This window comes from Anomaloglossus baeobatrachus, chromosome 12, assembly GCF_048569485.1.
Source record: "Anomaloglossus baeobatrachus isolate aAnoBae1 chromosome 12, aAnoBae1.hap1, whole genome shotgun sequence".
Classification (NCBI taxonomy): Eukaryota; Metazoa; Chordata; class Amphibia; order Anura; family Aromobatidae; genus Anomaloglossus; species Anomaloglossus baeobatrachus.
In genome coordinates, this window is record NC_134364.1 from 100,358,504 (window position 1) to 100,430,592 (window position 72,089).

At 48.7% G+C, this 72,089-nt stretch overlaps 2 protein-coding genes across 2 annotated transcripts; both read left to right on the forward strand.

The window, feature by feature from the left end:
- Positions 1-3,400: 3,400 nt before the first annotated feature.
- Positions 3,401-32,045, forward strand: LOC142257612 (SLAM family member 9-like). Its single transcript, XM_075329750.1, has 3 exons — positions 3,401-3,761; positions 19,746-20,003; positions 31,855-32,045. Exons 1-3 carry the CDS (start codon positions 3,401-3,403, stop codon positions 32,043-32,045), a joined length of 810 nt encoding a protein of 269 aa, XP_075185865.1.
- A 6,221-nt stretch (positions 32,046-38,266) lies between these two features.
- LOC142257613 (SLAM family member 9-like) lies at positions 38,267-51,989 on the forward strand. Its single transcript, XM_075329751.1, is given in 5 exon segments — positions 38,267-38,306; positions 45,824-46,147; positions 50,957-51,102; positions 51,104-51,215; positions 51,826-51,989. Coding segments are annotated over 5 exon segments (786 nt in total).
- The last annotated feature ends 20,100 nt before the right edge of the window (positions 51,990-72,089 follow it).

Here is a 72,089-nt window from a genome sequence, read left to right on the forward strand (position 1 = left end):
CTGTTAAATGACCCAGCTCAAGGCACCTCTCTCCACTCACTCCTCCTGACTTACTGACTGACTACTGTCCACTCCCACCAGGCTGTCTAGTGCCCTGGTCTGGCTCCACCCTCTGGATGGCCATCCCCCTGTATCTGACTAGTCCATGCCCCCTGGTGTGTCGTGGGAACTAGGATTTTGGTGTGTGTAGGTGTTACTGGCATCAGTTCCAGGTCCCAGGGGGTAGGCCCTGCATTCTTGTGAGGATGCAGTACCTAGTAATGCCCTGAGTGGCTCAGGGGTGCTACATGTACAGCTGCAGTTTTGTTGACTGTGCCCTCACTGCTTGTTCATTAGAACTATTCTTTACATTATTTACTATTCATGGGATCTGTTTTTGCTGGATATATCTTTCCTCGATCACACTATTATCAGCATATTCTCTACTCCAGTAAAGCCCACAAGGTTGGCAGTTTCTCACACAATGGTCCCAGTAAATCTGGCACTGATTGCCAAGTCAAGTTAATTGGTTCATGATCTTGTAATAATGTCCTTATCCTAATCCCATTCCTGACATAATGTTCTCAGTTCTGGGCCCCTTCCCGGTACAATGTCCCATCCTGGTAAAATGTCCTCAATCCTGGCCCCTTTCAAATATAATGTCCTCCATCCTGCGCCTCTTTTTGGTATAATATCTCCCATCCCGAACCTCTTTTTGGTATAATGTCTCCCATCCTGAGCCTCTTCCTGGTATAATTTCCTCCATCCTGAGCATCTTCTTGACATAATGTCCCCCATCCTGAGCCTCTTCCTGCTATGTCCCCCATCCTGAGCCTCTTTCTGGTATAATGTCCCCCAATCTGAGCCTCTTCCTAGTATATTGTCCTCCATTCTGAGCCTCTTCCTGGTATGTCACCCATCCTGAGTCTCTTCCTGGTATGATGACCTCCATCCGGAGCCTCTTCCTGCTATGTCACCCATCCTGAACCTCTTTCTGGTATAATGTCCCCCATTCTGAGCCTCTTTCTGGTATAATGTCCTCCATCCTGAGCCTCTTCCTGGTATGTCACCCATCCTGAATCTCTTCATCGTATGACAACCTCCATCCTGAGCCTGGTATAATGTCCCCCATTCTGAAACTCTTCCTGGTATAATTTCCTCTATTCTGTGCATCTTCTTGGTATAATGTCATCATGAGCCTATTTGTGGTATAATGTCCTCCACCCTGAGCCTCTTCCTGGTATAATGTCCCCCCATCTTGGTAGAATGTCCCCCTTCTTTGGCACTTCTTGATATAATGTCCCATTTTGCCACTTTTTTCCAACACATTAAAAAAAAATAATTCTTCTTACCATTCCCCGCTCAAGTGACTTATGGCATCCCCTCCTATAGTCAGTGCAGAAGCCGGCAACTGAGTTCAGTATGCCCATCACGACACATGATTTCATTGCCATGTACCGCCTCTGACGGGCACGCTGATATCAGCTGCTGACCTTTGGTCGGTTGGTGGCATATATTGCAGTGCAGGGAGCCGGAGGTTCTCAGCACTGCAATACTCACAGTCCTCCGACGCATACCCAGCTGAGATTGCTCTATTTTCTTGATATAATGTGGATTCACATGGGAATGGATCACTCGATTTTATGCAGCACTCCAGGATCTGATTTGCTAAAAAGAAAAGCTTAATCAATTAAGGGTCTCCAATAAAAAATTGTGAGCACTGGAGTCGTCCATTACTTTCATCATGCTAAAACTTTTATACTGTTCGTTATTTTTTTGTATTGTGTATATATATATATATATTTTTTCGATTTTTATAATATATATATAGATATATATATATATATATCTATATATATATATATATAAAATTTAGATGGCAACAAATATAACAGGAAGATTTATCACTGCAGAGGGGTGGATCAAATTAGTTATAGATTTACCCGACATTTCAAATTCTGAAAAATCCCATATTTTAGGAATATCAGTCTCCATTTTTAAATTTTCTTTTGAATTTCAGGGAGGGGTTCAAATGATAAAATATATGATACGCACCTGTCCTTAAAAATACTACAATTCCCAGACACCTGGACCACTCTTTGGTTCTTCCAGTTTTGCTTCCAGCTCGAAGGCCAGTGATTGACCTCATAAAGTCTTATCACGCCCCTGCATGGCCAATCACTGGTCTTATCACCGGAAGAACTAAGACAGTCTTAGGCCCCCTTCACACATCAGTGATTCTGGTACGTTTGTGCTTTTTTGTATACGTACCAGAATCACTGACATACACAGACCCATTATAATCAATGGGTCTGCTCACACATCAGTGATTTTTCACTGAACGTGTCTCCGTGCAGCGTACACGCGTGTCTGTGATTCTGCACGGAGACAAGTCCGTTTTTTTCTGGCATCACTGATGACCCACAGACCACACTATGGTGTGATCCGTGTGTGATCCGTGAAACACGTACCAGAAAAACACTGACATATCAAATAATAAACATTTTCCACTCACCTTGCCAGCGACGCGCTGTGCAGCCTCCACTCTCTGAAGCTCCTGCCCGGCTCATGAATATTCATGAAAGCTGGAACAGCCGACCCGGAAGTAGCTGCAAAGAGCGGTGGGCGGACGCTGCAGAGCCGAGGAGTTAAGCACCATGGACAGCAGGAGCGAAGGCAGGTGAGTAATGTCCATTTGCAATCATGGATCATGGATCGCACACGGACAACCCACGTGTGCCGTGAATCATGGAACACGGCGGGACATGTGTGTGTTTTACACGTCAGTGAAGAACGTCTGTGTTTTTCACTGACGTGTGAAGGGGGCCTTAGAGGACAGAGCAGTTGCAGCATAAGAACAGGTGACTATGATGAATTTTGTTTTTTTTAACCTCTTACATTTATTTAATTTATGCTTTGGGGTCTGAAGAGAACTACTGAGTGCATAATAACCATCTTTCAATTCATATCTAATTTTATACAGACCGAATTGAAATGAGAGAGCGAATTTGCTCGGATTGAATTTTGATAGATTCAGTCACCTCCTATCTTATCCTTAATTTCTCTATATTGCTGAATTACTGGGCAGGTTTCCTCTACATGTACCCAGAGAAAACAGCATAACCAAGTTCTTTTTCTTCAGTGCACATGAATAGAGGCAGCTCCGTCCATGTGCACGTCCACCTTTCCAATATTTCGCCAACTGAATGGATTGGCTGCCTTGTCAGACGGACTGAAGGTGATAGGCTTTTTTTTATTTGCTTCCATGGCAGACTTGCACAGAAGTGATCGGAGGGATCTGCGCATACGCAACCACCTTTCTATTCTAAGCGGTAACAGATTGAGGGTCACAAAAATGGGATTCACATCCACTCGACATTTATGATATATGTAGTGACTATGTCGTAACCGCTTTATAAATATGTTGTCTTACCTCCTAATAATTACTTTATATATATCAGGTGTCATCTGTAGTAAATCCTGTACACAGAAAAACGTATCTGGTGTGGAGGGAGGAGAAGTCGTTCTGCGCGTCCATCAGACGGGGATCAGAACCATCAACTGGGTTTTATTATCAGAGGGAAATCTTATTGTTACAACTAAACCTGGAAGATCCATTGAGGATGACGATGTGTTGTCTCAGTATAGAGGACGAGTGAGAAGTGAGGCTGATGGATCCTTACACATCAATAATTTATCACTGCATGATCAGAGAATCTATAAAATACATATACAAACAAATGAAGATGAGATCTGCGTACTATTTAATCTTACTGTATATGGTAGGTTGTACTTTTTTCTGTCCTGTCCATCTTAAAATCCATACATTTATCCTTTACTTTTCTTGTGTTGCTTTCTTCATCTCTACTAGAGATGAGCAAACCTGTCCAAAAAAAGGTTCACCTACTTTAAATTCGGTACAAGCCTGAGCCTATTCGGTTTGGCAAACCGGAGCCCCTCCCTAAAAGTCAGTAATTTTTGTTTGTTGATCGCATTCTTCATCCAAACGCTGGCCGCATTTCCAAAAATTCTTTTATAATAGCATTTCCTGCTTTTGGATATGATTGCGGTGCTGTTTGATGTGGGGATGTATAAAAATCAGTGGAGAAGGTGGGGACTCTGGAGTGGGAGAATCCTTTTGATGTTGCTGCACCACAGTTTTTTTCGATCTAACTTTATTTGTTGATGTTGCTGCAGCCAATCACGGCGCAGCAAACATCCACAAGGTTCAGACAGAAGGGCTTCTGTAATTGGCTGTCTAAGTCACATGTCTGTGTCCATATAAATCGCAGACATGTTGCCTCGGCGCCATTTTGTGAATGTGAAACAATAGGGAAGGTGCTGCTGCCGATACTGCTAAACAGTGAGGTTAGCTAGGGGAAATATTCTAGCTAGTTAAGATAGATAGGACAGTGATAGTGTCTAATAGTGACGTGTATCAATAAGGAGAAGAAGAGTCACAGATAATAGAAGCGCACATCCAATGAGAAAAAATGAAAAATACTTATTGAATCCATAGAAACACACACAATATAAAATCAATTAAAACCATACATGAACCATGACCATGACCTCCACAGTTGAAAATATGCGCATAAAGACAATAATAAGACCAATAATGATATATTCCAAGAAAGTAAGTGTGCAAAGTTAGTGAGGATAATTGATTATGTTCCCACAGCCAAAAAATGGTTAATAGGGGTAATATATGTCTATAGGCAAGATAATGGTTTAATACCAATGTAAGTATGCTGGATGTAAAATGGCAGAGACAATAGATCCCAATCCCACAGTCAAGGAATGAAATATAATATATATCTATAAGTCAATGACCTCATACCAACATATATACGCATATACGCATAATTATATGCGCACATATACACGCATGCGATCCTGCATAACAAGGCATTGTATGATAAAGATATTCATAATAAATAATCAAGATTATTCCGAGAATTTAACTAGCAAGTATAGATGTAAATAATCCTAACCGCGGATCCAAAAACATAGATTAATAGTTATTACACAGCCATAGACAATAAACTCCCCCAAACAAATTCCTGCAAGGTAGGTCAGGAATAGTTAGAAACCTCACAACCTGGTAGTTAATATTGATGGGTCTATATAAAAAATGCCCATGCACAAAAATAGTAGTAAATCACCACTCAAGGGTAACCCTCCCATGAAAATTACATGTGTGAAAGTTAATATAAGGAGTTAACCCCAAGCTACACATAGTTACCAGCCGTGCCTGGTATCCTAAGGGAATAGTCAGGCAAGTGTGTGAGCAGGGAATCGCATGAAGAAAAATCCAATAGCTATATGTAAGAATGAAAGTATGACAATGGAATCTGCATTACTTCCATGAACATATGAATCAAGAGAAATGTAGCTATTGAATTGATCAATGCAACAGAGCCCCAACACTACGCCAAAGTATTTCTCTACGTTGGGGTCCCTAGCTTGTGTGTGTCCTCTCATGCAGTTAAAAAACTTACCGTGTATGGGAACCTGAGACCCAGGCTATTTATGCGTATAATGTAGACTGGCAATAGGTGTGGTGGGGCCGGGTTCACAAACGAAAGACTACAAATTAATCAAGAAATAAAAGTCTGGAACTCTATTCTGAGTCTGAGTCTGAACACTAACTGGGGACCAAGGATTAGGTAGAGCCAGTCCCCCTTCGTCTTTTGGTCTCTGTAAATATTCTAACCTCATCCGTGGGCGCTTCCTTCCCCAGATTAAGCCTCGGAAAATAGAATTTATTTTATAAAACCTATTTTGTGGTAGCCATACCGGGGCGTTATGGAGCACATAGAGCAGTTGGGGCATTAGTATCATTTTAGCTAAGTTGACACTCCCCACCACCGAAAGGTACAGTTTGGACAAGGCCAGAATCTTTTGTTTGAACTTAAGTAAAAGGGGGGTGAGATTAAGACGTTCATACTCCGTCAGTTTCTTGGATATCATAATTCCCAGATATTTAAACTCTGACACCACCTGAACCGGAGCACAAGTCACCACTACATTGGAAGGCGTTTCATCTAGTGGCATCAAAACCGATTTGTCCCAATTTATCGTGAGCCCTGATATCCTTCCAAAGTTAGATATGACCCTCATTACCGCCTCCAAGGAACTCCCTGCATCTGCCAGAAACAATAATAAATCGTCCGCATATAAGGCCACTTTCTCCTCCACACTCCCATATCGGTAACCCACTACACCAGGATCCCGCCGCATCACCACCGCCAGTGGTTCGATAGTGATAGCAAACAACAGGGGGGACAGTGGGCACCCCTGCCTTGTGCCCCTATAGAGAGAAAATTTATCTGACATGCTGCCATTTGCCCTAATTCTTGCCGTAGGAGCAGAGTACAACAGCTGCACCCACCTGATATACACTTCCCCAAACCCCATTGATCGCATCGTAGCCCATAGGTACCCCCACTCTACGCTGTCAAAAGCTCTGGCCGCGTCTAGGGAGAGAATAACTCGCCTCCCCTTATTTTCCGCCGGTATCTGCATATTCAGGTACAGTCTCCTAAGGTTAGTTGCCGTGGATTTGTTGGGCATAAACCCTGCTTGATCTGGGTGTATTAGGGATGTAATGACTTTGGTGAGCCTATTTGCAAGCATCTTAGCCAGGAGCTTTACATCTACCATCAATAGTGAAATCGGTCTGTAAGAGGCTGGCAAACCCGAGTCTTTGCCTTCTTTAGGGAGTACCACAATTATTGCCTCCTGCATAGACGGCATAAGCTCTCCTCTTTCCAGACATGAATTATATACCTTAAGCAGCACCGGCAGTAAAACCTCCCTATGTTGCTTATATACTTCAGCTGGAAACCCATCTACCCCCGGCGCCTTATCATTCGCCATATCACTCAGAGCTAGCTCCAACTCCTCTAAGTCACATGGCTCGTCTAGTAACTCTCTAGATTCCCTTGAGAGGACTGGCACCTGAGCTCTGCCTAGAAATTCATCCACCTCTGGGTGCACCTTGACTGAGTATAGATCAGAGTAGAATGTTTCTAGTACTTTTAGGATCCCCGAGGTGTCCGTGACAACTGCCCCATCTACTGACTGTAACCGTGCAATATATGTTGATTCCCTCTGTGCCGCAGCTATCACTGATAATAGGTGACCCGCCCGTTCTCCATTCTCAAAGGACTGCATGGTCTAGAACATTTTCTTTCTCTCTGCTGCCTGTATGGTCAATCTATTAACCATCTTTTGAGCTGCCTTCATCCTAGCTTTTGCCGCTGGCGTGGGGTCTAATATTAAAGCATCTTCCGCCTCCCCCAACTCCTGAAACGCAAGCTGATTCTGCCTTCTTGCCTCCGACTTTACCTTAGATATACCCCTTATATACAATCCCCTCAAGTACGCCTTCATTGCCTCCCAAACCATTCCAATAGATGCCGATCCTTCATTGAACCTAAGGTACTCCCTTAAACTATCACTAATACCCACCCTTCTTCCACTAATTGTAACCAAAAGGGATTTAATTTCCATAAGGGTCTATTTTGGTTTTGTTGTTCCCCCAGGTCTATTTCTACACACAGGGGCGAATGATCTGATACCGTCCTGGGGAATTATTTAGTACCCACTACCAAAACTTGCATTGCTTCATTGCCCAAGGCCAGATCAATGCGCGACAGGGATGAGAACATAGCCGAATAACAGGAGTATTGATACACTTCTGGATGCCGAATCCTCCACAGGTCAATCAGCGCCGTTTCTTTAAGTAAATTACCGAATGGTGTATAGTTACCCCCCATTTTTCGTACCTCATGTCTCCCTTTGTCCCAATGTGAATTCGGAATATTATTAAAATCTCCCATTATCATAAAGGGAACCCCCGGAAAGTCTGCCAATAAATTTATCAGACTGTGAAGTAGTTCGCTGCAATATGGCGGAGGTATGTATAGGGATATAATTACTATGGCTCTTGTCCCCAGCCTACAGGAAAGATATACATACCGCCCATCTTTATCCACAATGACCTTTAGAAATTCAAACCGTGCGCCTGAGCGTACTAGTATACTGGCCCCTCTGGAGTATGCAGAATATGTAGAATGATACCCCACCCTGAGCCACCTTCTATCCAGTAAATGCAGTTTCTCCGGTGTCATGTGTGTTTCCTGCAAGCAAATTAGGTAAGGATTTTCTGTGCATAAAAATTGAAATACTGCTTGCCTTTTGATGCTAGAGGCTAAGCCCCTAACATTCCAACTAATTAGCTTAATGCGTCCCGCCATATGATTAATTGACAAATTCTCGTTCTCCCAGAGCTCCTTAATAGGCCAAATGAGACTGTCGACCGCCCCCCCCCACCCCACCAATTATATACACCCCCCACAACAATAAACATAGTAACACATCGTTGCCACCAGTCCCCATTGTATCAGGGACGGAGGGCATATGTTTGCCTTGGCAAGTCTGCCAGATACCGTGTCCATCTTTTGTCGTGTTTCCTCTTTTACGACGGACAGGGCCCTATCAACCATCAATAACACCAGAACCAGGACCTCCAGAAGGAGGGGCGGACCCCGCCTGTTTGTTGTGCACGGTATCCGGCTGTCCATCTGATCAGTATTGCAGTCCTGCCATATTCTCGCAATGCCCCTTTTTTTTAATATTAAGGGGGAAGAACGAAAGCAAGTTACGGGAAAGAAGGGAAAAAAGAAAAAAAAAAGGGAGAAAGAAAGGGGGAGGGGAAGTGGGTAAAACAAAGAAGAGAAAGAGAAAAGTAGTATAAGAAGAAGAAGAAAGAGGGTGGAGAAAGAGGAGCGAGAGGGGAGAAAAATAAAACAAAAAAAGAGGGGGGGAGAATAAAAATTAATTCAGTATTTATGCATTGCGAGTCCAGTATGAGTTGGAAAGTCTTTTTCCTTAGCCAGGATTCCATTTCCTCCCATTCTCAGTTGTGTTTGCAGACCCCTTTCCTCTAGAGTCCATTAAATGTAGATTTAAATTTAGATTGCCGAGGTAAACAAAAATAAAAAATGTTTTTAAAATTTTCCAACAGGAACTCCTCCCCGGCAACCATAGCATAGTATTTTTCCTCTACACCACTGCATGCGATGAGAGGTAGGGTGTCCCCAAAAGTCAGTCTCCAGCTTCCCCTTGATGACCCTCACGCCGCAAGCGTTGTTCAATGCTATCCAGCCATCTTAGCGCTTTCTTAGTATCCAGGAAAAGGTGCACTATTCCTCCAGCTACCACTCTGAGTTTCGCCGGGTACATCATGGAGTATACCAGGTTCAGATGTCTCAGCCTTCTCTTGATGTCAATAAACTTGGCTCTTTGCTTTTGCACTTCTATGGACTAATCTGGGAAAATGGATGTCTTGGAGCCATTGATGATCAGGTCCGGGTGTCCTCTGGCATGCTTCAGGATATTATCCCTGTCTCTGTAGTGCAGTATTTTGGCCAGAACAGGTCGCGGTGGGTGTCCAGGAGGCAGGGGGCGGGTGGGAACCCTATGGGCTCTTTCCACCGCATATAGAGGGGTGAGATGCTCAGATCCAATTTTACTTTTCAGCCATTCCTCAAAAAATTCAGTTGGAGATGTACGTTCCACTTTCTCTGGAACGCCAATTAATCTCAGGTTGTTACGCCTTGATCTATTTTCAAGGTCATCCGTTTTTGCTAGGAGTGCTGCTATTTGCTGTGCTGCACGCTGCCCGTCTCTGTCAGATCCTGCCATGCGGTCCTCCATGATACTGACTCTCTGCTCAACTTCTCCTGTTCTCTCTTTCACTTCATGAAGCTTGTGCCGCATGGATGCCATGTCTTCTCTCAGGCTCCCCAGCTGCTGGGTCACCTCAGTAATAGATGCCTTGCATAGCATTACTGCTGTGAGGATGTCTCTCAGTGTGGGCTCTTCAGGGATATTCTGTGTGCCTGTCAGCTCCCCTAGCTGTGCTGCCTGAGATCTCGGATTTTTCTCTGCCATGCAGGCCTGAGCTCCCTCGCTGCTCTCACCCCTCCCCCCTCCTTCACTCAGCACCATGCTGTCTGCAAGTCCCATATTCATCTGCAGCTCACCTCTCACTGTCTCTCTGTGATGGGCACCGCCCTCCTACCTGGCAAAACGCTCCAGCCGTGTTGCAGCCTGTCTTCTGGTCTCCTCAGCGTCTGCACCATTATGTTTTCTCTGCTCCATGCTGCCCACAGCACCATCTTGATTCTGCTCCTCCACTTCTCCCACCTGCTTTTTCGGCCCCCTCCTTGTTATATCTGTGCCAGTAAGCAATGCAATCAGGTCAGGGGGGTCAGAGGGTCGTCCAGCTGCAGTCTGTGACTTCTGAGAGTGTTTTTTGGGTTTTTTCTCTAGGGATTTTCTAGATGCTTGGCAGGAGCTACAGGATTTGCTTCCACTCACATACTGAGCTAGGCCATGCCCCCGAAAAGTATATTTAAGAATGGATACAGTGAGGAAAATAAGTATTTGATACGCTGACGATTTTGAAAGTTTTCCCACCTACAAAGAATGGAGAGTTCTGTAATTTTTCTCGTAGTTATACTTCATCTGTGACAGACAATAAAAATATCCAAAAAATCACATTGTATGGCTTTTAAATAATTAATTTGTATTTCATTGCATGAAATAAGTATTTTATCACCTACCAACCAGCAGGAATTATGGCTCTCACAGACTTGTTATTTTTTCCTTAAGAAGCTTCTGAACTGCACTTATTACTTGTATTAATGACACCTGTTTGAACTTGTTACATACAGTACAGACCAAAAGTTTGGACACACCACCCCATTCAAAGAGTTTTCTTTATTTTCACGACTGAAAATTGTAGATTCACATTGAAGGCATCAAAACTATGAATTAACACATGTGGAATGAAATACTTAAAAAAGTGTGAAACAACTGAAAATATGTCTTATATTCTAGGTTCTTCAAAGTAGCCACCTTTTGCTTTGATTACTGCTTTGCACACTCTTGGCATTCTCTTGATGAGCTTCAAGAGGTAGTCACCGGAAACGTTTTTCCAAAAGTCTTGAAGGAGTTCCCAGAGATGCTTAGCACTTGTTGGCCCTTTTGCCTTCACTCTGCGGTCCAGCTCACCCCAAACCATCTCGATTGGGTTCAGGTCTGGTGACTGTGGAGGCCAGGTCATCTGGCGTAGCACCCCATCACTCTCCTTCTTAGTCAAATAGTCCTTACACAGCCTGGAGGTGTGTTTGGGATCATTGTCATGTTGAAAAATAAATGATGGTCCACCTCAACGCAAACCGGATGGAATAGCACGCCGCTGCAAGATGCTGTGGTAGCCATGCTGGTTCAGTATGCCTTCAATTTTGAATAAATCCCTAACAGTGTCAGCAGTAAAGCACCCCCACACCATCACACCTCCTCCTCCATGCTTCACGGTGGGAACCAGGGATGTAGAGTGCATCCGTTCACCTTTTCTGCGTCACACGAAGACAGGTGTTACGGGGGAACCGGCAGATTAGGACCAGGGGGTATATATCCTAATCGCCAGTCGGGGCCCACCGTGCTCCAGATGACAAAGGAGCTGCTGGCACCTGAGGGTTAGGCGGAGACTATAGAGCTGGATGGCTCTGAGATAACCCAGGAACTCTGGGAACCGGTCACGTGTTGGGACACGTCAGACCGGACGACAACCCGATTAGCGTTTTGGTGCACCTAGCGCTACACCAACCACGTGTGCAGGAAACACGTCAGGCCGGGTGGTAACCAGGTAGCGTTGACCAGAAGACCGCCACGAAAGCGCCCTGTCAGCCACGTGTGTAGGACACGTCAGGCCGAGCGGTCCTCCGATTAGCGTTTCTGGCCACCTCTCGACTGGCCACGTGTGTGTAGGACACGTCAGGCCAGATGGGTACACCAGTAGCGTTGACTGGGAAGCCGAGGAGGATAAGGAACACCCTGTTAACTCCACAGGGGTCCTGGGGTACGCTGTCCGTGCGCGTAGGGAGCACAACCGGACAGGTGGCGCAGCAGGTGCGTTGTCCGTGCGCGTAGGGGGCACAATCGGACAGGTGGCGCAGCAGGTGCGTAGGGGGCACAATCGGACAGGAAGCACAGCAGCCGTAACCCAGTTAACGCCACTGGGCTGCTATAGCAAGACTGGAATGGCAGGAGGGAAGCACGGCGCCTGACCCTGATGTGCCGAGCCACGAATCTTGGCGTGACAGGCACCGTTCGCCTAACCCTACCTACCGCTTCCCAACTTAGGCTTATGCCGCAATGAGGCTCTAACATGGAGGTGTGCTCTGACTGAGCAAAAGTGAAGACTGCGCACCTCCATGTTGTCTCCAGCCCCTTTTATAACCTGGGTCCGCCCCAAACCCAGGGTGGAACCACCAAGGTCCAATAGCAGAGTGCCGTGTCATCAGTGACGTCACATGCGACTTATCCGGAACCGCCACGTCATTGATGACCTCATGGCAGCCACGCCCCAAACACTTCACCAGTCATCGTCTGACGACCAATACTGAGGTGCCAGATCATAGGGGCGGGCCTCTGCGAGCCAGTCCGGAGTTGCCACGTCATCAGGACACCTGACACCCTCTGCCCTATCAGGGCCTGCCACCTCACGGACATGCTCAGTGAGGTCCTTACCGGACCTAGCCTCTGATGCACTAAGTGCCTGAGCATGCCCAGTAGCCTGAGCAACAGGCTCAGAAAGCAGACTATCAGTTTGAGCATGCTCAGTAGGCACATCCCAGAACTTAGACACAGCACGAAGTCCAAGTACCTGTGCAAAGAGGCTGTTAGGGTTAATTGTGGGAGCATGCTCAGTAGCCTGAACTGAGGACTTAGTCTCAGACATAACACAATCAGGCTGAGCATGCTCACTAGGAAAAACACCGGGCTTAAACTCTGGCTGGGGTAAATCGGCGCACGCATGCGCACTAGCCGCCTCTCCACACTTAGACGTGGTGGAAGGAACAGCCAACTGGACGACCCGAGGCACGGCCAAGAATGGCAGCCGGCGCCTGGGCGCAACAGGAACCGCAGCACGCTGCTTGCGGCTATGGCGGCGCCGGTTCGTAACAACAGGGTGGTTGGTGTTACGGGGGGACCGGCAGATTCTGGGGTGCGCTGTCCGTGCGCATAGAGGACACAACCGGATAGGTGGCGCAGCAGGTACACTGTCCGTGTGCGTAGAGGGCACTCTCGGACAGGTGACGCAACAGGTATTCTGTCAGTGTGTGTAGGAGGCACAACTGAACAGGTGATGCAGCAGCCGCAGCCCAGTTAACGCCACTGGACTGCTCTAGCACAACAGGAACGGTAGCAAGGAAGCACGGCACCTGACCCTCATGTGCTGAGCCACGAATCTTGGCGTGACAGGCACCGTTCGCCTAGCCGTACCTACCGCTTCCAGCAAGGCTTATGCCACCAAGAACTTTAAATGAAGACTGCGCACCTCCATGTTGTCTCCAGCCCCTTTTATAACCTGGGTCCGCCCCAAACCCAGGGTGGAACCACCAAGGTCTAATAGCAGAGTGCCATGTCATCAGTGACGTCACATGCGACCTATCCGGAACCGCCACGTCATTGATGACCTCATGGCAGCCACGCCCCAAACACTTCACCAGTCATCGTCTGACGACCAATGGTGAGGTGCCAGATCATAGGGGTGGCCCTCTGCGAGCCAGTCCGGAGTTGCCACGTCATCAGGACACCTGACACCCTCTGCCCTATCAGGGCCTGCCACCTCACGGACATGCTCAGTGAGGTCCTTACCGGACCTAGCCTCTGATGCACTAAGTGCCTGAGCATGCTCAGTAGCCTGAGCAACAGGCTCAGAAAGCAGACTATCAGTTTGAGCATGCTCAGTAGGCACATCCCAGAACTTAGACACAGCACGAAGTCCAAGTACCTGTGCAAAGAGGCTGTTAGGGTTAATTGTGGGAGCATGCTCAGTAGCCTGAACTGAGGACTTAGTCTCAGACATAACACAATCAGGCTGAGCATGCTCACTAGGCAAAACACCGGGCTTAGACTCTGGCTGGGGTAAATCGGCGCACGCATGCACACTAGCCGCCTCTCCACACTTAGACGTGGTGGAAGGAGCAGCCAACTGGACGACCCGAGGCACGGCCAAGAATGGCAGCCGGCGCCTGGGCGCAACAGGAACTGCAGCAGGCTGCTTGCGGCTATGGCGGCGCCGGTTCGTAACAGTACCCCCCCTCTAGCGGCCCTCCCACTCGAATGGTCTATAGTCGCCACAGATACCACTGAGCGACGGGCGGAAGATGGAGACATGCAGTGGGAGCTACACGACTCGCTCCACCGCGTAATCACCCCAGACGACCAGTCGATATGTGGGGAATGCCGCTTCAACCAAGGAATACCCAGCAGAATATCATCTGCACCCTTAGGGACAACCAGAAATGAAATGGTCTCCCTATGCCCAGATGACATGGCAAGGGTAATGGGCACTGTCCGCTGGTGAATTACCTTGGGCAACAAGGACCCATCCACCACACGGACTCTCACTGGCCTTGGCATTTGCACCAGCGGGATGGCATGCTGCCGGGCAAAAGAGGAGGAGATGAAACTATCCCCAGCACCTGTGTCCACACTTGCCCTTGTGGACCATGTTGACCCCTTAAAGGAAATTAACATGGGAAATGTCACCTTAATGGATGACGCAGAGTCCAGTCTACCTGCAGCTATGGTCACCAATCGCGGTCGCTTACCATGACGCTTTGGGCAACGGTTGGCATAATGACCATACTGCCCACAAGCGAAACAGGAAATGACCTTGCGACTCGAAGACCTAGCAACACCAACCCTAGCGATGTCCATAGGGACAGAGATGTCCTCTAAGGGAGGTGCAGTAGGAGAGACCACTACAGTAGCTGAACGACCCTCTGACCTGCGCTCCAGCTGACGTTCGGAGGTCCGCAGGTCAATGCGGGTAGCCAGAGTCATGAGGCCCTCAAGGGTAGTTTGTACCTCACGCGACGCTAATGCGTCCTTCACGTGTGGGGCTAATCCCCTCCAGAACAGTGGAATGAGAGTCCTCTCTGACCACCCCAGTTCTGCAGCAAGTGTCCTGAAACTCACAGCATACTGACTTGAGGAGGTACGCCCCTGCTCCAAAGTCAGTAGCTGTAGGGCCGAGTCGTGAGTGACCTGAGGCCCCAGGAACACTTGTCGCAAGGACTCCAAAATCTCCTTAGAGTCCTGTACTACGGGGTCATTCCTCTCCCTCAATGGTGTAGCCCACTCCAGTGCTCTATCAGAAAGCAAGGAGATGATAAACCCCACCTTCGACCTCTCTGTAGGAAACCGTGCAGCCAACAGCTCTAGATGGACTGAGCACTGATTCACGAATCCCCTACATGCCTTGCTGTTCCCCGTAAACTTGTTGGGCAGTGAGAGGTGAGGGAGGGTTGAAGTAGGCTTGGTAACGGACACCATTGCAGCCGCTTGAGCCACCACATCATCCATATCAGCAGCAAGAGCAGACTTCTCCAGAGAACTCACTCTGGCATCAAACTGCAGACCCTGGCGCAGTCTTACTGTTACGGGGGGACCGGCAGATTAGGACCAGGGGTATATATCCCAATCACCAGTCGGGGCCCACCATGCTCCAGATGGTAATGGAGCTGCTGGCACCCTGTGGGTTGGCGAAGACTATAGACTTGGATTTCTCTGAGATAACTCAAGGAACCGGTCACTTGTGTAGGGACACGTCAGACCGGACGACAACCCAGTTAGCGTTTCGGTGGAGCGGACGCTACTCCGACCACGTGTGTAGGAACACGTCAGGCCGGATGGTAACCAGTTAGCGTTGACCGAGAAGACCGCTGCGACAGCGCCCTGTCGGCCACGTGTGTAAGACACGTCAGGCCGAGCGGTCCTCCGATTAGCGTTTCTGGCCACCACTCGACTGGCCACGTGTGTAAAGGACACGTCAGACCAGGTAGTCACACCAGTAGCATTTGATTGGGAAGCCGAGTAGGATAATAGGGTTCACACACCCAATCCAGGAACACCCTGTTAATTTCACAGGGGTTCTGGGGTGCGCTGTCCATGCGCGTAGAGGGCACAACCGGATAGGTGGCGCAGCAGGTACACTGTCCGTGTGCGTAGAGGGCACTCTCGGACAGGTGATGCAACAGGTATTCTGTCCGTGTGCGTAGGAGGCACACCTTAACAGGTGACGCAGCAGCCGCAGCCCAGTTAACGCCACTGGACTGCTCTAGCACAACAGGAATGGTAGTAAGGAAGCACGGCGCCTGACCCTTATGTGCTGAGCCACGAATCTTGGCGTGACAGGCACCGTTCGCCTAGCCCTACCTACCGCTTCCAACAAGGCTTATGCCACCAAGAACTCTAAATGAAGACTGCGCACCTCCATTGTTGTCTCCAGCCCCTTTTATAACTTGGGTCCGCCCCAAACTCAGGGTGGAACCACCAAGGTCCAATAGCAGAGTGCCATGTCATCAGTGACGTCACATGCGACCTATCTGGAACTGCCACGTCATTGATGACCTCATGGCAGCCACGCCCCAAACACTTCACCAGTCATCGTCTGACGACCAATGGTGAGGTGCCAGATCATAGGGGCGGGCCTCTGCAAGCCAGTCCGGAGTTGCCACGTCATCAGGACACCTGACACCCTCTGCCCTATCAGGGCCTGCCACCTCACGGACATGCTCAGTGAGGTCCTTACCGGACCTAGCCTCTGATGCACTAAGTGCCTGAGCATGCTCAGTAGCCTGAGCAACAGGCTCAGAAAGCAGACTATCAGTTTGAGCATGCTCAGTAGGCACATCCCAGAACTTAGACACAGCACGAAGTCCAAGTACCTGTGCAAAGAGGCTGTTAGGGTTAATTGTGGGAGCATGCTCAGTAGCCTGAACTGAGGACTTAGTCTCAGACATAACACAATCAGGCTGAGCATGCTCACTAGGCAAAACACCGGGCTTAGACTCTGGCTGGGGTAAATCGGCGCACGCATGCGCACTAGCCGCCTCTCCACACTTAGACGTGGTGGAAGGAGCAGCCAACTGGACGACCCGAGGCACGGCCAAGAATGGCAGCCAGCGCCTGGGCGCAACAGGAACCGCAGCAGGCTGCTTGCGGCTATGGCAGTGCCGGTTCGTAACAGTTGGATCCAAAGATCTCAAGTTTGGACTCATCAGACCAAAGCGCAGATTTCCACTGGTCTAATGTCCATTCCTTGTGTTCTTTAGCCCAAACAAGTCTCTTTTGCTTGTTGCCTGTCCTTAGCAGTGGTTGCCTAGCAGCTATTTTACCATGAAGGCCTGCTGCACAAAGTCTCCTCTTAACAGTTGTTCTAGAGATGTGTCTGCTGCTAGAACTCTGTGTGGCATTGACCTGGTCTCTAATCTGAGCTGCTGTTAACCTGCGATTTCTGAGGCTGGTGACTCGGATAAACTTATCCTCCGCAGCAGAGGTGACTCTTGGTCTTCCTTTCCTGGGGTGGTCCTCATGTGAGCCAGTTTTTTTGTAGCATTTGATGGTTTTTGCCACTGCACTTGGGGACACTTTCAAAGTTTTCCCAATTTTTCGGACTGAATGACCTTCATTTCTTAAAGTAATGATGGCCACTTGTTTTTCTTTACTTGGCTGCTTTTTTCTCACCATAATACAAATTCTAACAGTCTATTCAGTAGGACTATCCGCTGTGTATCCACCAGACTTCTGCACAACACAACTGATGGTCCCAACCCCATTTATAAGGTAAGAAATCCCACTTATTAAACCTGACAGGGCACACCTGTGAAGTGAAGACCATTTCCGGTGACTACCTCTTGAAGCTCATCAAGAGAATGCCAAGAGTGTGCAAAGCAGTAATCAGAGCAGAAGGTGGCTACTTTGAAGAACCTAGAATATAAGACATAATTTCAGTTGTTTCATACTATTTTGTTAAGTATTTCATTCCACATGTGATAATTCATAGTTTTGATGTCTTCAATGTGAATCTACAATTTCAGAGTCATGAAAATAAAAAAAACTCTTTGAATGAGGTGTGTCCAAACTTTTGGTCTGTACTATATATTTGCTTTTATTAATACAAAAGATATAAGGCTGAGAAAAACAACCCTCTATTGACTTGCTGCCACATTACCTTTAACATGAGGCTCTACGGTCAGGTGTTGTTTATATACCGTACTTGTTATGCATTCTATTATCAGTGCCCTGATACTTCATTGGGGAGAAGTACAGGATTATTATGTCCATCCCCCTATTTCATCCATTCTTTTTCTCTTTATAATTGTGTTTTTAACCTTTGTTTTTGTCAGCCTTAAATGTTTTGTATCAATAAAAGCCATGCTTATATATAAATAGCTGGGTGTGCACATTTTTACTTTGCAGCTTATTTCCTCTTATGTTATAATTCTGTTTTTTTTGCATAGTTTTTGTATTTTGTTAGCACCCCTCCCTTTATTTATATTTATTACATTGTGGTGCCTACTACTTCTTTCTTAACAAAGTGTTGCAAGTAGCAGTGTGTGTGAGGGGGAGGGGGGTATTATGCAAAGGGCCAGTGTGTGAGGGGATATTATACATAGAGACAGTGTGGGAGAGATTATGGAGAGGGGTGGTGTAGGGGTGTATTATTAATTTTCTGAAGGAAAGACCTCATTTTCTGGAATAACTTCAAGGGTGCTAACACTTTTGGAGTCCCAAGGGGGCATGAAAATTTCACCAGTATGGGGCCCTAAAATTCCTAGTGGCGGCCCTGTGGAGGAATTGACCTGAAAGATCTTGAGAAGATCTCTATGGAGGAGTGACCTGAGAGATCTGAAGAAGATCTCTATGGAGGAGTGACCTGAAAGATCTGGAGAAGATCTGTATGGAGGAGTGACGTGAAAGATCTGGAGAAGATCTCTATGGAGGAGTGACCTGAAAGATCTGGAGAAGATCTCTATGGAGGAGTGACCTGAAAGATCTGGAGAAGATCTCTATGGAGGAGTGACCTGAAAGATCTGGAGAAGATCTCTATGGAGGAGTGACCTGAAAGATCTGGAGTAGATCTCTATGGAGGTGTGACCTGAAAGATCTGGAGAAGATCTCTATGGAGGAGTGACCTGAAAGATCTGGAGAAGATCTCTATGGAGGAGTGACCTGAAAGATCTGGAGAAGATTTCTATGGAGGAGTGACCCAAAATCCCTGCTGCAGTTTGTGCAAACTAAGAACTGCAGGAAACGTCTGACTTCTGTAACTGCAAACAAAGGTTTCTACCAAATGTTAAGTTCTGTTTTTATATTGTATCCAACAATTTATTTAATGTAATAAAATGCAAATGTATTATTTAAAAATCATAAAATGTGATTTTCCGTTTTTTTTTTTTTTCTTGGATTCTGTCACAGTTGAAGTTACCTACGATAAAAATTACAGTCCTCTCTATTCTTTGTAGGTGGGAAAACGTGCAAAATCGTCAGCGTATCATATACTTATTTTCCTCACTAAATAGTAACATTTACAGAATTGTCTTTAGACCGCAATAGAAGGGGATGTGTAAATGTTTTTTCTATGTCCTTTAAAATAGAGAGATTATCAGATGAAGACATGAAGATGAAGCACAGCCTCACTAGAAATGACTCTTACTCACTGAGCCTGTTGTGCACTGTGGATAAGACAGATGTGACTATAACATGGAGTCATATACACGGCATATGCACATTTACAAAATTCTTGTCTCTTTTTGATAACAAAAAATTATTTTATTTTATTATTTTCCTCAACATATTCTTAAACTTGAGTTTCAATGTTTCTTGCACAGAGAGGTTATCAGATGGAGACATAAAGATCAAGCACAGCTTCACCAGGAATGACTCTTGCTCACTGAGCCTGTTGTGCGGTGTGGACAAACGAGATGTGACTATAACATGGAGTAATTTAAATGTCAGTGATATTAATGTAACCCAAGGTGTCCTGTATGTACCTCCCAGTGATGTGAACTACACCTATATCTGCACCGCAAGTAATCCTGTCAGTAACGTCTCCAAGACTGTGAGGCCCAAGGAGTACTGTGAGCCAGGTAATGCATATGAGACAGGTATATGGCAAACTTTACCAAGCTTCTTGTCAACTTTATAATATCTCTGAGCAAAGAATTTGATTTGGGTCAATTTTTAAAAAAAAATTGGATGGAGTCATTTTTCCACTTTTTTTTTTCAGTCCTAGGGGGTGTCTGTAAGCTTCTATCCTTGGAAGTAGCAAGCATGACATTTTGTTCCTGGTGAATCCTTAAGATGTCCATACACTTGAGAAGCTCTTTTTCCTTCTAACCCCTCACATACACAAGCACACTCCTCTTGGCACAGTGTGCTTGAGATATAAATGGGGAGAGGTGGAATAAAATACCTCTGAGGGAAGCTTATCTCGCATGGGGAACAAAGATTGGGTATGGGGAAATCCAACATATTCAATCATCTAAACTTAACATTTGCCATTGGGACACGTTGGGATACCCTCACATACATTAGATGATTGGCTGGTCCAGATGAAATTAGCAGGTTCGACCAATGTCTAACTAAAGTGAATGATCACCTTACAGCCTTAAACTGCAGACATGGCCTTAGACTATTGTAATGTTCTGGTTTAGATATCAATTAATACAACCTTTCTTATTAATTTCAGCGGTTTCAACAATTCCCAGGATGAGAAGATATCCATTATGTCTCATATTATCCGGGATTGTGTTACTCATCACTTGTTGTATCATCATTTATCATATAAAGAGTAGTGATGAGCGAGCATGCTTGTCACTACTCGGTACTCGCACGAGTATCACTGTACTCGGGCTGCTCGGCGGGGACCGAGTAATCTCGCGATAATCGTGCTGTACTCGTGGTCTTCATTTCTGCATGTTGGCGCTCTTTTGAGAGCCAGCCCTCATGCAGGGATTGGCTGGCAGACCACTGCAATGCCACAGCCCTGTTAGTTGTGGAATTGCAGTGATTGGCCGGCCTGCACAGCGTGACCGAGCCTTTATACCGGCCGGCGCGCTGTGCTCTGCTCACAGCTATCCAGACAGTCAGTGCAGGGAGAGTGTCGCTGATTCAGGGAAAGGTTTGCGGCCCTTTATAGCTTTTTCAGTTGCAGGGCTGCAAACAGTGTGACCAAAAGTCCTTCTCAGGACTATTCTAGTTGTATACAGGCAGGCAGGGTATAGCCAGGTCGGCGTACAGTAGCAGAGTCCTTCTCAGGACTATTGTTGCTATATACAGGCAGGGTATAGCCAGGTCGGAATACAGGCTAGTGACCAGAAGAGTCCTTGTCAGGACTATTGTAGCAGTATACAGGCAGGCAGGCAGGCAGGCAGGGTATATAGCCATTCCTAGTGGTGACCGTATACCAGCCTTCATCATATCTGGGGCTGGTGTACACAGTCTAAAACAGTCCAGATAGTGTCAGACTTCTCAGTAATTGTCGCTCCTAAAAACCAGTTAGGTTCTTATTGCGTCCGTGCTTGCATTTAAAAACAGCACGTGTGTGGCAGTCGGTGGCAGGGTACAGGTGCGCGTTTTGCACAAACTATTATATAACGCACAAGTCTAGTGTATAATACACGTCAGTCAGCAGTGTCTGATAGTGTCAGACTTCTCAGTAATTGTCGCTCCTAAAAACCAGTTAGGTTCTTATTGCGTCCGTGCTTGCATTTAAAAACAGCACGTGTGTGTCTGTCGGTGGCAGCGTACAGGTGCGCGTTTTGCACAAACTATTATATAACGCACAAGTCTAGTGTATAATACACGTCAGTCAGCAGTGTCTGATAGTGTCAGACTTCTCAGTAATTGTCGCTCCTAAAAACCAGTTAGGTTCTTATTGCGTCCGTGCTTGCATTTAAAAACAGCACGTGTGTGGCAGTCGGTGGCAGCGTACAGGTGCGCGTTTTGCACAAACTATTATATAACGCACAAGTCTAGTGTATAATACACGTCAGTCAGCAGTGTCTGATAGTGTCAGACTTCTCAGTAATTGTCGCTCCTAAAAACCAGTTAGGTTCTTATTGCGTCCGTGCTTGCATTTAAAAACAGCATGTGTGTGGCAGTCGGTGGCAGCGTCAGGCTCCATATTGTCCCTGGATAGAGACGTGCATGATGGCCTGTAAACATGAAGTGCCCATTGTAAGGAAGTGGGTGTATTGTAGTATAGCCCTTAGGCAGGGCAGCCAAAAATTTGGAGGCTCCACATTGTCCCTGGATAGAGATGTGCATGAGGGCCTCAAAACATTGTTCCCATTGCAAAGGAGCGGGTCTCCTGTCATTGTAATGCCCATTCAGAAAGAATGGGCGAAAAAATTTACCACTGGGGGTATACCTGAAACAACGGCTTAACTATTGTAACGGTCACCATGATGGCGCATGAGGAGAAGGAGGAGCAGTCCAGCGATTAGCCAAAGTCCAGAAGTGTGTTACCATGGGTGAGTGGAGGTACATGGCAAATTCCCGTTACAAACTTTAAATTCCGCTGTAATTTGCTGTTGGTGTGTGTGGTGAAGTCTGGCCAAATCCAACCCTTGTTCATCTTGATCAGAGTCAGCCTGTCAGCATTTACAGTTGACAGGCGGGTGCGTTTATCTGTAATGATTCCACCTGCGGCACTAAAAACACGCTCTGACAAAACGCTAGCGGCAGGGCAGGCCAGGACTTCCAAGGCGTAGAGAGCCAATTCATGCCACGTGTCCAGCTTGGATACACATTAATTGTAAGGCACAGAGGAATGTCGGAGTACAGTTGTTCGATCTGCAAGGTACTCCTTGAGCATCTGGCCAAACTTAGGATTTCTTGTGGCACTACCCCTCACCTCAGGGGCTGTGGTATGTGAGGGGCTGAGAAAACTGTCCCACATCTTAAAGACTGTTCCCCTACCTCTGGCGGATTGGACTTGTGCCCCTCTCGGCTGTACGCCTTGGTTGTCCACTGATTCCTGACCTATGCCGCTAGCGTTTTGTGAGGGGAATGCTTTGCCTACTTCCGTGACTATGGCCTTCTGGAACTGCTGCATTTTGCCTGACCTCTCCGCCTCGGGAATAAGAGACATAAAGTTCTCCTTTTAGCGTGGGTCTAACAGTGTTACCAACCAGTAATGATTGTCGGCCAAGATGTTCTTAACGCGAGGGTCACGAGACAGGCAGCTTACCATAAAGTCAGCCATGTGTGCCAGACTCTTAACAGCCATCACTTCAGTATCCTGACCAACACGATGACTGAACATGCTGTCCTCCTCCTCCTCCTCCTCATCATCTACCCTGTCCTCTGGCCAGCCACGCTGAACCGAGGATATGACTGCATGTCATATCCTCAATTTGGCCAGAGAGTTGCTCCATGTCTTCATCCTCCTCCTCGTCATAGTCCTCCACTGCACGTTGTGATGAGACGAGGCTGGGCTGTGTGTTATCATCACCCACACCCACTACTGTTTCTTGCTCAAACTCATCGCGCTCCGCCTGCAATGCATCATGGTTGTTTTTTGAGCAGAGACCATTTTAGAAGGCAGAGAAGCGGTATGGTGACGCTAATAATGTCGTCATCGCCGCTCACCATCTTGGTGGAGTCCTCAAAGTTTTGGCGGATGGTGCATAGGTCGGACATCCATTTCCACTCCTCAGGTGTTATGTGTGGAGTTTGACCCATTTCCCGACGGCTTAGGTGATGCAGGTACTCAACAACTGCCCTCTTCTGCTCACATATCCTGACCAACTTGTGCAGAGTTGAATTCCAACGCGTGGGGACATCACACACCAGTCTGTGTGCCGGAAGATGCAAACGGCGTCTTAAGCCGGCAAGGCCGGCTGAAGCAGTAGGTGACTTTCGAAAATGTGCAGACAGGCGGCGAACTTTTACCAGCAGATCAGACAGCTCTGAGTATGACTTTAGAAACCGCTGAACCACGAGGTTGAGCACATGGGCCACGCATGGAACATGTGTCAGCTGGCCTCGCCTCAAAGCCGCCACCAGGTTCCGGCCATTGTCACGCACGACCTTTCCTGGCTTTAGGTTCAGAGTTGTGAGCCAGTGATCTGCCTGCTGTTTCAGAGCTGTCCACACCTCTTCTGCATTGTGGGGTTTGTCACCTATGCAGATTAGCTTCAGCACTGCCTGTTGCCGCTTCGCCGAGGCAGTGCTGCAGTGCTTCTGTGTCGCCCTGGACAAGCCAGGGGCCACAGAGCACAACACTTACACACCCCACACTCCCTGCAGGCATATCATAGTCAAAACACAAAATCCTTGTTGCCTTCCCCAGGGGCTGTTGTCCACACCAGGGTGTGGAGCCAGGCGGTTGGTCTCCACCCACCGAGGAGGAGGGAAAACACAGGCAGTGAGAGTTAAGCTAAGGAAGTGGAAGGAGGAAAGTAGTAGAGAGGAGAAAAGTGACAGCAAAGAGCCTGAAGTTGGTCCGGGTGTGTGGCCCGGACAGGACAGCAAGGTTGGCAGGATGTGGTGACCGTCTGCAGTGGAGGCCAATTGGAGTCTGCCGTAAGGACCGTGGACAGTGGTGACCCGGCCGTACCGGACCGGTATACAAAGAGAAGCCAGCACCATTGGCAGAGGACTTTCGGATCCCGGCAAGGCTTGGTGTTGCCGTGAATTTGCCAAATCCGTTAGTGAAGGGAACCGCAGGGTTTCCAAACAGCCAAGTCCAGATAGAAGGCAACCGTACAACCGTGAAGGGGAGACACCGCCACCGCCAAGGGCAACCGTCTCCCAGGGCCAGCGCCTGTGGGCAAAAGGGGCTCCTCCGGCCCATATCCAGGTCGGGGAGCGGGTTACCGTTGGGAAACCATCACTACCAACACTTAACTTAGGTGCAGGGAGAGACAGTCATCACTAACCTGCAGGGAGGAACAACCGCAGCCGTCCGAGTGACCCGTCCATCCAGCCACTTGTTTTACCGTGAACTGTGTCATCATCATTGGGCTGAGTGAGTACCTCCGTGCCGTGCGGCACAGCGCTGCCCCTGCGACCCTGCACCTCATCAGGCCCCGCAACCCGCCTGTCATCCATCTCTACCCCATCACCAGGCCCCGGGACAACCAACCCCCCTACCCACGGAGGGGAGAAATAACAACAAAGCTGCTCCCTGTCACAGGCTCCCGGGATCCCCGTCCAGAGCAGCGGTGGTGTCCACACAATCACCACAACCGTGGGTGGCGTCACGGACAATATCCCCAAAACCCAAACCACCCCTTTTCACTCACGGGCGAGTAGCGCCGCTCGAGTCCCCGGGATCCGGCCATCGCTCGAGCCAACGAGCTGCAGCAGCCGTAGAGCAGCGTCAGCCGGACCCGAGCAGTGGGAGAGCGCACCGTCCCCTCCTCCGCCCGCGACACTTCCAGCTTGGGACTGGTGTGGAGGGTAAAGTGGATCAGGATGCGCAGGAGGAGGAGGAGGCTGAGGAGCATGACATTCCGGAGCTGTAGAGTGTGTGTGAAACCCTGACTGAGGTAGGGCCTGCAAAACTTGGTGTGTGAAGGACGTGTTCCGTCCCTCGCTCAGACTGGGTCCCAGCTTGCACAATATTAACCCAGTGTGACGTCAACGAGATGTAGCGGCCTTGCCCACATGCACTTGTCCACGTGTCTGTGGTTAGGTGGACTTTGGCTGAAACAGCGTTGTTCAGGGCACGTGTGATGTTTTGTGACACGTGGTTATGCAATGCAGGGACGGCACACCGGGAGAAATAGTGGCGGCTGTGGACCGAGTAACGTGGGACAGCTGCCACCATCAGGTCGCGGAATGCTTCTGTCTCAACCAGCCTAAAAGGCAACATTTCCAGCGCAAGCAGTCGCGAAATGTTAGCATTTAGAACTGTGGCATGTGGGGTGTTGGCAGTGTATTTGCGCCTGCGTTCAAAGGTTTGCTGAATGGATAACTGAACGCTGCGCTGGGACAAGGACGTGCTTGATGATGGTGTTCTTTCTGCGTAGGCAACTGCAGGTGCAGGAGTGGAGGAGGCTTGTTCGCAGGCAGCATGGACAGGGGATTGGCTCGCATGCACAACCAGCGAAGACGTAGCAGTGACATCAGCAAGCACTGCTCCTCGACTCTGTTGTACTTCCCACAAAGTCGGGTGCTTGGCTGACATGTGCCTGATCATGCTGGTGGTGGTCAGGCTGCTAGTTTTGGTACCCCTGCTGATGCTGGCATGGCAGGTGTTGCAAATGGCCTTTTTAGAATCATCTGGAGCCAACTTAAAAAACTGCCAGTGTCAGAGTTCCGGGTTTTCCAGTTTTCTTTTGAAAGAGCTTGCCCTTTGTTAACATGGAGTTTTCTGTTCTGTTGCCCTACTTCCTGTCCATCTGTTTAAAAGCCGCCCCTAAAGCTTAGTCCAGTGCCTGAGTATACTGCTTCCTGTGTGCTCCTGCCCTGCTGCTTTTGGTTCCTGATTGTTATTCGGATCCTCTTGGAAAACAACCGACACCGACTCTGGACTTCATCTGGTATCATCTAGCTGTGCCCGGACTCCGTTTGCCGTCTTTGGTCGGCACTTCTGCCCGGTTCCTTCCGTTTAATACCACTCTGGACTCACATCACGTGCGGACATTTTTGGACTTACCTATTGCCCTTTTGTGTCCCGGCTGCTGCGCATTTAGGGCTTCTGGGGTGATTGCCAGACAGTCCCTGTATAGGGGTTCGCTTTTGGTGGTCTCCCTGGGGGAGTCCGGTGCGCGGTCCCGGGAATTCCCTTTCGCTCCGTCCCTGGAAGGTATTTCCTGTATTTATGGTCTACTGTGTTTTTGTTCCGTTTATGTACATATTTGCTGGTTGCATATTATAAACGTCTTGCACCAAGAACTCGTCTCTGGTTGTCATTGCCCTAACGCAATCGAAATCCTCAATACATACAATAGTATTACAGCCAGACTCGGGAAGACCTAACATTTGTACAGGCACCTTGTGTCGTGTTGTTCCGGGGAACAGTTGCCTGACGTCTGCCTGTGGCCACCACTCTGCTTCTTACTGCCTGTTGGGATGCTACGCCTCCCTCCCCCTGTGCACTGCTGTCCTCGCTCTGCATATCCTCCTGCCAGGTTGGGTCAGTTACTGGATCATCCACCACGTCATCTTCCTCTTCCGCACCCTGCTCCTCCTCCTGACTTCCTGACAATTGTGTCTCATCATCGTCCACCCCTTGTTGAGACACGTTGCCAACTTCGTGAGAACGTGGCTGCTCAAATATTTGGGCATCTGTACATACAATCTCGTCATGGCCCACTTCAACAGGAGCTGGCGAGAGGCCAGAATTTGTGAATGGAAACGTGAACGAACAGCTCTTCCGAGTGTCCAAGTGTGGGATCAGTAATGTCCGTGGACGTGTACTCGGCCTGGTGGTAGGAAGGAGGATCAGGTTCTGAAATGTGCGGTGCAGTATCACGGCTACTGACACTTGACCGTGTGGAAGACAGAGTGTTTGTGGTGGTGCCAATCTGACTGGAAGCATTATCCGCTATCCAACTAACAACCTGTTGACACTGGTCTTGGTTCAAGAGCGGTGTACTGCTGCGGTCCCCAAGAATTTGGGACAGGACGTGCGAGCGACTAGATGTGGCCCTTTGTTGTGGCGAAATTAGAGCTTGCACACAACCTCGGTCTCTGCCTGCACCACCATCACGTCCACTTCCTTGTTCGTTGACAACGCCCTTGCGCATTTTGCAATGCTGTGCTGATGTGTATTCACTAGACTTGTGCGTTATATCCAAGTTTTTGCAAAACTCACACAAATGCAGCGGAAAGCTGCCACCAACAGGCACACACGTGCGGTTTTTAAATGCAAGCACGGAGGCACTAAGAACCTAACAGGTCTCTATCCAGGGACAACGTGGAGCCTCCCAATTTTTGGCTGCCCTGCCTAAGGGCTATACTACAATAGACCCACTTCCTTACAATGGGCACTTCAGGTTTACAGGCCCTCATGCACGTCTCTATCCAGGGACAACGTGGAGCCTCCCAATTTTTGGCTGCCCTGCCTAAGGGCTATACTACAATAGACCCACTTCCTTACAATGGGCACTTCAGGTTTACAGGCCATCATGCACGTCTCTATCCAGGGACAATGTGGAGCCTCCCAATTTTTGGCTGCCCTGCCTAAGGGCTATACTATAATACACCCACTTCCTGACAATGGGCACTTCAGGTTTACAGGCCCTCATGCACGTCTCTATCCAGGGACAACGTGGAGCCTCCCAATTTTTGGCTGCCCTGCCTAAGGGCTATACTACAATAGACCCACTTCCTTCCAATGGGCACTTCAGGTTTACAGGCCCTCATGCACGTCTCTATCCAGGGACAACGTGGAGCCTCCCAATTTTTGGCTGCCCTGCCTAAGGGCTATACTACAATAGACCCACTTCCTTCCAATGGGCACTTCAGGTTTACAGGCCATCATGCACGTCTCTATCCAGGGACAATGTGGAGCCTCCCAATTTTTGGCTGCCCTGCCTAAGGGCTATACTATAATACACCCACTTCCTGACAATGGGCACTTCAGGTTTACAGGCCATCATGCACGTCTCTATCCAGGAACAATGTGGAGCCTCCCAATTTTTGGCTGCCCTGCCTAAGGGCTATACTACAATAGACCCACTTCCTTACAATGGGCACTTCAGGTTTACAGGCCCTCATGCACGTCTGTATGCAGGGGCATTGGTGAACCTCACAATTTTGGACTGCCCTAGCAAAGGAAAATACTACAAAGACTCACTTCCTCAAAATGGGCACATTAGACTCAAGAGGCCTTCATGTACGTCTCTTCTCAGGGACATCGGAGTGCCACACAATGTTTTCACGTAAAATCTTTCATGTATTAATCTCAATAAGTAACATACACCAGCTCTATCTCACTATTGGGTATGTGCCCTTAACATTTCTGCCATGAAAAATCATTTTGGGGTCATTTTGGAAGGTTTTCTGGTGAGTCCGTAAAAATGGCGTAAAACGCGGACAAAATTGTTCACAGCTGTGACTTTTGAGTGATAAATGCTTCAAGGGGTCTTCCCCATGCTGTTGCCATGTCATTTGAGCACTCTTCTGAGACTTTTGTGACATTTTTAGGGTTTCTACATGCTGCCGGGGGGTCATTTCACAAAAATACTCGGGTCTCCCATAGGATAACATTGGGCTCGTTGCTCGGGCCGAGTACACGAGTATCTTGGGAGGCTCGGCCCGAGCTTCGAGCACCCGAGCTTTTTAGTACTCGCTCATCACTAATAAAGAGTGAAGTCATACAACCTTCTCATGGAAACCGAAGACGTCGTCAACACAAAGTGGGACAATAAAGAAGAAATGGTGAAGGAATTTTCTTCTCTGAGTGACATTTTGTTTGTACAAATTGGGAGAAATTTATTGTCGGCTTTACACAACAATCTTTATATAAACTATGGACCATTTTGAAAATGACCCAGCAAATTTGAGATCTACAGAGGTGTCTACCTTCCCCTTGTCTCACCATTGGGTTTTCAATTGACCATCCTCCTAAGTGGTTGTTTTGCCAAGTATTTAAAGGGATCGGAGGCGATTAATTTTATTATAATGATTAAATGATTACAGAAAATAAGAAATAGTGTGATATTGCGTACACTTTTGCATAATATAGATCACAAAGGTAATGTACTTACATTACACACTACAGATGAAAGAAACTTCACCAGGAGCCACACATCATCTGCCCGGAAAACATCAGCTGTGAGAAGCAAAATAGCGAAGACAGAGAAACTCCTGGGATCCACACTGTGGTGTCACTGGCGTGCCCTCCACAGGTAAACAGGCTTCTGACTTCACTGAAATCTTCACCAGTCTATATCTCACTTGAAGACAAATTGCTTGCGTAACCAAATGTTACAAAAACTCTAATAGGTTCCATTTGTCTAATATAGTATCCCTCTTCTGAGTCGTCAACTCTTCAGATGCCAACATACACTGGACAAATGCGTCATCGGATGAGACATGCCAAAAAGCTCCTGGTTTCACACGTTTTACCATACTATAAACAAGCACAGATTCTCAGTAATATTGATAAGAAAACTATGTGGGACTGAGTGATTCTCACTCGAACTATAACGCCAGGTGTCTGGGAAAATTACAGAAAAACAAGCCAATATGAACTATAACTGCTGCAAGCTAATATCTTAAAGGGTTTCTTAAAGACAGTCTTACAATATGGATTCCTGATGGCCACTAATATCTTAGCACTACAGTGGTCCGGTGGTCCACCGATGATAAATCCATTGGATCGAATCACATCTGTTTTATATTCCTTTCATCCAACATTTAGATCTTCTGTAGTGAACACTTGAGTAATTATGGCCACGTATGGAGTTGACCACCAGACATCACATATATTTGTAGTCATTGTAGAGCTCGGAGTTGGGTGTAAAAAAGTGGGTCGTTAAGTGGATTAATATAATTTTTTTGAAAAAGCACAGGTGACCCACCTCATCCAACGATTGGCTTAGAGGCCATTTCCTGTCAGTTGAGACAAGACCAGTAAGTAGAGACCAACGTAGAATGGGTAAGGACAGAAAAGGCGTAGCAGGAAATCGGGGAAGTTGAAAATGGCTCATTTTACTTTTTATACCATTGTAAACCTTCAGAAAGGTAATTTTAAGTGCTAGATAACCCTTTTAAAAGTCATGCAAATTTTAGGAGGTATAATGAAAGATTTGAATAAAGTCTTCTATTGTCATAAACTAATATTAAACTGATTTGTAAGCATACTACTGAAATAGAAAACTTTCTTAATCCACTTTAAGTAGAAAATAGTTGAATATTTCCCAATATCTATAGATTTACTCCACAAACTTGATGAAACTATAGACCATTCCAAACAGATTTGGCTAATTTCAGATATTTACTGGCCACTTATCTTACCATGGGATCTTGACAACCTACAAATGGGGTCATTGACCATTGACCATTTTCCATAGTAACCAAAAAAGCAGCGGTCCATTAAATTTGCATTTTCAGTAGTTGAAACGTTTCCTAGGCGGTCTTTCAAGTGTCTCATGCCAGGGATGTTCTGTTATGACCAACACATGCCAGTAATAGACAGCAGATATGTAAAGCCTGCCTGGGAGTGGTCTGTCTAGGATCCCACTCGAAGATGACACAAACATTGAAAGTTGAAGATATAGATCATTGGTACTCTTGTTTTCTAAAAAAAAACAAAAAAAAAAACGATTGGCGTGAGTTGCAGTAGTTGTACAAGAGGCAACAAGCGTGATGGTTACACTGGAGGTAACATTTATAATTACAATGGTCTAAACAGAGGTATAAGGCAATGTGGTTACAAAAAGAGTAGTTTGCCCTTAGGGTATCAGTTGAAATAAAAAAAATCTCACTGTTACGACCTAACAGCCACCACTGCTTAGCACGCACACTGAATACCAATTCTGACTTTCTGACGTTCCAGTTATGCACATATTGGATACCAATGAGACCTTCTGTATGGCCACAGCTTTGCTCCTCATTTACGGTTGGAGTTTCTTAAATAGACAACTTGTCCTGTCAACACATTTTTCGCCCAATTTCACTGGACTTTGTGACACGCAAGTCTGTGTGCTTCTGCTTTTTTGCATTTTGCACATCTTTCCTCTGCTGCTTAGAACAACCCTTGCCCTTTACATAGCATGTCTAAAGTTTGCAGTATATTTTCTTCTTCAGCGATAAAGAAACTGTTCTTAAAATGCCCGTCTCATGCAATAATGAATGATAGCATCCAAAGGCTCCAAAAATCTTGCTCCAACTTAGTAGTTCTTTGCTGATAATTTCCACCATCAATCCCTTGGCCAAAGCCGAAATTCTTGGAAAAGGGTTTTCTTCAGACTGCAGAAATCATTTGATGGGGTCCACTTGAGTTTTTAATTTTAAAATGTTTTGTTTTTCCAGGAATTTACAATATTTTTTACACTATTAGGCCCATCAGCTCCTCCTTTGGTGAAGGATCCATAACCAATGATTGTCTTTTCTGTCTACGTTACTTCTTTTTCACTGTCATTGTGGAGCTCTTGGGATCCATAAAAATGGAAATAAACATTTATGTCCTAACAGTGAGCTCTTCGCTGATGATCGGATTCTAACTTTACTTTTTTTTGGCCCAAACTCACGTTCCCATATCCCATAGTCACCAATCATTGATAGTCCTATTGCAAGGTTTTGCTAAATCAACCATACCAAGATATTTAATTTGTGCAATCAATGTACAGATCCTATCAAGGGTAATGGCTTTGTATAGAGGATGTATGAAGGATGCATGGCAGCATAGTAAGGCTGTAGGGCAGTGTAGGGAGGATGCATGGCATTGTATAGAGGATATATGGCAGTGCAAAGAGTATATATAGTAGTAGATGGGGGATGTATGGCAGTACATGCATGTTATATGGAAACACAAAAAAGATGCATGTCAATGGATGTATGGCATTACACGGAGCATGCACGGCACTGCATGGATGCTATATGGCAGTACACAGAGTACATGATCTCTGTCTATTGTCATGCAATGTAAGGTCATATGCTCCCACAAAGGTCATATTTCAATGTACATGTGGCATCTGAGGAAACATGTCAGATTCAAATAGAAAAAATGCTCAATGTTCCTCCATATGAAGTTAGAGGTATTATGAAGGTGAATAGTACCTATATGGCAGCCCCTTTATTCAGCCACCTACATGTACTAGGATATGTGTGATCTAGTCACTACTTATGGGTAGTACGAAAGGTAGTGTAGTCAGGAAAACTAGGGTCTGGTAACAAGAGGACATTTATAGACACAGGGAGTATACATGTGTAATCAAATCAAGATCCGAGGGACAGAATCCCGGGAAGGCATGTAATGGATTCAGGGAGTAAACTGAGACATGGTCAGGTAACGGTCCGAGGTCAAAAGCCAGGAGATCACAACAGGAACAGGGAGTGGGCAGAGAGGAGTCAAAGAACAGTCCGGTGTCAAGACACAATGATAAGAATGTCGCGGGCGGAGGAGGGGACGCCGCGCTCCCCCACTGCTGCTGCTCGGGTCCGGCTGGCACTGCGGCCTGCCGCTGCTCGGTGGCTCGAGCGATGGGCCGGATCCCGGGGACTCGAGCGGCGCTCCTCGCCCGTGAGTGAAAAGGGGAATTGGTGTTTTGGGATAGTTTATTGTCCGTGACGCCACCCATGGTTGTGGTGATTTGTTAACACCACCACTGCTCTGTAAGGGGAGCCCGGGAGTGATGGTATGGAGCAGCCAGTTGTTGATGTGCCCCTCCGTGGGTAGGGGTTGTGGTGCTCCCGGGGCCCGGGGATGGGATTGGAATGGTCGACAGGCGGGTCTGGGGCCTGTGGGGGTGTAGGGGCAACGCTGTGCCGCACGGCACGGAGGTACTCACTCAGCCAGTAAACACGACACAGTTCTCGGTAAACAAACGGCTGGTTGGACGGGTCCCTTGGACGGTTCACGGTGCTGATGTTCCCTGGAGTTAGCGGTGACGGTCTCTTCCTTGCACCTATGAAAGTCTCTTTGGTAGCGATGGGTCCCCACCGGTTACCCACTCCTCGGCTTCAAGCTGGGCCGAAGGAGCCCTAGTTTGCCCGCAGGCGCTGGCCCTGGGAAACTGGTGCCCTGGCGGTGGCTCCCCTTCACGGTCAGGCAGTTGCCTTCAATCGGGACTTGGTTGTTAGGAGACAGACGTCCCCTTCACTGACGGATTTGGCAAATTATGGTGACTCCTAGCCTTGCCGGGATCCGAAAGGCCCCTGCCCTGGTGCTGACTGTTCTTCGTATACTGCTCCGGTACCGCCGGGTCACCACCCGTCCGCGGTCCTTCCAGCAACCTCCGAGCAGTCCCCCTGCAGACTATCACCGCCGTCTGCTGACCTTGCTGTCCCAGTCCGGGGCACACACCCGGACCAACTTCAGGCTTTACTACTCTCACTTTTCTGTCACTTCAGCTTCTCTCCTTTTACTTCCCTAACTTGACTGTTTACTCCTTCCATTTCTTCCTCCAAACTCTATCTGCCTGGTTCTTCCCGCCTCCAGGGCTGTGAACTCCTCGGTGGGCGGAGCCAACCGCCTGGCCCACCCCCTGGTGTGGACATCAGCCCCTGGAGGAAGGCAACAAGGATTTTGGGTTAGCTAGGTGTTACATCTCGTGGCTCTCCTCTTGCAAGGAATGAGGTGGTCCCCCATTCCTTGTCTGCCGCGAGCCCTCCTGCTCAGCAGCGCCAAAGGTCTGGGAGACTGCAGGAGTTTCCTCCTCCTAGATGCAGCAGTAGGGTGACACCTAGTGGTTTACTCCTTGTAAGGAATGGAGTGGTCTCCCATCCCTTGCCTGCCACGTGCCCTCCTGCTCGGCATCGCAGAGGGTCGGAGTGGTTGCACAGTGTGCAAAGGATAGATGCTCAGGGAAGCAGCAAGACTTCCCTTAGCTCTGCACATTGTGAAACCGAAGATCCCGCCTTTATGACCCAGAGGCAGGAGGTTGAGCATGTGCCCCACGTGACATCTTCTGATTCGCTCACTGGTATCACACGGCCAGATAACGAGGCTGGTGATGTGCTGAATCCTGACTGGCCGGGCCAGGACGTCACAGATCATGATTGGGTCACATCCATCTCGCGCCCGCCCTTGGCTGGAGCTACATCTCCTTAAAAACCCCTCCTGCCATCATGGCGGCGCGCGACCGTCCTTCTATGTTTGGATGTCTGGCAGCGTGCGGCCACGCCACTGTACAGACGTCATTGTATTTTGCAGGTCTCGCCCCTGCCTTGCTGCTCCGGCAGTATTCCGTTGAACAGGCTGTGTTCCTGTCCCAGGTGAGCTCCTTGAATCTCTGTCGGACTCACCTGGTTTCTGAAGCACACGTGCGTGGGCACCTCTGTGCTACCCTCGTGCCATATTCCTGTGACTCCCACTGGCACACGTGCGTAGGCACCTCTGTGCGTCCCCGTGCAACAGGTACACCGAGTTGTGAGCCCCGTGCCATACAACCCTCACGGGTTAGGGCGGACAGGTGTACGCAGATCGTCTGTGACATTCCAGACGATCGCTAGCAGCAACCCGCTCACTCTTCTCCCACCATAGCAGCGGTCCCTTACACCGCACAGTGGACCTTGACCGGCGGAAGCTGTCTATATACCATCTTGGCACGCTTCCCCGGGTTCGCCTCGTAACAGCTAGGTGTACCTGCAGGGAAGGTGGGGTGCGTGTGGTGTTGTGACCTGTGACCCCTGGCTTACCCAGGGCGTCACATTCCCCCTTAGCAAAACGCAGACCGTCCTCAGGCTGCCCGTCCAACACCGATTTTTATTTTCCTTTTTGTTTTCTGTAAAAGATAGAAAAACGGTAACATATTTACAAATTATGGCATCATCCCACAGCGGGAGGTTCATTTCTTAAACGTTGCAAACTTTATCACGGTTAACGGTTACGGTCTCCGCTCTCTCCCACCCAAGTAACCTGGCCCTGATGCTGCCCCTAAAGCCCAGGCAGCACCCCTTGACCCCAGTCCAGCACAAGTTACCCGAGCGGGATCTGTCCTTCCCCTCCAGAGGGTAGCCCCCGGTTCCTGTGGTGGCTGGGCCCCAGCCTGCTCTGCTGTGGGCCCTCCCTCCAACCTGCCTCTCCGGAGGCGGTAATTGCGGAAACGGTAACGGTAACTCAACTTATTTACAAGCCACTTAACGTTTGTGGTTGCCCTGCAAGTTCACGGGCTTGTCCATGAGCAGTTCCTCATGCATAACTTTTCAAACGGTCCCCACGGGGACAACGGTGCCGGCAACGGCCGGTTTCCAAATCACATGCTAATCAGGTGAAGCTTCGGTTCCATTTCACTTATCATCATCAGCAGAACTTGCAAAACAAACACACTGGTGGTCCCAACGGGGACAGTGCAGCGGTACTCCGCTGACCTTAAGGCGGCTACCACCGCAGGGGGTCGGCCCACTCGGCGACCGAACGGTACATGGGGTTCTCCTTCCATCGGCAGTTCAACCCCGACCCACTGACAGCCGTCAGGTACGGCGGCGGAGGCAGCATACTTGGGACCTCTTCTTCCATCAACGGCATTCTCTGCGGCCCCCCGGCCGCGGCGCTGATGTCTGTCTCCCACTCAATCAGGGCTGGTTCTGGGGTTTGGGCGGACTGGTCGCGACGCGGCACGGCCGCAGCGGCCCCTTGCTCACGGGCCCCCACTACGGCAACCATCCTGCGCATCTCTGCCTTCCAGTCCATCAACTGCTGCAGGCTCTGCGCCCTCACCTTCAAGCAGAACCGACCCAACTCCCGCTCCAGCCACTCAGCGGTCCCGGCAGGGAGCTCACCCGGGCCGCAGTCTTCAAAAGCTACTCCTCCTCTTTTTCCCCAGAGCTTGGATGCCCCGGTAGCGGGTACTTCCGTGCTCCAATTCGAGGACGCCGCCATTTCTCCATTCGCGTCCCCCTTAGCCTCTTTTCGGCCCCTCCTCTATTGGGGCGGGGTTTTGGCCTTCGCGCCTCTGCTACTCAAGAAGACGCTCGAGCGGGAACTTTTCGCACCAAAGATGGCGACTTCTGAAATTTTTCAGCCGGATACCTCCGGCGGTCACAAGGCGCACCTCTACCCAACGGCAGAGCGGTAAGATCCTGTTCGTGACTCCAAGTTGTCGCGGGCGGAGGAGGGGACGCCGCGCTCCCCCACTGCTGCTGCTCGGGTCCGGCTGGCACTGCGGCTGCTGCGGCCTGCCGCTGCTCGGTGGCTCGAGCGATGGGCCGGATCCCGGGGACTCGAGCGGCGCTCCTCGCCCGTGAGTGAAAAGGGGAATTGGTGTTTTGGGATGGTTTATTGTCCGTGACGCCACCCACGGTTGTGGTGATTTGTTAACACCACCGCTGCTCTGTATGGGGAGCCCGGGAGTGATGGTATGAAGCAGCCAGTTGTTGATGTGCCCCTCCGTGGGTAGGGGTTGTGGTGCTCCCGGGGCCCGGGGATGGGATTGGAATGGTGGACAGGCGGGTCTGGGGCCTGTGGAGGTGCAGGGGCGCAGGGGCAGCGCTGTGCCGCACGGCACGGAGGTACTCACTCAGCCAGTAAACACGACACAGTTCTCGGTAAACAAACGGCTGGTTGGACGGGTCCCTCAGACGGTTCACGGTGCTGATGTTCCCTGCAGTTAGCGGTGACGGTCTCTTCCCTGCACCTATGAAAGTCTCTTTGGAAGCGATGGGTCCCCACCAGTTACCCACTCCTCGGCTTCAAGCTGGGCCGAAGGAGCCCTACTTTGCCCGCAGGCGCTGGCCCTGGGAAACTGGTGCCCTGGCGGTGGCGGTGTCTCCCCTTCACGGTCGGGCGGTTGCCTTCAATCGGGACTTGGTTGTTAGGAGACAGACGTCCCCTTCACTGACGGATTTGGCAAATTATGGCGACTCCTTGCCTTGCCGGGATCCGAAAGGCCACTGTCCTGGTGCTGACTGTTCTTCGTATACTGCTCCGGTACCGCCGGGTCACCACCCGTCCGCGGTCCTTCCAGCAACCTCCGAGCAGTCCCCATGCAGACTATCACCGCCGTCTGCTGACCTTGCTGTCCCAGTCCGGGGCACACACCCGGACCAACTTCAGGCTTTACTACTCTCACTTTTCTGTCACTTCAGCTTCTCTCCTTTTACTTCCCTAACTTGACTGTTTACTCCTTCCACTTCTTCCTCCAAACTCTATCTGCCTGGTTCTTCCCACCTCCAGGGCTGTGAACTCCTCGGTGGGCGGAGCCAACCACCTGGCCCACCCCCTTAGTGTGGACATCAGCCCCTGGAGGAAGGCAACAAGGATTTTGGGTTAGCTAGGTGTACCTGCAGGGAATGTGGGGTGCGTGTGGTGTTGTGACCTGTGACCCCTGGCTTGCCCAGGGCGTCACAAGAACACATGCAGGAATTCAGGCCAACAGCAAAACTAACAGCACCAAACTATATGACTGGCAAGGTTCTGGGAGAGCATACTCAGTAAAGAAGTAGAGCAATTACCCAGAAGATGGAAGATCTGAGGAATCAGCAAGTCTGAGACCCAGCATGGAAGCCTGCACTGTCAATCAACCTTCCAGCCTGGAAAACACAGCAGAGCATCTCCTAGTGTGCAACAAGCTCTGTACAGAGGAATTGTGACAATACGCCTGTTTCTCCTGGTGTACACTCCCCGGTTATCTTCATCATTAACCAGATTCTTTCAGCTTTTGTGTATTTTTAGGTCCAGTGTATTTTATGCTGTGTGCGCTCTAGTAACTTCCTGCTGTCTGTAATGTGGTCACGCTGTCCGGCTTCAGAAATGATCATTTCTCATAAGACACAAGTAACAAAGATGCTGCTTTGGTTTCTGCTCCTCTTTCTAGTTCAGCCATGTAAGTCTTCTACATTTATTGCTATTATTATATAGAATCAGATATCTATTGCATGAAAGTTATTTGCATCGGTCAGGTGTATTTTGGAAAAAAATTACTTGACAACCAACATGGAGGTCAGTAACTTTCCCCCAAAGGTTATCACTTCAATTCAACAGATTTCTAAACTGGGTAGAGGAGCAGAGTTTTTGGTAGCCTATTGAACCTCCTTTGGCCTTCATACCCACAGCATAGATCCCACTAAGTGTTGACATTTCTAGTTATATTAGTCCATGGGCAGCTGGAAAAAATTAGATGGAGGTACTGACCTGCAAAGATCAGCTCTTTCCACCTCTATATGATTATTATTTAGGACTATTAAGACCAGGGACATAAGGAAATCTCACTGTCATGTTTCTGCTACCAGTCCATGAATATGTGCCGCCCCCATGCCAGCAGCCGCCGCTGCTCAGATCCGGGCCTTCAGGGGTGGTGGCTCGAGGGTCTCTGGACCCGGGGGTCTCGCGGACAAGCCGAACAAAATGGGGGACGTAGATGTATGGGCTAGGCCGTAATAGGTTCGTGATGCCACCCACGGTGTGTGGTGAGGTTGAACACCACCGCTACTGTTATGGGGCACCCGGGGGAGATGTTGTGCAGCAACTTGTTAACCCCTCTGTGGGCAGGGATGGTGGGCCCGGGACCCGGTGGCTCTGGTGCAGGGGAGATGGCGACCGCAGGGGATGCTGGTGTACTCACTGTTAGGAAAACACACGAGTCTCTGGTAAACCAAGGTGGTGGTGGGTGGTGGCCGGTGGCCGGTGCCGCGGCCGGTTGCGTTCGGGATCCCCCACCCGGCTGGTGGTCTCTATCCTTTTCCTGCACCATTGTGTAAGTTGGACTTTCCAAGTATAAAACTCAGGAGTCCGCTCCCGGCTGGATGTGGCCTAAGGAGCCGTGCCCACAGATGCTGGCCCGTGGGATCTATGGGCCCTGGCGGTGACCTCTTATCCCTAATCAGTGGGCTGTTGTTTTCTATGAGGGACTTTGGGTGGGACAGGACCTCTAGTCCTGGCCTCAATCGATTAATTAACTTGTTCCACTTGTTTCTGGTTCCTGGCCTCAGGGTCCGAGTACCCCACTTTGTGCTACGGTTTCTGGGTCGGTTCCCCGTGTCGGTACCGGCGGGCTACAACCCTGGAACGGTCCACCTCGGTTCCACCGAGCAGTCTTCCCGTCTCCTGTTGACGGAGACCACCGTCTGCGTCCTAGCCAAGGCACCAGGGCTCCTACCCTGGCACCGCTCAACTTGGACTTGACTGCTGAAGCTACTCCTAGCTCCAGCCCACACTCCTCTTCAAACTGAACTCTAAACACTTTCTGCTTGTTTTCCTGCCCTGGGCTGTCTGGACCCCTGGGTGGGCGTGTCCCAACCACCTGGTCACGCCCACTGGTGTGTCTGTCTGTCCCTAAGGGGGGTGACTAGAGTTTCCTGGTTGGCTGTGTGTTTTACTAGTGAGGGAAGGTGTTATGTGGGGGATTATTTGTGACTATCTGGTTTTGCCAGGGCATCACACTCCCCTGTGATTAAACACAGACCGTCCGCGGACTGTCCGACCACCACCGGTTTATTTTTTTGTACTGCAAAGAGATAAGAACGGGTAAAACATTTTACAAATATAATAACATATTTACATTTCAAGAATATTTTCTTTTTTCTTCCCTTACTGGAGGCATGTTTCTTAAACGTTGCACATACATAACCGGGACGGGACGGACCAGGTCCTTTCCACTTCACCCACCCAAAACAACCTAGCCCTGGTGCGACCACTAAAACACAGGTTAGCACCCCTTGCCCAAGTCCAGGGTAGGTCCCGGTGTTGCCTAAACGGGCCGGGTAAAAAGTTCCTTACCCGACAGCCCTTTTCAAGGGCCCCACGTCCAGGGGACCCCTGACCCGGAGGTAGTCACCGGTTTTGCTGGTGACAGGGCCTCGGCCGACTCTACCAGAGGCCCATCCTCCAATCAGCCTCTCCAGAGACTGCGGTTTGATGAAACGGTCGGTCTGGGGGCTATTTACAAGGCCCAAAAGTTTATGGGTTGGCCTGCAAGTTCTCGGCCATTGTCCTTGGTTTAACTTATAAAACGGGAAACTTTAAAGACATACTGTCCCAACGGGGAACTGAACTGTGGGTAGCCGGGAACCGCTACCACTGCTGCATGGGCCCGTATGGCTCACTGGGCGCCCGGGGGCCAGCATTCTGGGACCAGCTACAATGCATCCCGGAGCTCTGAACTTCTATCGGGAACGGAGGTGATATAGCAGGTGATGCCGCTGCTCCCGGGAGCAGTGCCGGCCGGCACTCTCCCATCACATAGGAAACAAGCTCCAGCTCCGCGCAGGTCAGCGAGGACGAAACGGTCTGGGTACATTTCTCTCGTCGCGACACTGTGCGGGCAGCTCGGCTTTGGGAATTGTGGTGCTCAGGTTCCAACCTGGGGTCATGCTAGTTGAGATATTGGGGTTTTCATCATTTTTTTGCACAGGGCTGCTTTGTCTTAATATTAGGGTCTATCATGACTGCATTATAAGCTGTTGTTGGGTTTAATATGTATTATAATTACTTGTGAAGCGCTATAGCACATTTTCTGCTATGTTGCAACATCATGTGCTTTGAAAATTTAACTAACTTCTGATCTGTTTATTACACCAGCTAGCTTGGTTAGAATCTTGGTCCATTTTATATAGGGAATCACATGGTCTCTTTTTTGTATGTTTTTAAAATTTGTCTATGGTTGTTGTGATACCTTTTGGTGTTGTGTGACACAAATGTGTTTTGATGTTCTCTGATATATAATACATTTTTGATTAATTATATATATGGTGATCCCTCAATTTTTTTGGCACTTCTTTCTTCTTTATTAAACATTAGCTTTCAGTGCCAGGGGTGATCCCAGGATTTGGTGCCTTCTTACTTCTTGAGTAAACTGTGCGGGCAGCTCGGCTCTCATGGGCCCAAACCACGACCACCATTCTCCGAACCTCTGCCTTCCACTCTAGCACCTGTTGCAGGGATTGTGACCGCACACGGACACAGAATCTCGCCAGCTCTCCCGCTCCAGCCAGGCAGCAGTCCCCATCGGTAAGCGATCTGCGTCACACTCTTCCGCGGGGATCCCCGCTCCGCCTCGGGGCGCCGCCGCTCCAGCGGCTGGCGCGGGGCCGGCATCAGGTCTGGGAGCAGACATCTTCCCGCTGCTCCCCCTTGGTCTTTTTCTGGCACTCCTCTTTCAGGCCTGCTAGTTTCGTTTTGCTACTTCCGGCCTCGCTTTCCGGCCGCGTTCCCAGGGGGCGGGGCTTCGGCTTTGGCTTTCGCGGGGAAGAAGACGCTGGGCTGTAGTTTTTCGTGCCAAAATGGCGACTTCTGAAAATTTGGCAACAGATCACCGCTGACCGTCCAATACAAGGCGCACTTCCACAAGGTAAGTGGATGGGTAAGTATCCTGTTTGTGATGCCAAGTTTCAGGGTGTGCCACCCCCGTGTCAGCAGCCGGCGCTGCTCGGATCCGGGCCTTCAGGGGTGGTGGCTCGAGGGTCTCCGGACCCAGGGGTCTCGTGGACATGCCGAATAAAATGGGGGACATAGATGTACGAGCTAGGCTAGTAATAGGTTTGTGACGTCACCCACGGTGTGTGGTGAGGTGGGACACCCAGGGGAGATGTTATGAAACAAGTTGTTAACCTCTCCGTGGGCAGGGATGGTGGCCCCGGAACCCGGTGGCTCTGGTGCAGGGGAGATGGCGACCACAGGGGATGCTGGTGTACTCACTGTTAGGAAAACACACGAGTCTCTGGTAAACCAAGGTAGTGGTGGCCGGTGCCACGGCCGGTTGCGCTCGGGATCCCCTACCCGGCTGGTGGTCTCTATCCTTTTCCTGCACCGTTGTGTAAGTTGGACTTTCCTAGTGTAAAACTCAGGAGTCCGCTCCCGGCTGGATGTGGCCTAAGGAGCCGTGCCCACAGACGCTGGCCCGTGGGATCTATGGGCCCTGGCAGTGACCTCTTATCCCTAATTGGTGAGCTGTTGTCTTCTATGCGGGACTTTGGGTGGGAAAGAACCTCTAGTCCTGACCTCAATTGGTTAATTAACCAGTTCCACTTGTTTCTGGTTCCTGGCTTCAGGGTCCGAGTACCCCCCTTTGTACTACGGTTTCCGGGTCGGTTCCCCGTGTCGGTACCGGCAGGCTACAACCCTGGCCCGGTCCACCTCGGTTCCACCGAGCCGTCTTCCCGTCTCCTGTTGATGGAGACCACAGTCTGCCTCTTAGCCAAGGCACCAGGCCTCCTACCCTGGCACCGCTCAACTTGGACTTGACTGCTGGAGCTACCCCTAGCTCCAGCCCACACTCCTCTTCAAACTGAACTCTAAACACTTTCTGCTTGTTTTCCCGCCCTGGGCTGTCTGGACCCCTGGGTGGGAGTGTCCCAACCGCCTGGTCACGCCCACTGGTGTGTCTGTCTGTCCCTAAGGGGGGGTGACTGGGGTTTCTGGTTGGCTGTGTGTTTCCTAGTGAGGGAAGGTGTTATGCGGGGGGCTATTTGTGACTACCTGGTTTTGCCAGGGCGTCACAAATACATGATCCTTATGAAGAGTAAAAAGCTGCCATAAAGGGATAGACTTGGTTGACCACAATGATATGGTAAAGTCTACATTGATTCTCATGTGTCGGTGACACCAGGGTGTGCCAAGAATACATCCCCAACAGCCTGAATTGTTTGCACCGGTCATGCTTTTTGAGCCATCCAATTTGACCTCCTGTCTGAAATCTGGACGCGATGTTTTCCACCACTCAAAAAAAAAAATCAATTTTTGGACTCTTCTGTCCACTGGAGGTGCCTTTTTCCTCCCATTAGAAATCATTGGCATTCAAACTAGCCATCTGCTGTGATAGTAGCCCATCCACGCTACCGTAATGGACAATAAGTTCAATATATGGACATGTTGGTTCACACTCATGTTGCACTGGACTTCAACGTCTGTGGGTCCAAACGATTCTCAACTTTCTCCTATGACGCTTTCGTAGATGAGTGGTTTACATCCACTGGATCCCTTTTTGTTGGATGTTTTACTTGGTTACACCATTACTGCCTAAACCAGTAAACCTCACAAGGTTGGCAGGTTTAGAAATACTGGCTCAGAATAGTCTAGCACTGTTGTAACTTTTGTTTTGAGTTGCTCAAATCACAAAATAAGGAATCATAAGGAAAGTGATGATTTGATTTAGGCTGTACTCCGGGTCACTTCTCTAATCAAGTGGCCATTTAGCGTAAGCACTGGAGTTCTCATTTACTGTCAACTCATGAATTAACATTGAAGAATCACATCTCCTGCAATTTGACCCACCAGAGGCCAATCACTGATCTTAGCTGGAGAAGAACCAAATATCCTTGCATTGGAACTGGGAACTGTGGAGTCAGCAAAGACAGGTGAAGAATTGTATTTATTTTTATTAACACTTCCCTTAATTTATACTTAGGGGTCTCAAGAGACCTCAGTGCATAAGGAATATTTCTTGAAGGTACTTTTAGTTTGGACCAGTTTTATTTGGACTGAATTTAATCTGTCGTAAGATTTGAAAGAATCTGCTTAAAATTCGCTCAACTGTTTATCACCTATTTTTCTCCTGGTTCCTGAAACTTTCTATATTGCTGAATAATCAGACACGTTTTCCTGTACATGTATCTATAGAAAGTTAAGTAAAAAAGATTACATTATGTGGCATGCTTACACTGCTGTGTTTTTGCAACCCTGGGTGAAGCATTCCTTGCGAAACGCGCTTCAGGAGCGTTGGGTCCCTAGCTCTTCCCCGTATAGGTATACAGCCCTGTATTGCAATAAATATTTATACACTTTAGGCATACGTTTTTTCTTGTTATACCATTACTCTATCCCACTGTGGTTTCAAACCGGTTCTTATTGATACTTTCTCTTTCAGTTTTATATATTCTACATTTTACGCCTGATATATGATATACATATCGGCACTGGAGGACATATATGTAATCGTGCTCAAGTGTCTCGATCCTTAGCCTCACTGTATGATAAAGGACCAAAAGCAGCAGCTAATAGAGATGACTGTATAGTGCCTCATGTATTCACACTATTTTATATATTTGCATCAATAAAGTATTTAATAATTTCTGTTTAGCCTATAGTCTCTTCCATTGGTGATTTTATATATATATATATATATATATATATATATATATATATATATATTAAATTTTGTGTTTGTTTTTTGCACAAATACAGTACAGACCAAAAGTTTGGACACACCTTCCATCTCTAGAACAACTGTTAAGAGGAGACTTTGTGCAGCAGGCCTTCATGGTAAAATAGCTGCTAGGAAACCACTGCTAAGGACAGGCAACAAGCAGAAGAGACTTGTTTGGGATAAAGAACACAAGTAATGGACATTAGACCAGTGGAAATCTGTGCTTTGGTCTAATGAGTTGAGATCTTTGGATCCAACCACTGTGTCTGTGTAGAAAAGGTGAACGGATGGACTCTACATGGCTGGATCCCACCATGAAGCATGGAGGAGGAGGTGTGACGGTGTGGGGGTGCTTTGCTGGTGACACTGTTGGGGATTTATTAAAAATTGAAGGCATACAGAACCAGCATGGCTACCACAGCATCTTGCAGCGGCGTGCTATTCCATCCAGTTTGCGTTTATCATTTATTTTTCAACAGGACAATGACCCCAAACACACCTCCAGGCTGTGTAAGGGCTATTTGACTAAGAAGGAGAGTGACGGGGTGCTACGCCAGATGACCTGGCCTCCACAGTCACCAGATCTGAACCCAATCGAGATTGTTTGGGGGTGAGCTGGACCCCAGAGTGAAGGCAAAAGGGCCAACAAGTGCTAAGCATCTCTGGGAACTCCTTCAAGACTGTTGGGAGACCATTTGCGGTGACTACCTCTTGAAGCTCATTAAGAGAATGTCAAGAGTGTGCAAAGTAGTAATCAAAGCTGTGGCTACTTTGAAGAACTTAGAATATAAGACATATTTTCAGTTGTTTCACACTTTTTTAAGTATTTCATTCCACATGTTTTCATTCATAGTTTTGATGTCTTCAATGTGAATCTACAATTTTTAGAGTCATGAAAATAAAGAAAACTGTTTGAATGAGAAGGTGTGTCCAAACTTTTGGTCTGTACTGTATGTGAATTAAAGACCACATCTCCGTTTTTCTCCGGTGGCTGCATCACCAGGTGGATGATCAGGATCTCTCTCCATTTACACAGCAGTGACTGGAGAGATCTGCGCATGCGCGACCATTTCTCCAACCTCACTGGTAGGAGATGTAGTCCTGGTCTCAATATGTGTGAGAGGCCCAGAGACGGGACCCACATTTACCAGACATTTATGTAATATGCTGTGATCAATCCCGATGTCTAACATGGGAATATTGGTTTACAAATATATAATTGTCCTGCCTCATATTAATCCACTACAATTACTTTATATCAGGTGTCATCTGTAGTAGATCGGGTACCTTGGAAAACGTATCTGGTGCGGAGGGAGGAGAGGTCGTTTTGGGCGTCCATCAGACGGGGATCAGAACCATCAACTGGATTTTGTTACTAGAGGGAAATCTTATTGTTACAACTAAACCTGGAAGATCCATTGAGGATGATGATGTGTTGTCTCAGTATAGAGGACGAGTGAGAAGTGAGGCTGATGGATCCTTACACATCAATAATTTATCAGCGCAAGATCAGAGAATCTATAAAATAGATATACGAACAAATGAAGACGAGAGCATATGTGTACTATTTAATCTTACTCTATATGGTAGGTCGTACTTTCTTTTAATCTGTCTTTCATTGAACCAATACTTTTACCTTTTTCTTTCCTCGTGCTTTCATCACCTTTACACCACCATAACGTTAATCTCTTGCTTGAAACACAATTCTCCCCATCTCATTAAATTTAGCTCTACCTCTAAGAGCAATGATGTTGGTAAGTGCCCCCTTTTCCAACAAAAGTCCGGTTTTCTTTCCTTTCTGCCATCAGTGTTTTCCATCTATTTGTAATCGCACCCTATAGTTTTGCTGTCAAACGGTGCTTAGGTCAGAACTCGCCGAATGTCAGGACTACTTCTGATGCTGTTCACACAGCAGAATCAGACACTCCCCACGATGCTGCTTTTTGGGCTTGAAGGAGTTAATTTCTGCTAGCCTGTGGATTACTGCTTGAGTCACATGAAGCAGGAGACTTATCACAGTCGCCTCCGCCCTTTTTAAGATGGTGGAGCCTGGTCTCCCATGTCGATGATAGCTTATGCGATCCCGGTCCTTGTGCTTTGTTGTCCAGTTGCTGGTGAAATTGTGTGCTGTTTAGTATGTTGTGGAAATTCTCTTGTTGTCTGATTATTTCCTCCCTTCCTTTAGTTTCCTCTTGATCACGTATTGTCTATACCTATGTGAGTGATTGCTGTGAATTTGAGTTTTGTTTTTTCCCCCGATTGTTTATTTGTCTGGGATTAATCATCCCCGTTCCAGCCCTCTCCTGGGTGGAGGGAGGGGTGCTACTGTCGCAGGCGGGAGACAGATCACAATCGGGGGGGCGCTTGAGGCTCTCAGATCCGGGCGGTGGCTGTGGCTCGAGTGTCAGCCGGATCTGGGGCTCGAACAGCCGTCCATCGCCCACGATTGAAAAGGGGATATTTACAGGGGAGTTGTCTGTGACGCAACCCGTGGGTTGTGGTGAGGGATGATGGTGGCACCTGGTTATGGGGCACCCAGGACTAATAAAGCAAGATGGGATCCCCTCCACGGGTAGGGGAGATGTAGTCCCGGGGCTCAGTGTCCAAAACATGGGAGGCAATGACTGCGGGAGGTGGCGTGCTGGGCCGGACCGGTGGGTGTTAGTGTACTCACGAGTCAATGATTGCACACAGGTATGTTGGTAAACCAAGGGGTCAGTGGCCGGCTGCCGCTTCTGGGTGTATTCGGTTCCCACACCCGGCTGGTGTACCGATGTCCCTTCCTCCGGCACTGTGTACTTCTCTTCTGTTGTGGACAACCTTGTGTGGAATGGGGAAGTCCTCTCTTGGTTTTGTTTGGTTGGGAGACGTGCCCGTGAAAACTGACCCTTGGGATCTCAGTGGATGTTCTATCTGGGCTAACACTTTGGAACAACGTCTGGAACTTGCTCCCGCCCTGGTTATTTAGAGAAGGGGCTTGCAACCGTCTTCTAACTAGGGTCCAGGAACCCCGCCTGTGCACGGTTTTCGGACCGAATCTCCGCGGTCGGTACCAGCGGGCTCCAACCCTGTCCCGGTCCACTCTGGATCTCCTGCGACCGTACTCCCGTCGCCTTTGGACACGGTCCACTGCTCACCACCTAGCCTGTAGCCCAGGGCCTCTACCCTGGCTACCCTGCACTAGGCGCAGCCCTCAACCTCCTACTCCTCCTTGAACTCGAACTTCACTCTCCACTGACTGGTTCCCTCCCCCGGATCCTCAAGACCCCTAGGTGGGCGCTCCCAATCCACCTGGTCCCGCCCACTGGTGTGTCCTTCCTACCCTGAGGGGGGTGGCTAGGGTTTAATGGCTGATGGTACCCGGTGTAGGAAGGTGTTGTGTAAGATGTATTACCTTCTGTGACCGCCTGGCGGCGCCAGGGCTTCACACTACTATATCAGCTTTGTTCAGGAGCTAGAGTAAGAATGGCGACCCAAACAACGTAACCTTCAGATGTACCTTTGGGATCAGAATCATTTAGGGTTCCCCTATCATGAGGGCCAGTTTAGGCTCCCCTGTTCCTAGTGATCCCATCACACCCTATCATAGTTGATGGCATCACTCCTGCCAGACAAGTGGTGGTCTGAGACATGCCCCAGCTATTAGAGAAGAACGAGTTTTTTTAAATTCAAATTTTCATAGACAATTGCAGCAAATCAACTTCTTGTTTATCAAAAGTTCTCCAACGTCTTCACTTGATCTTTAAAGATGTGTATGACACTATTCTTCTGCACTTCTGTGCTGTCACACCTTATCTGTACATGTTCTTACATTTTTTATGGCTTTAATCCCTATTTCTGTAGTTAAATTGTTAACTCTGTTGTTCTCTCACTTTCCTGATTCGCCACAAAATGGCTGCTGCATTCCCTGCCACAGCTTTTATACATGCTATAATATTTCCCTCTATTTGGCTGTGCTGTAATATGTGATGTGATAGCTGCAAGGCATTATGGGGTCATCTAATCTTCTGCAATGTGTAAAATTAGTCAATTCACGCAAAGTGAATTGAATATTGTTCAAATTTGAAGGGTTCAGCTAATTCCTAAAAAAATTATGTGAGAGCCAATACCCTATTAAAACCCTTAGTAGTGTGCTACTAGCTGCCAATTATAAATATACTGTATATTGACCCTGGTCTGCTGTTTAGTAAAAAACTTGCTGTATGTTACTGCTGTTGTTTCTTATTGCTGACTTTGGACTGCTATAACTTCTCCCCTGCCTTACGATTCTATTTCTGACTCTGTCCTCTTGGTACTTATATTCGCATTCATCAGGTGACATCCAATTCTGTCCTGACTTAGCTCTTTCTTGTTCTGACCCAGCTCATTGACTTTCCTATGCCAGCTTACTCCACCAGCTACTCCAAGGACATAAACCAGGGGGCACTGTTTAAGTCCATATTCCTTACTGTCAAAGAATGAAGGACATCATCCCCTACGACCTAGAAATGATGTATTAAGCAGAAGTCCCCCTATTACTCCAGACAAGAGTGTTCTAGGTTTCAATAGAGAACCAAAGAAGAAAAACTGAACAATATGGTCACTTCATATATCTTTATTGATGTAAAAATACACACAAATAAATAAAATAAATAGTGCGTAGTAAATAATAATGGACTCCACCCCCTTGAGGAAGTCGCTACGAAACGTGCGCGCGTCGGGGCAGGCGTCGCATAACAGGAGGTGGTCGTGCTCCGTGGCCATTGGTAATTATATTAGTGCTTTATATCAGTGCTTAAGATTTCTATTGACCTTTATTGTGTCGATCCTGACACTTGCTTAATGTTATACAGACTTGAGTATACCTTTTTCTCCTCTGGCCATTAATATCTGAGCCGCCCTCCTCCTCCTATATCTCACCTGCTTTTTTAGGCCATTGGCTTAGTATTTTGTGGAATTCATGCATAATATGCTTATAATGTGTCAGCAGCTGTAATGTTTCTGATTATAAACTATACATTTTGCTGATAGTTCCATTGTGATATCACTGCTGCTATAAACCTTTTGCACTTGACACTTTATTCCATATATATATATACATATAATTTATTATTTACTACGCACATAGCCTCTGAATTCCCATATACTACCCTCTGTCCTATTGTACTTGTCTGAGAAACTTTGATTCATTAATATTGTTATCACATGATATGCAGGTTTTTGACGCCGTTTTTCCAGTTCACAGCTTTGTGTCTTTTAATATTTATTTATTTTATTTATTTGTGTGTATTTTTACATCAATAAAGATATATGAAGTGACCATATTGTTCGGTTTTTCTTCTTTGGTTCAGTATTTAATCCGAATGGTCCCATTGATCCAATATCCCCACGTTTTGGTTATATATCATTGACCTTATATTTATAATATACTGTGAATATAAATGTGGTACGGATTCTATTCTTCTATTTTTGGTGTTTAGGTTTCAATAGAGTGGGGAGTCTCATAAGAAGGAGTCTCAGAGGAACCTGTAACCAGTGAGATGGTAGTAGCAGGTCAGAATCTAGCTGCTGTAATATATGTCTGAGGATGTTGAGAAGAAAAGTTTCTTGAACTTTGGAAGTCGAGCACTTAATGGACTTTAGCCATTGGGCAAGACAGCAGGTAAAGGTCGTCTTCCCACAGAGAGTGATAATAGAGTGACTGAACTTAATGGTAATGAGGGTTTTGGTGAGCGTACACTTAGTAAGTAGGTCTAAGTGCCACCACCTTAAGGTACACCAGTGGTCTGCATGGATAAAAAAAAAAAAGAGAGACTGAGTAAAGCTGCTTACTGAGGCTTCAATGCGGCTGTGGTGAGAAGAGTCGTGAGCTGGATCCACTATCGGGGAAGTCTGACGAGCTGGAGTGATAATGTGCAGCAATAAGTGAATGCAGTTCCTTTGATATGTGAAGTCACGTTGGGTGCAACTCAACTCTCGTAGACCTGAAACGGTATCACACGGTCTGCATCCCAAGTCAAAGATCACTCAGAAAATAGTTGTTCTACTGAAGTTAATAAAAGTAAAATAATTTGTTCCTCGTTATTCTGAAAGGTAAATCCCCTGAACAATCTTCCTTTAAGATATGTGACCATTTATAGGACAACTCTATATTTTGTATGGTCTATTATTACTCGTCATCATAAATGATCACTTCATACTTCAGCTATAACCACAGACGACCAGTCTATATTTCAACCCAATCTTTCTCCAAATTGGCATGTGGATGAAGAATATTTATCACTCTGGTCCTCCTGTCTATTCTTGATGAGACCCAAATAATACACTTTTTGGGATTTCTATTTACGTATAGGAAGATTAATATTTTATGAGTATATTAGGAGCAGAATATAATGTGTGAATGTCTTTCTATATAGAAAAATTATCACTTGGAGACATGAAGATCAGCCCCAGCTTCACTAGGAATGACTCTTGCTCGCTTGGTTTGTTGTGCACCGTAGACAGACGAGATGTGACTATAACATGGAGTCATCTACAAGGCAATCATATCAATGTGACTCAATGGTGACCTCTATGTACCTCCTAGTGATGTGAACGCCACCTATATCTGCACCGCACGTAACCCTATCAGTAACATCTCCAAGATTGTGATCCCCGGAAAGTACTGTAAGACAGGTAAGGCTATTTAGGGTACTATTAACTAATTTGTGATTACCATTGGCAGGTTTTGTAGAGCTTCAAGGCAATGATTTGATTTGGGTTAAATTTGATATTTAATAATGAATTTTTTTAAAAAATTGGATTAAGCCCAACTTTTCTGTTGACTCCTGTCCACGGGTGTCCACAGCTTCTTTTCGCCCAAGTAGCAAGCATGAACTGATGATCTACTAATCGTTAAGATGTCCATATACTTTGGATAACTCTCAGACGAAGGCTTCTCCTCCACACTCAAGCTCACTCCACTAGGCTCAGAGTGCATACGTTCTTCAAGGCGAGAGGGGAATAAGCCACATCCAGGGAAATCTTATTTCCTGTGAGGACATAGGACCGAATAAGCTAAAATCCAACAAGCAAAATACTTTTTTGTAAAAAAAAAAGCTGTGACAGGTAGGGATACCTTCATATACATCAGATGATTGGTCAATGTAGCTGAAATTAGCTGATTTGACCAACGTCCATCTAAAGTGAATGATCACTTTATGAATCGGGAACAATGAAAATTCAGATACGGGCTCAGACTTCTGGTTTAGATATCAATTAATTCATCATTTCTTATTAATTTCAGAGACTTCAAAAACTTCTGGAGTGAAAAGAAATCCATTATGTCTGATATTATCCGGGATTGTGTTACTCATGTCCTGCTGTATCATCACTTATCATATAAAGAGTGAAGTCATACAACCTACTCATGGAAACCGAAGACAACGTCAACACAAAGTGGCACAATAAGGAAGAAATTGTGAAGGAATTTTCTTCTCGAGTGACATTTTGTTTGTAGAAATTGGAAGAAATTTATTGTCGGCTTTACGCCACAATTTTTATATAGCTATGAACTTTATCAAAACTCATCAGGCTAATTCCAGATCTTCAGCGGTTGTCTACCTTCCACTGGTTTCACCATTGGGTCTTCAATTGACCATCTTCCTTGTGTCTAAAAAGATGTATAAGTGGTGGTTTGCTGATGATAGAGAAATTGGATCGAATCCCATCTGTATTATATTAATTTCATCCAACATTTAGATCTTTTGTGGTGACCACTTGCTTGTTGAGTAATTATTGCCAATAATAGAGTTGACCACCAGACATCACACAGAAGCGGGTGAAATAAGTATTGAACACTTCACTAATTTTTTAAGTAAATATATTTCTAAAGGTGCTTTTAATATAAATGTCTCAGTAGATGTTGGTAACAACCCATCCAACCCACACAGGCAAAGAAACCAAACCATAAATGTCCAAAAATTTAGTGATCTGTAATATTGAAAAATAACACGGGGAAAAAGTATTGAACATGCTCACTGAAATTTAATTAATACTTTAAACAAAAACTTTTGATGGTGATGAAGCTTCACGATGCGTCCTGTATAGATTAACTAGTCGCCTGCATTGCTCAGGTGTGATTTTGGCCCATTCTTCCCCACAAACACAATTTACAGCCTGTCCGTCCTGGCTCCTTCTATGATCTCTGAGCTTTAGTTCCTTCCATGTACTTTCTATTGGATTCAGCTCCGGTGATCGGCTCGGCCATTCTAGCAGCTTTATTTTTTTGATCTGAAACCAATTGAGAGTTTTCTTGGTTGTGTGTTTGGGATCATCGTCTTGCTGAAATGTCCACACTCGTTTCATCTTCATCATTCTGGTAGATGGCAGCAGATTTTTATCAAGAATATCTGGATACATTTTTCCATTCATCCTTCCTTCAATGATATGACATTTGCCAGTGCCATATGATGAAATACAGCCCCACACCATAATGTTCCCACCTCTGCACTTCACTGTTGTTGTTTTGGGGATTATTTGCCTTTTGGACTCAAACGTGTATTATGGCATCCAAAGAGTTAAATTTTGGCCTCATCTGACCAGACTATAGTCTCCCAGTATTTCACAGTCTTGTCTAAATGCTGTGGAGCAAACTTTAAACCCACTTGAACATGCTGTTTGCTCAGCAATGGAGTGTTTTGCTGTGAGCGTGCATACAGGAGCGTGCATACAGGCCATGGAGGGTGAGTGTATTACTTATTGTTTTCTTTGAAACAATTGTACCTGCTGATTCCAGGTCTTTCTGTAGCTCTCCACAGGTGACCCTTGGTTCTTGGACAACTCTTCTAATAATACTTTTCACTCCTTTGCTGAAATCTTGCAGGGAGCAGCTGGTAATGAACGGTTTATGGTGGAATAAGGTTATATCCACTTCTGGATTATGGTCTCGTCAGTGCTCAGTAGAACCTTCATTAATTTAGAAATTCTTCTGTAACCAATGCCATCAGTATGTTTTTCAACAATAAGGTTGCAAAGGTTTTGAGAAAAGCTCACTGGTTTTACCCATCATGAGATGTTTCTTGTATGGTTCTTTTTTAATGAGACACTTTTTACAGGCCATCAGGTGAATTAGTGATATTATTTTTCACTATGTGGCAGGATTTCTAATTACTGATAGATTACAGCTGGTTTCATGACTTTCCATGGCCTTTTTTACCGCTCTTTCTGCATGTGTTTAATACTTTTTCAATACTTACCGGTGTCATTTCTCATGATAACACACAATTTAATTCATGGATATCTATGGTTTGATTTATTTGCCTGGGTGGATTGGATGTCTTGAGAAATTCATGTCAATAGCACTTTTAGAATTAGATTTACTTAGAAAATTGGTGAAGTGTTTAATACTTATTACTCCCGCTGTATCATTTGTAGTCGTTGTAGTGCTCGGAGGTGAATCTAAAAATTGGGGTTTTCAAGTGGATAAAAAATGATTTTGTCAAAGTGCATAGGTGGCCCGCCTCGGTCAGTGATCGGCTTTGAGGATATTTCCTGCCATTCTCTGCGACTTAAGATGAGACATGGAAGCACAGTCCAAAGTAGAGCAAAATAACACTCAAGTGGCCTGCAAATATTTAGACGTATCAGGAAAGGTTTTATGAAAGTTATTCCTCTTTTCTTCATAATAAAAGCTTTTTTTTTTTTTTTTTTTTTTAAGAAAAATAAAATTATTCATCTTGAAATTTTCACACTGGCCAGAATGGGTTTTAGATTCTTACTTCCTGTCTTTTCAGGAAGAGTTTTCCACATACTCCTTATCATCAAAGGCAGGATTACAATAACAAGCAACACATCTATACACAGCTGAGAATGTAAAGCAGGTGTATGGCTGTACGGGGAGTGTCACGAACCACCGGGGGGGTCACTCAGAAATCCCCCGCGCTGGCTACCAGTACGTCACAATCGGGGGGTAACAAGTGGGGGTCACCCCTCCTTTATACCTCCCGACCGACAGACAGAGCACGTGACGCGCTCTCTAGCGCCCCTCTTATAGTCAGGCCAATTATGGAATTGCCCGACAATAAGCAAGGAGGCCGCTATACTACTTATGCCGATTATTGAAGGGTCCCCGGTGAGAGTAGGGTATATATTCCCCCGACCTCCGCGGGCGGAATATATAAAATCTCCCCGAATCTCACTGGCCTCCCCACAATAATCCTTGGCACAACTCGCTGCCACCAACCGCTTCACGGTAACTATTAGCCGAACACACAGACGTGGGATTCAAGATCGAGATAACAGAACAGCCCAAGATTAATTATATAATTTAATCAGCCTAAAGCACACTAGAAACTACAATATATACAATAGGAGATCTACAGAATATACATATGTCAGAGTACAGTTACAGATAAAGCATGGTTTACAAACAGGCATACACAGTTCCAGCAGTTACCTTGTGCGTCTGGCCACAGGGGGGCGCTGTAGACCAGGTTTCTAGGATCCTTCCCACAGATGTTTCCTACACGTGACCCCCAGTGAAAGAACACTGGAAAATGGCCGAAGTAGGGTTATCAACCTGGGCAAATCCAGGTCCCCTCCTACCTTAGTGACCTCAGAGGGAGCACTGCTCCACCCCTGGCTGGAGTTATGGACAATATCCACAACATGGAATATGGGCCATAACTTTGCCTGGGAGCGTCGTAGGCGGACGCCAACGCTCTCATTGTGACAGTTATGAATTTAGCTACAGAACGAGAGGACTCATGACTTGTCTACTAGTTCCCCATTGGCTGATATCACGCCTGGGGTACTTCCCGATGTCCTACTCCCATAAAAAAGGTGTGCCAGCATCGTCCGCATGCAGAGACACCATTTTTATGGTTGCCATATTTATCGGAAATATGGCTTGCGAGATATGAACCATATTTTCCTGGAGTCGTTCTGTCTGGATACTTCCAAGCTTGCTAATTAGATAGCAGCCCCTACCACAGGGTCACGGCAGGGAGTCATCCTGTGTCCATTGTTCCCACATCATCTAATCTCCATATCACAGGAGATGGCCATGGAGGTGTAAGTGGAACACAGACCAGTTCCTTTGACACCTATCTGCTAAACAAACCGTTTATCCCTGTGGTAAATTTTCTGATTGAAGGAGTTGTGTGAAGGAAAGGGGGGGTGACACCAGGAGAGGGCTTCCTGACATAACTTGAATATCATGATTTATCGTCATATCTCCGGATTTACCTCACACCTCCCCCCTTTTGAGGGCGCTAGGGGGCAGCACACTCCGGTGTTCCCCCGTGCGCCCGTCCGCGACCTCTCCTTGTCGGGACAGCCCGTCTGCGTTACCGTGGTCACGGCCCCTTTTGTGTCGAATGGTGAAGTTGTATTGCTGGAGCGCCAGGCTCCATCGCAACAACCTGCCATTCGTCCCGGAGACAGTGTGTAACCAGCTGAGGGGATTGTGGTCCGTCTCCACGATGAAGTGGCGCCCGTATAGATAGGGTTGCAGACGCTGCAGGGCCCACACTATGGCCAGGCACTCCTTTTCCATCGTGGAATAGGCCACTTCCCTTGGTAACAGCTTCCTGCTCAGGTACAAGACTGGGTGCTCTTGGCTCGCAGAGTCCACCTGGCTGAGTACCGCACCGAGGCCGAAGTCACTGGCGTCGGTCTGTACTACAAACGGCCGCGTGAAGTCGGCTGCCTGTAGCACGGGCGGGCTGGACAGGGCGTCCTTTAGGGCCCGGAAGGCTGTCTCGCAGTCCACTGTCCAATCGACTGCAGAGGGCAGCTTCTTCTTGGTGAGGTCCGTCAAGGGCTTTGCCAGGCTACTATAGCATGGAATAAACCTCCTATAGTACCCAGCGGTCCCCAAGAAGGACATCACCTGCTTCTTGGTCCTGGGGGTGGGCCAGGATGCGATGGCTTCCACTTTCTCAGGCTCGGGCTTCAGTGTTCTCCCGCCTACCCGGTGACCGAGGTACTGGACCTCGCTCATGGCCAGCTGACACTTTCCCGGCTTGATGGTCAAACCTGCCTGGTGGATCCGCCTGAGCACCTGTGCTAGATGCTCTAGGTGGTCCTCCCAGGTGGGACTGAAGACGGCAATGTCATCCAGGTACGCGGCCGCGTACCCTTCAAGTCCCTTGAGCAGGGTGTTGACCATCCGCTGGAAGGTGGCAGGGGCATTCCTCATCCCGAATGGCATCACCGTGGACTCGTACAGTCCAAATGGGGTAATAAAGGCAGAGCGTTCCCTGGCCTTGCGAGTCAGGGGGATCTGCCAATATCCCTGGCTCAGATCCATTATGGTCAGGTACTGAGCCCCGGCCAACTGATCGAGCAGGTCATCGATGCGTGGCATTGGGTACGCATCGGCGACTGTGACAGCATTGAGCCCCCTGTAGTCCACGCAGAACCGAGTGGTTCGGTCCTTCTTAGGGACGAGGACTACAGGCGAGGCCCAAGCGCTGTTGGATGCCTGGATCACCCCCAGCTTCAGCATCTCGTCAATCTCCTGGCGCATGTGTTGCTGCACCTCCAGGGAAACCCGATATGCTGAACGCCGGATCGGGGGATGATCCCCAGTGTCCACGTGATGGACAGCCAAGTCAGTCCTTCCGGGCTGGTTGGTAAACAACCCCCGGAAGGGGTGTAGGGTGGCCCACAGCTGGGACCGTTGGTCCTCCAAGAGCTGGTGGCCAACCTCCACATCCTCAATGGATCCGCCTGCCCTAACCTGGGCTAGCATATCCAAGAGGGTTTCCGCTTCTCCCTCCTCGGGCAGGTTGCACACGGGGAGCGCACACGCCTCCCGCTCATGATGTGCCTTCATCATGTTCACATGGAAGGGCTTCCGCCTTCCACGGGCAGGGTCCAGGGTGACCAGGTACGTCACAGGGTTGAGCTGCTGGTACACGAGGTATGGGCCTTCCCAGGCTGCCTGAAGCTTGTCCTGTGGTACGGGGACCAGTACCCACACCTTTTGACCCACTTGGTAGGTCCTCTCACAAGCGTTCTGGTCGTACCAACGCTTCTGATCGGCCTGGGCTTGAGCCATATTGTCGTGTACCAGTTGCGTCAAGGCCTGCATTTTGTCCCGGAAGCGCATGACATACTCGATAACCGACACTCCAGGGGTGGCCAAATCCCCTTCCCAAGCCTCTTTCACCAGAGCCAGGGGGCCCCGCACACGTCGCCCGTACAGGAGCTCAAACGGTGAGAATCCCGTTGAGGCCTGTGGAACCTCCCGGTAAGCAAATAACAGGTGTGGGAGATACCGCTCCCAGTCACGCCCGTGGGAGTCGACCAACATCTTAAGCATCTGCTTTAAGGTGCCATTGAACCGCTCGCACAGGCCATTAGTCTGTGGATGGTACGGGCTGGCCACCAGATGTCGCACCTGGACCTGCTTACAGAGGGCCTCCATCAGCTGGGACATGAATTGGGTCCCCCGGTCAGTGAGCATTTCCTGGGGAAAACCCACTCGGGAGAAAATCTCCAGCAATGCGGTGGCCACCTTGTCAGCCCGAATGGACGACAAGGCCACTGCTTCTGGGTACCGGGTGGCATAGTCCACTACCGTTAGTATGAAGCGTTTCCCGGAGCTGCTGGGGATGGCCAGCGGGCCGACCAGATCCACAGCCACCCTCCTGAAAGGCTCATCGATGATTGGCAGAGATACCAGTGGGGCTTTGGGGTGTGGCCCCGCCTTCCCCACTCTCTGACAGGTTTCACACGAACGGCAGTAGGCAACCACATCGGCCCCCATTTTTGGCCAGTAGAAATGCTGGTTTAACCTGGCCTTGGTCTTAGCGATCCCTAGGTGTCCGGCCATCGGAATCTCATGTGCGATCCGCAACAACTCCGTCCGGAACGGATAGGGTATCACCAACTGTCGGTCCCTGGGCCACGCCTCCGGTGAACCCTGCTGGACCGTGACCCGGTACAGCCGTCCTTGGTCCCAGACCACTCGCTCCGGGTCCGAGTCCGAGGGAGGCTGTGCCGCCTGCTCCTTTAGAGCTTTCAGGCTGTCGTCAGCTTCTAACGCTGCCTGAAACCCCTGACTAGATGTGGCCAGAATCGACGAGACTGTCACATCTTCGGTCAGTACCCCGGGACCTGTGTCCTGGCCTCCACCTGACTCGGCTGCCACTTGGTCAGAAGGGGAAGAGCTATCGGACCTCCGGGAGGCCCCTTGGCTTCCAGCACTCCCACTGCGGGTGACAGCGGCCACAGCCGCTGCGACCGTGGGTCGTGCCTGCTCCTCCTCCGTTCCTGACCAAGTCGCCGGTTCAGGCAGACCTACCTGGCTTCCTGACACCCCGGTTGTGGGGGAACCCTGCACCGAGATCTTACCTGGGAGCACTTCCGCTCCGGGACCGGCCCCAATCTCACCTGCCTGTTCCCCCCCTGCAGCAACAGAACCCCGCTGTGAAATCTCTGGGGACCCCACATTTGCTGTGGTAGCCCCCACCCCACACACTGGTCCTCCCCCTGCAGCACCCTGCTCTCTGCTTATCCCTGCAGAGGGCAACAGATCCCAGCTCACTGGCTGATCACTTGTAGAGGCATTGTCACACCTTTCTCTGACCCCCTCCCCTGTCACAGCTGCAGCTGAGTGTGTGTCTATGGTGTCTATGCAAGCAGAAAAATCAGAGTTCACTCCCTCCTCCCTTACATCATTCATAGATAACACATTAACATTGTCCGGAGGCACGTCAGTACTGGCTGAAGGTTCAGCCCTTGGGGGGGGCCCAAACTGGGAGGTTATCTGCCCCAAATCTGTCCCAAGTAGCACGTTTGCAGGGATCCGATCAGTTACCCCCACCTCTCTCACCCCTCGCCCTGCGCCCCAGTCCACATAAATGCCAGCAACAGGCAGCGCCGGGTCAATGCCTCCAATCCCGGAGACAGCGAGGGTTTTTCCAGGGATCAAGTCTTGGGGGGACACCATCTCAGGCCGCACCAGAGTCACCTCCGAGGCGCTGTCTCGCAGTCCTATGGTCACAGACCGGCCGACGGTGACAGGTTGGAAGCTGTCCAGGGACCTACCACCACCCCCACCCACACAATACACCTTGGGCGGCCCTTGGGACGGGGACGGAGCCGGGGCCTTGGGACGCTGAGGGCACATGGCCTTGAAGTGTCCCGGTAGGTTGCACTGGTGGCACCGTCTTGGCTCTGCCACGGGCCTGGAGAGGGGAGTTGAGGGGGACACCCCCTGCAGTCTAGGGGCAGGTGGGGCAGTCGTAGAATTCATCTTACCCCCTCTCCAGGTGCTGCTGGTGGCTGCTCTCCTGGCCTCAGGAGCCCGATTGTTGGTGTAGTCATCGGCCAGGGCAGCTGTAGCCGTGGACCCCTTTGGCTTCTGGTCTCGGATGAACTGGCGGAGATCCTCAGGGCAGTTCCACAAGAGTTGCTCCGTGATGAACAAGTCCAGGATCTCCGGTCCGGTGGAAAGCTGCAGGCCTTGGGTCCAGTGGTCGGCAGCTCGGGCAAGTGCCCGCCGGTGGTCAGCCCAGGAGTCCTTTGGTCCCTTTTGCAGGGTCCGGAACTTCTTGCGGTAGGACTCCGGAGTGAGGTTGTACTGTTGGATCAGGGCCCGCTTGATGGTGTCGTAGCCCTGATCTGCCTCAGCAGGCAAGTCCCCAAGGATATCCAGGGCCTTACCCCTTAGACGGGGGGTCAGGTATTTGGCCCACTGATCCTTGTCCAGATGGTGCTGCAGGCAAGTCCGTTCAAAAGCAGTCAGGAAAGAGTCCAAGTCTCCATCCTTCTCCAGCACTGGGAAGTCCTCAACACGGACCTTTGGAAGTTTGGTGTCTTGAAGGTCACGTGTGGCTGATGAGGGCTGGAGCTTGGCTAGCTGCAGCTGGTAGTCACGCTCTGCCTGGCGCTCTCGCTCTTTACGCGCTGCCTGCCGCTCCGCAGCCTCAGCCTCACACGCTGCCCTGCGCTCCGCAGCTTCACGTTCTGCCCTGCGCTCTGCCATGAGTTCCTTGTAGCCCTCCCGGTCTCCAGCCTGGAGTAGGGCCATAGCCATTTGAAGAAGGCTATCCGAGCCTCCCAGGCTTGGTGAAATGGCACGTGGTGATCTGCGGCCCGCTGCGGAGCCTGGTGATTCACTGTCCATTGCAGAGCGGAGGGCTGGCATCTGGCTCGTTGAGGACCCTTGGGTGAGCTCCTCCTCATTTTGTCCAGCAGTGCCAGGTTGTGCGATGTCCTCTGCAGAGCTGTTCTCTGGCGTCGGGCTCTTGGAGGGCTCGTGGACAACCTCCTCATCGTCTCTGGCCTGAGCCATTCCTTTGGCTTTGCTCCTGGTGCTCTCAGCCATTCTTGCAGACTTTGGTCACTGACACAGAACTGCCACCTGATGCCTCCACACACCTTACAGTATCTGCACTCTGACACTCTAGTGTTGAGCTGGTCTGAAGACCCCAGCAGCCACAGCTGCTGCAGGCAGTCTTTAGTGTCTGGGAGTATGGGTCTCACACTCACACACACTATTATCTCGATCCCACCGCTATGCCACCAATATGTCACGAACCACCGGGGGGGTCACTCAGAAATCCCCCGCGCTGGCTACCAGTACGTCACAATCGGGGGGTAACAAGTGGGGGTCACCCCTCCTTTATACCTCCCGACCGACAGACAGAGCACGTGACGCGCTCTCTAGCGCCCCTCTTATAGTCAGGCCAATTATGGAATTGCCCGACAATAAGCAAGGAGGCCGCTATACTACTTATGCCGATTATTGAAGGGTCCCCAGTGAGAGTAGGGTATATATTCCCCCGACCTCCGCGGGCGGAATATATAAAATCTCCCCGAATCTCACTGGCCTCCCCACAATAATCCTTGGCACAACTCGCTGCCACCAACCGCTTCACGGTAACTATTAGCCGAACACACAGACGTGGGATTCAAGATCGAGATAACAGAACAGCCCAAGATTAATTATATAATTTAATCAGCCTAAAGCACACTAGAAACTACAATATATACAATAGGAGATCTACAGAATATACATATGTCAGAGTACAGTTACAGATAAAGCATGGTTTACAAACAGGCATACACAGTTCCAGCAGTTACCTTGTGCGTCTGGCCACAGGGGGGCGCTGTAGACCAGGTTTCTAGGATCCTTCCCACAGATGTTTCCTACACGTGACCCCCAGCGAAAGAACACTGGAAAATGGCCGAAGTAGGGTTATCAACCTGGGCAAATCCAGGTCCCCTCCTACCTTAGTGACCTCAGAGGGAGCACTGCTCCACCCCTGGCTGGAGTTATGGACAATATCCACAACATGGAATATGGGCCATAACTTTGCCTGGGAGCGTCGTAGGCGGACGCCAACGCTCTCATTGTGACAGTTATGAATTTAGCTACAGAACGAGAGGACTCATGACTTGTCTACTAGTTCCCCATTGGCTGATATCACGCCTGGGGTACTTCCCGATGTCCTACTCCCATAAAAAAGGTGTGCCAGCATCGTCCGCATGCAGAGACACCATTTTTATGGTTGCCATATTTATCGGAAATATGGCTTGCGAGATATGAACCATATTTTCCTGGAGTCGTTCTGTCTGGATACTTCCAAGCTTGCTAATTAGATAGCAGCCCCTACCACAGGGTCACGGCAGGGAGTCATCCTGTGTCCATTGTTCCCACATCATCTAATCTCCATATCACAGGAGATGGCCATGGAGGTGTAAGTGGAACACAGACCAGTTCCTTTGACACCTATCTGCTAAACAAACCGTTTATCCCTGTGGTAAATTTTCTGATTGAAGGAGTTGTGTGAAGGAAAGGGGGGGTGACACCAGGAGAGGGCTTCCTGACATAACTTGAATATCATGATTTATCGTCATATCTCCGGATTTACCTCACAGGGAGGATCTATGGCAGTATATAGAAGATATAATGCAGTACATGGAGAATGCATGGCACTGCATGGAAAATGTACAGCAGTATATTGAAAAGGTATGGCAGTGCATGATGAATGAATGGCAGTGTATGGAAATCTATTGCAGTGTTTAAAGGATGCACGGCAGTGCATGAAAATGTATGGCAGTGCATGGAGATGGACGGCACTGCATGGAGGATGTATGGCAGCATATTGTGGATGTTTGGAAGTACATGGAAGTTGTATGGCAGTATATGGAGAATGCATGACAGTGCATGGTGGCTGTACAGTATGTGCATGGGACTAAACAGAGTACATGATCTCTGCACATTCCCAAGCTGATTATTTCACGTTGAATATATAAGAACATATGTCCCCCAAAAGTAATATTTCTATGTACATGTGGCAACTGAAGAAACGTCAGATACAGACAGGAGAATTTTCCAATGTGCCTCCATATAGTGACTATATTTACTACTCACGGACAAGTTTTGACACAGGGTAGTCAAATATTCCAAGGTCAGATAACAAGAGAGAATGTAGAAAACTAAGGGGAAAGACAAGAACGTAGTCAGGTCACAGTCTGAGGTCAGATTACCAGGAGGATAGCGGATGAAAGAATAGGGGCAAGGAAAGGAGATACAAGGTTTGGCATCAATAGATAAAAAAAAAAAATGAAAACCACATGAGGCCGGAGTGCAAAGAGGTGGCTGAGTAAGGGGACTGCCAGTAGACCCTGCCCGCATGGGGTACAGGTACCCAGAGCAGGGGCCCATTCAGTTGGCCTGCTACACCTGCCGGTGAGGGCACTGTATGCTCTCTACCAACCACACATAGAGTCCGCAGCTACAGTAGCAACGATGGGCCCATAAGTGACTGACGGCAAGCAGCCAGAATCACTTGGTCCACGCTGCCCGCAAACGGGCCAGAAAGGGGAGAACGGCGTAGGCAACTTCCCTGGGTTATCCCAGCAGGACTTCAGGTCGGGGTCACCCCAAAACAACAGGGGCTAGGAAGGCGAATCAGCAGTCACCCCTATAACAGCCAAAGGGATACCTGGTTCTTCCTGGTCCACCGAAGCATCGCCCGGGTTAACTCACCCCTGCCATCTGAAGTGAGTAAAAACCCTGAAAGACATTCCTGTTGTGCGTATGAGTTCTTCTGCGACCTGTGGTACTACACACCTACATCAGGCCCTGGGGCCAGCCTCACTCTCGGGAGGCCACCACATCTAACTGCACCCAACATCAGCCCCAGGCGTCCCCTAAACTGCAGTGGCAGTCGCCCTGACCGCAATACCGAGAGTGGCGTCACAAATCCCATAGAAGTCAACCTACCTGTGACCAGAAGGATCCAGGACGTGCAGTCCCTGAAGACCCTGAGATGACCTGAAGGTAACGGGGCCACGGGGAGGCACAACTCTGGCGTCACAAGCAGGATAAGGACTAGACCTGTTAAGACAGGTGACCATGTGCCTTGGCGGTCCGTTTAAAAAGTTTGAAGCGCCGCCATATTGTCACCATGAAAAGCGCGCCAAGAAACAACAGCAGCCCCCGCTAGAAGAAGTAACCGCCCACGAAGAGGTGTGGCTACCCAGAGAACCCCTGCAGCGTTCTGACCTCGTGAGTGATGGGAGTGGACCTGACCTTACCCGGTGGAGATGTTCAAGGCTGGTGGAACAGGAAGGACAAGTCACGAGTCTGCTGCTAGAGGCGAAGCTGGAAGGTTGTGGAGAAGACGCAGAGAGAATGACATCCACACGCGGTGACCTAGAGCCAGGCTTCGCTGCCTGGTGGGACTGGGAGCTTGCCCAGTTTTGTGAGCAGCTGGAGGCCCAGGTCGTGCAGCAGATCAGATAGGGACGCACGGAGCTTCGGGAGATGGCTGGAGCGGTTCGGGCCTACGAGAGGTGGACCGCGTGACCAGTGCCACACCGGGTGGCGACCACTCAGACCCCGATGATGCTACCCATGGGTGAGTCCTGTGTTGCCCCTGCCCACGCGAGTGCACCGATCCCTGCTGCGATCCTGAAGGCGACGCCCCTGAAGACCCCTGCTGCGATCCCGAAGGCGTAGCCCCTGAAGACCCCTGCTGCGGTCCCAGAAGCGACGCCTGCCACGATCCCTGCTGCGATCACGTAGGCGACGCCCGTGAAGATCCCTGCTGTGATCCAAGAAGCGACGCCTGCCCCGATCCTCGGTGTGAAGCCCGCGGTTCCCGCTGAGACGCCCAGTGCAGCCACGCCAGGCTCGGCCCGCCAAGACCAGGCCGCCGCCACACCAGGCTCGGACCGCCGCCACGACAGGCTCGGCCCGATAAGACCAGGCTGCAAGGCCATCTACTCCTGCCCGCAAGGCAGAAACAGCCACCGCACCCCAGCCGTTGACTGAGGAACCGGGTCCTGCGTCCCTGCCGGGAGAAGACCCAGTTTTCCTGAAGCTTAAGGAGGAGTTAAGTGCCCGCTACCCCAAGGAGCTGGTGGACCGGTATATAGTCCCCAGGCAGTTACCCTGACATGGAGTGGTCCCAGCAGCTGTTTTGGCGAAGATGAGACCACCACCCTGGCCCTCCGATGAATGTCCATCCCCAGCGCTGCTGCCGGAGGAGTGCTCAAAAGAACTAAGGGGGGGAAGAGGCTCAGAGGCTGAAGAGTCGACCCCAGAACCATCGGAGGACGCAGCACCTTGTATAGTTGAGGGAGGCCCGGAGGCCGAGATGCTACCGTACTTCCGCTGGGATGAAGAGAGCCCGACACCCTCTGCTGACGAAGAGCTGTCCGTCTTAATCCCGAGCATGTACGTTACCTGGGAGTCCGCAGGCAGTGAGGCGGCAGTCAAGAAGAACCCAACGAGCAGAGCACGACGCCGCATCAGAGCAAAACTGCCCCTTGTCCAGCAGTCCCCAGAACAGAAAAAGAAAGAAGAGGAGACGGCCCGGGATATGGAAGAGAAACAATCCCTGAGAAAAGCCTGCTACCAGGTGAGAGGTCCCCTTTACCGCGGAGTGGTGGAGGAATTTAGCCTCAAGTCTGGATACGGCTTTATTGTAGCGCCCGGTGTGAAAGAAGGCATATTTGTCAGCAGGAGAGATGTTAGATCACAGTTGCCCAGAGGATACCCTGGCAGAGACCTGCATATGGGAGACCTGGTAGAATTCACCAAGCACCAAGGAGAACGTGGATGGAATGCATTGGATGTAACGCCATGTCCCAGGAATCCGTATTGTAGTCCAACTGTCTCTACCCAACCCCCAAAGCAAACAGAACAAGGTAAAGAAACAGAGAAAGAAACAGAAAAAGAAGATAAAGACAAAGAGCACAGATAGACACAGTGAGTACTACAGACGACGACAAAGACACACAAGCTGTCCAGTGCCAAAGCCCTACAGGCCAAAGCCCTGGAAAAGAGTCCATGTAAAGCAAAGAGAAGTAAAGCAAGAAGTTGAAGTTCCAGTTTGCAACGTTTGAAAAAGTTTTAAGAGCATGTCGACCTGAGACCCTGAGACGACCTGAAGGTAACGGGGCCACAGGGCGGCACAGATACGCCAGGCAAGCAGGCATCAATAATCAAATACTACAAGTGATAGTGATATGGGGCTGACTGCATAGCTACGTAGCTGGGCAATCACTCAGAATAGGGCATACCTGAAGAAGCCCAGCACCTCCCAGTCTCAGATTGGATGGCTGAACTGTCAGTCAACATACCAACAGCTGAGCATGCCCTTGCACTACATTGGATCACTGAGATGTCACTCGCCAAACTGACACCTCAGTACGGCCCTGATTACATGGGGCACCAACGGTCACTCACTGAGTTTGACACACTGAGCGGAGAAATCATGACAGTATCCCCTCTGCTAGGTGGGCCACCAGACCTCTAGGTTTCATAGAAATACTAAGATGGAAGGCCAAATGATTGGCCTTCACAAAACGGACCGAAATCCAGGATATCTCCTCGGGTCCATATCCCCTTCAATTAACAAGATATTGGAGCTAATTTCGGAATCTCCAGGAATCCACGATTTTCTGCACCTCATACTTTAAGCCTCCATCAACAGAAACAGGCGGAGAAGGGGACAAGACAGATGGCACTGAAGGCATAAATTATTTATTATGGAAAACATTAGGGACACGAAGATACTGAGGAAATTTTAATCTAAAAGCAACCGGATTGACAAACTCCAGAATCTCGTATGGGCCAACAAAGTTAGGACTCAACATTGCTGATGACACCTTCAGCTTAATATTTTAGGAAGATAACCAAAACTTCTCTCCTATTTTAAAGACGGAGCCCTCTGAAAAGGGAGGCCAAATGTAAGAGAGAAAACACCTTTAAGTGGGTGGAAAAGCTTCTAAAACAGCAAAAATACGTTTTACAGTGCAGCACCACTGTTTTAGCATAGCCATTAGTTTCCTAGACTATTGACATAAAAAATATAGAGGTGGATTAGAGACAGATGTAGTGCTCTCATACCCCTGTCAGTACAGACAAGAGACAGCTTTGAGAACTATCAATTAGTTTCAACATTTAAAATCCTTTCAGGCAGACAGCAGTACAGCAGCATCAATTGCTCCTCTCCCAATACAGCATTAAGAGAGCTGAGAAGTATGATCCATGCAACACACAGGCTGTGGTTCGGTATTTTAATTTTAAAAATGAAGACATACCTGAGTGGCAGGTGTAGGCCCGTTCCTCCCAGAAGCCTGGCAGTACCCACAAGAAACAACTTTGAGACCCATTTTGGAGTCCTGACATTTGAAATCCTTTCAGGCAGACCACTGTACAGTAGCATCAATTGCCCCCTCCACATAGGGCTTTAAAAAGCAGGGAGGTACGGTCCATGCAACACACTGCCTGTGGCTGAGCATTAGAATTTGAGAAATGAAGAATGCTACAGTGACTGATGTAGGCCTCTTGCTCACAGAAGACTGGCACTACAAACAAAAATGTCTTTACGTGTGAGGTGGAAAGAAAGGGTATCTTTTTTCATGTAGACTGTAACAACATAAACTTGAAGTGACTTATTTGCACCCTAGTTTGGCAGTGTTGCTGCCCTTGAATACACAGATGAATGAAGACTCCATTTGGAAATGCCGAAGATCAGCGATCAAGAGCTGATGCAGCACATGCAGGCATTTCTGCAAATATGATGTAGAAAAGGATCTCTCACAAGAAATAAACCAACCAAGAAGAAATACTGTAGGTTGCAGGATACAACATGGCTGGAAAGAGAGCAGTGGTCCAATAACTCAATAGAAAGGAACTGTTTTGTATCAAGTAACAGTCAACCCTTCTCTATATCTTATAAAATATGATGGATTTGATTGTGTGTATTAGTGATGGGCAGTCCAGCTGTTTTTGGTGATCCGGTTCCCATGGCTCCGCTCACCAAAAAGAGCCAACTCATTTGGATCATTCTCGACTCCTTATTAAATATGTGTTCACCCCAGGTAAACACATATTTAAGATTATAGTGATGCCGCTGAAACCACACCCACCCGCGGATAAACCAAGCCCACTTACAAGGGACCAATTATATCGTGGAGTGGACGGGGTTTAGCCACGGGTGGGCGGGGTTTCAGCGGCGAAAAGAGCCGTTAAGCGATTTTAGTGGCTCACTTTGGTGATCTGGCTCCTGTATGTCACAGCAGGGAGCCGGATCTTTGTGTCGGATCGTTCGCCACTGACACATCACTAGTGTGTATGGACTTGTTGTTACGGGGGGCTGTCTGATAATAAAACCTAAAGGAATGTCAGACAGTCAGGGTCCACCGTGCAAAGACTCTGCTGCGGACTATGGCAGAGGATAAGGGGTATATAAGTGTGCCACTGTAAAAAATAATAGCACAAGTGCAGAGTGCAATACCTCTGTTAAACTCACAGAGGAATATAATTAGAAAATAAAGCAATTCCTCCCTTACTTGGAGGGTGTGTGGAATGGTCTCTGTTAAAGATCACAGAGACAAAACCAGTGAGTGGGAAATGGCACCTACCTAGGTCCGTTCCTCTAGTGGTGCCAGGAGACGGACAGCAGCGTAAGCCGCACAAAGCTCCTACCTGCGTTCGCTCCACTAGTGTGCGAGGACACGAACCACTAGATATGGCCCCTGCCTAGGTCCGCTCTTCTAGTGGTGCAAAAGAGACGGACAGCAGCGTAAGCCGCACAAAGCTCCTACCTGCGTTCGCTCCACTAGTGTGCGAGGACACGAACCACTAGATATGGCACCTGCCTAGGTCCGCTCTTCTAGTGGTGCAAAAGAGACGGACAGCAGCATAAGCCGCACAAAGCTCCTACCTCTGTTCGCTCCCCTAGTGTGTGAGGATACGAACAACTGCCAGACGCAGTATAAGGAACGTTACCCTAGCGGCAACGTCCACCTACGAGTAGAATCACAAGGCCCAGCCGGACCATGTGCCTCAGGCACCTGCCTATGTCCGCTCCACTAAGAGGAAAGGATACGGACTGCAGCCGAAGCTGTAAGGTATAAGAACACTACCCTGCCGGTAGCGCTCACCTAACATAGACAGAGAGATGCCTAGAGGGACGTGCACAGGGCGTCTACCCTCATGCATGAACCAAGAGGACTGAGCGCCGGGCGGCGTGCGTCAGGGTCTTATATAGACTCTGTGCCTCATCCAAGATGGAGGACACCAGAGCCAATCCGCTGCCAGAATGACAGCAATGACGTCACGCTGGCCTATCACCGAGCAAAGCGTCACAAGCACATGACCAGCGACCAATCGGCATAGAAGGTGTCAGAGACATGTGACCACGTGTCACAGGCACATGACCAGTGGCCAATCAGCTTAGAAGGTGTCAGAGACATGTGACCTCGTGTCAGCGATGATGTCACCCGCACATGTGCAATGGCTCCAAGATAGGAATTAGTCTCCAGCGCTTGCACATGTGCAGTAGCAAGAAATCCGGAGATTGCAGTCTCCAGAGCCACAGCAACCGTAACAGTACCTCCCCCTCAAGGGCCCCCCTCCCGGCGATGCAGGTAATCGGCAACTAAGTCGGGAGCATGGACAGCCTCCTCAGGCTCCCAAGAGCGATGTTCCGGGCCATAGCCCTCCCAATCTATCAAGAAGAACCTGCGCCCTCTAACCATCCTAGAACCAACTATGGCTCGTACCTCATAACTAGAACGAGAGGAATCAGAGGCAGGAGAGTGCACTTCACGAGCGTGAGGTAAAATAGCCGGCTTTAGCAGTGAAACATGGAATTTGTCATGGATCCTAAGATGGACGGGTAACTTCAATTGGTAGACTACAGGATTTACCTGTCGAAGAACCTCATAAGGACCCAGGAAGCGATGAGCAAATTTGACAGAGCTCACTCTAAGTTTCACGTGTTTTGCAGAGAGCCACACAAAATCCCCTGGAGAAAAGACAGGAGCCGGGCGACGAAACCGATCGGACACCGTCTTCATACGGTCCTTAGCTGCTTGGATCGACTCTTGAGTCCGATCCCAAACCTCTCTGGCATTAGTTGCCCAGTCGGCCACAAGAGGAGAAGGTGCAGCAGCGGGAAATGGTACCGGTACCCTAGGGTGTTGCCCATTATTGAGTACGAATGGTGTCTGCCCAGTGGCCTCAGCCAGTAAATTGTTAAGGGCAAATTCTGCCCAGGGTAGGAGGGAGGACCAGTTATCGTGGTTCTCAGCAACAAAGTGTCGAAGTTATATAATCATGGATTGATTGGTACGCTCAACCAAACCATTGGTCTCCGGATGGTATGCCGAAGAGAGATTCAACTCAATTTGCAGAAGGCTACAAAGATCTCGCCAGAAACGGGAAGCAAATTGCGGTCCTCTATCACAAATGATACGATCTGGCATCCCGTGAAGCCTAAAGACATGCTTGAGGAATAGTTTGGCTACTACCCTGGAAGACGGGATTCTCGATAACGGTATGAGATGAACCATCCGGGAGAAATGGTCCGTAATGACCCACACAAATCTATGTCCCTGTGAACACGGAAGATCACCCACAAAGTCCATGCCTACCACCTCCCATGGTCTATCTGGCACTGGTAAAGGATGCAAGAGCCCAGCCGGTCTCTGCCGTAATGGACGGTTGCGAGCACACGAGTAGCAGGAACCGACATATCTCTTGACGTAGCTGGCTAAGTGTGGCCACCAATACCACCTCTCCAGTAACTCTCGTGTCCGCCTAATACCAAAATGCCCACCCACCTTTGAGGTGTGGGCCCACGACAGTATATCATTCTGTCGATCAGGCTGCACAAAGGTCTTGCCCGGTGGGATTTGGTCTAACGTCACAGGGGAGAGCGTATGAAAAACCCTGGAGGGAAGGATAAGACGAGGTTCGTCAATCTCTTCCTGGGTAGAAACCATAGAGCGAGACAGAGCGTCTGCCTTGATATTCTTACTCCCAGACAGATAGTTGATGGAGAAGTGAAAGCGGGAGAAAAACAAGGACCAGCGGGCTTGGCGAGGATTCAGACGCTGAGCGGTTTGTAAGTACGTCAGATTCTTATGGTCTGTATAGACCTGGAAAGGATGTTTCGCTCCTTCCAGCAAGTGACGCCACTCCTCCAAGGCTAATCTCAGGGCGAGCAGTTCCCTATCCCCAATGGTATAGTTTCTCTCTGCCGGTGAAAAGGTTTTAGCAAAGAAGAAACACGGCCTTTTTCTACCTGCACCGTTCTTTTGATACAAGACCGCACCAGCACCCACTGAAGAGGCATCAACCTCCAAGAGGAAGGGCTTATTCTCATCGGGTCTTTGAAGAACGGGAGCAGTTGAAAAGTGTCTTTTTACTGCCTCAAAAGCCTGGGATCTCTCAGTAGACCAGACTTTTGGATTAGCACCTTTCTTAGTCAAGGCCACCAAAGGGGCCACCAAAGTAGAGAAATGGGGTATGAACTGCCTGTAATAATTTATGAATCCTAAGAAGCGTTGCACTGCCTTCAAGGAATGAGGTTCGGACCATTCCAGGACAGCAGAGAGCTTCGCAGGATCCATAGCCAGACCCTCTTGTGAGATAATGTAGCCCAAAAAAGACAAGGATGACTGCTCGAATACACATTTTTCGAGTTTAGCAAACAAAGAGTGCTCCCTTAAACGGGAAAGGACACGAACGACATCCTGACGATGAGTCTCCAGATCAGGAGAAAAAATCAGGATGTCGTCCAGATACACCACGACGGAGGATAACAGTAAATCCCTGAACACATCGTTTACGAAGTCCTGAAATACTGCGGGTGTATTACATAAACCAAAAGGCATGACGAGGTATTCATAGTGACCGTCTCGGGTGTTAAAAGCGGTCTTCCATTCGTCACCTTCTCAAATTCGTACCAAGTTATACGCACCCCGCAGATCCAACTTCGTAAAAACCTGAGCTCCCCTCAGTCTGTCAAAGAGCTCCGAAATTAAAGGTAACGGGTATTTGTTCTTTATTGTGATTGGATTGAGACCCCTGTAATCTATGCAGGGACGCAAATCACCCTCTTTCTTCCGAACAAAGAAAAACCCAGCTCCCGTGGGAGAGACAGACTTACGAATGAACCCCTTCTCTAAACTCTCTCTTATATAGGTCGACATGGCCTCCGACTCAGGTATCGACAGGGGGTAAACGCTGCCCTTAGGTGGAACCGAACCTAGGATAAGGTCTATGGCACAGTCATACGG

Coding starts and splice junctions, on each gene's coding strand:
- LOC142257612 (XM_075329750.1), top strand. CDS start 3,401: ATGTTGTCTTACCTCCTAATAATTACTTTATATATATCAGGTGTCATC. Junction 3,762..19,745: donor ATTTAATCTTACTGTATATG/GTAGGTTGTACT, acceptor TTTCTTGCACAG/AGAGGTTATCAGATGGAGAC. Junction 20,004..31,854: donor CAAGGAGTACTGTGAGCCAG/GTAATGCATATG, acceptor TTGTTTTTCCAG/GAATTTACAATATTTTTTAC.